General features: G+C 39.5%; 3 protein-coding genes across 12 annotated transcripts in view; 1 reads left to right on the top strand and 2 right to left on the bottom strand.

Moving 5' to 3' along the window:
• zbtb1 (zinc finger and BTB domain containing 1) overlaps positions 1–12,295 on the bottom strand; it is a 19,550-nt gene extending 7,255 nt beyond the window's left edge. Inside the window, exons 1-2 of one of the 2 annotated variants that reach the window (XM_037537768.1) lie at positions 12,176–12,295; positions 9,768–10,817 (exon numbers count right to left, since the gene is read on the bottom strand). Coding sequence is in view for 1 of the 2 variants with exons in the window: in XM_017692593.2 (XP_017548082.1) it covers positions 1,293–1,608 (316 nt within the window). In the remaining variant the exon portion in view is untranslated. Of the gene's footprint in view, positions 1–1,292; positions 1,645–9,767; positions 10,818–12,175 lie in introns of those variants that run through there. The other variant, XM_017692593.2, reaches the window with a different exon arrangement.
• On the top strand, positions 1,591–7,504 carry zbtb25 (zinc finger and BTB domain containing 25). 3 transcript variants are annotated; one of them, XM_017692595.2, is made up of 3 exons: positions 1,591–2,050; positions 2,855–3,053; positions 4,117–7,504. In XM_017692595.2, exons 2-3 carry the CDS (start codon positions 2,881–2,883, stop codon positions 5,261–5,263), a joined length of 1,320 nt encoding a protein of 439 aa, XP_017548084.1. In that variant the 5' UTR covers positions 1,591–2,050; positions 2,855–2,880; the 3' UTR covers positions 5,264–7,504. The 3 variants fall into 3 exon arrangements, with proteins under 3 accessions (XP_017548084.1, XP_017548083.1, XP_037393666.1); XM_017692594.2 differs by having other exon boundaries at positions 1,591–2,745; XM_037537769.1 differs by lacking the exon at positions 1,591–2,050 and having other exon boundaries at positions 2,916–3,053; positions 4,191–7,504.
• A 4,881-nt stretch (positions 12,296–17,176) lies between the features above and the next one.
• Positions 17,177–41,936, bottom strand: mthfd1a (methylenetetrahydrofolate dehydrogenase (NADP+ dependent) 1a, methenyltetrahydrofolate cyclohydrolase, formyltetrahydrofolate synthetase). Of its 7 annotated transcripts, none has more exons than XM_017692596.2 (28): positions 41,573–41,931; positions 40,785–40,894; positions 37,314–37,398; positions 36,852–36,911; positions 36,718–36,771; positions 36,471–36,607; positions 35,270–35,370; positions 34,717–34,853; positions 34,387–34,498; positions 34,170–34,297; positions 33,717–33,814; positions 32,197–32,370; positions 31,648–31,784; positions 31,153–31,199; positions 30,947–31,054; positions 30,798–30,872; positions 28,173–28,265; positions 27,832–27,966; positions 27,643–27,711; positions 25,336–25,447; positions 24,960–25,099; positions 24,616–24,657; positions 23,670–23,770; positions 21,555–21,732; positions 20,898–21,005; positions 20,475–20,627; positions 18,821–18,909; positions 17,177–17,336 (listed from the first exon to the last, which is right to left on the bottom strand). In XM_017692596.2, the coding sequence occupies exons 1-27, from the start codon at positions 41,639–41,641 to the stop codon at positions 18,835–18,837; spliced, it is 2,838 nt and encodes a 945-aa protein (XP_017548085.1). In that variant the 5' UTR covers positions 41,642–41,931; the 3' UTR covers positions 17,177–17,336; positions 18,821–18,834. The 7 variants fall into 7 exon arrangements, with proteins under 7 accessions (XP_017548085.1, XP_037393858.1, XP_017548087.1 ...); XM_037537961.1 differs by having other exon boundaries at positions 41,607–41,930; XM_017692598.2 differs by having other exon boundaries at positions 41,425–41,929.
• Between the last annotated feature and the right edge of the window lie 30,153 nt (positions 41,937–72,089).

The raw sequence follows: 72,089 nt of genomic DNA, 5'->3' as shown, positions 1-72,089 counted from the left end.
CTTGTGGAAGGATATCCAAAACACTTGACCCAAGTCATACAGTTTAAGGGCAATGGTACCAAATACTAATGAAATGTATTCAAACTTTTGACTTAGAAGAAAGTAATAAAAATGGCCTTAAATTCCCTCTCTTATTATTCTGGCATTTAGCAAATAGAAATAATTTTGGTAATCCTAACTGACCTAAAACAGGAAAGGTTTATTCTGATTTCATGTCAGACAGTGAGAAAGAGATGCATACGTGTCTTATTATATAGTGTATGTAAACTTCTGGTTTCAACTGTGTGTGTGTGTGTGTGTATTATATTTATTTATTTATATATATATATATATATATATATATATATATATATATATATATATATATATATATATATATATATACATACAGATTTTGTATGTATACACAGATTTTATATATACACACACAGACATAGATTCTGTGTGTGTGTGTGTGTATATACAAACACAGATTTTATCTACATACAGACACACACATTTGTGTATATGTATATGTATATATATATATATATATATATATATATGTGTGTGTGTGCGTGTGTTTGTATATACATATATACACACACATAATATCTTATAAAATTATATAAATAAGATGAGATTTTACAAAAAGTGGAAATACATTTTAAAATCATTTATATATCTTGTAAAATCTATATAAACCTTACAGAAGGTTTATTGGTCTAATGTATAGTAGTAACTTTTATGAGATAGAGTTAAATACATGTATATATTTATATGTAGCCTTTATTTCTCTGTTAGGTATATAAAGTCCATGTAATGACAACATAAACTTCAGTAGCCTTCTTTTTTTCCGTTACCTCAAGCTCGCAAACTGTCAACGGCGAAAAACGCATTTACCAGTATGTACTAGATCTGTACTTTCCCTTTGTTGTGCTGAAACTGAGGTGTAAGTCCCGCCCCTGCGCTCTCATTGGTCCGTTCCTGGATCAGACTCATGTGGGTGTCATGACTGTCAATCATTAGGCACTGAAAGAAAAAAAAAACTAAAAACCAAACTCTCCGCGTCCGAAAGTGGGCCGAAAGATCGGACCGGACCTCTCGGCTTCGGAAGCGAGAACGGGCGCAAATCGAGGGCAGAAAAGCCGCGGAGCCGGAGCTCTATCTGCCCTCCTTTCTCCCTCTGTGTCTCTCTCCCGCAAGCCCGCCGCCCCCACGCTGCTTCCCCGCACGTACTGGGAGGAGGAAGAGCTCATTCTCTCCTCAGCTAAAGCTAATGTTTACACTCGGAGAAGGCCAAAAATACTCACCCAGGTTAACGTGCGCCGACCGATGGCGAGCGAAAAAGTGGAGTTGGGACGCGGAGCCGCGGGCTTTCGCCGCTTCCTTGGCCTGAAACGCGCGAGGAAAGTTGGGACGACGGGGAGAGCTAATCGCCCCCTCGTTTTTTTGCAGCAGCAGAAGGAGCAGGAGGGATGAAAGAACTTCCGCACAGCCGCTTCGCGAGTTTGCGCACGCAAACGCACACGCAAATGCAAGAGGGGAAAAAAAAAGAAAAGAAAAAACGCAGCCCGCCCTAACGCGGCCATGCGGCCAGGGGCAGCCAGTGAAAATGCAACCATACATGAAATATATGCACGAGTGAGGAGGGAACGGCAGAGCTGGCCGCTTTCTTTCAACCAAATGGAGAATAACGAACAGCGAGCGTTAGACGAGAGAGTCTTATCAGCAGACGAGGCATTAAACGCTTTAAGGTTGTCCACTAGACTGCGTGAAAATAAACTTTGTTGCTTATGACTTTAAGATTGTTTTCAGTTCATCCGCCAAACTTGTGTTGATTAGACGTTGCATTTTTGGCGAAGTCAAAGAGCGACACTAACCCACAACGACGCGAAGTGGCGTTATTTATTTATTTTTTACATTTGAGCTTGTGCTGCAGCTGCTAATGTACATCGTGGTCACGTGACGGAGCCTGAGCAGAGCCCCGTGTCAGACGCATAGGAAGCAGCACGAGCGCTTTCCTGCAGCAGCACGTACGAAATAAAAAGCGCTTTCACGCACATAGGCGGTAAGATTGCGTTTTCTTCAGCGTCTTTCGTCTTTCCGTCAACGCATGCATGCTTTATATGTGGAGATGCATGGGAGGCGAGCCCCGTTTCTTCGAGAACTGCCATCATCGACTGCGTAGAGCAGACGTGTGAAAAATGAATGTGATGCTGTCTTGAGCGAGAGGCTGGTGGTGGGAGGCAAAGCGGGCACGTTCCAGAAGCACGAGTGCCTGTCTGGCTGATATTTGACGTTATCAGCTGTCGCAACTCATTGGGGGATAAATAAGTGCTTTTATGTAACGCCGGTCAGGCTTTGTCTCCGCTCGGCTGTGTTTATAAGAAACTCAGGCTGGCCGAGCCGCTCCACTTCACCACAAACAATGCATGCGTCCATGGTTTAGAGGAAGAGGCCTCCACCTCGCAAGTGTGACTCACAGAAACAGTCCACGAAGCATGTCACTTAGATAACACTTGGTGCAAGTTGCCAGTGCGCCTGAAATCGCGCTAATTCCAGTGCTGCGCCTTTGCGTGTAAACAGACGCATGTAACATGTGAGGCCAGGCGCAGACGTGTAGCCCCAGTAGACGTCAGAGTGGCCGGGACAATCCCATCCAGATGTAAACATCTGGCCTAGGTTTCCCCAAAAATGTGCAAAAAGCTGTTTCCATTTCCTCCAATAGAGGTCGCCCATTGTCCCATCTTCTTGAATACACAGGTATATGATGAAAGCCCACCGTTTCTATGCAAGAGCAGTGCTGTCTTCCCTTAATTTCCTACCTCACGACACGACTGTCTTTTTCTGTGTTTTGTGCTTGCTTATGCAGGGTGTTAGGGTAACAGAGGGGGCATCATGGATGTGTCCAGCCACAGTCTATTCCTCCTGCAGCAACTGAATGTCCAAAGGGAGTTTGGGTTCCTGTGCGACTGCACTGTGGCCATTGGCAACGTGTACTTCAAGGCCCATCGAGCAGTGCTGGCTGCCTTCTCCAACTACTTCAAGATGATCTTTATCCATCAGTCCAGGTTAGTCACCCTGCTTGATGTGCCTTTTGAGGTAAGCTTTAAGAGCAAGCACAATGGCAAGGAGAGTAGTAGGTCAGTGGACTGTAGATAATACATTTTCTGAATTAGCAAGAGCATTGTAAGATAGTTCAACTGTATTTTAGCAACATGACATACAAGACTGTGCAAAAACAGCCATTATGTATTATTTTTTTTACAAGTCAGAAAAAGAATTAATAGAAAATAAAAAAGAATTATAAAGAACTAATAGAATAGAATAGGGCTCCAGCTCCCCCCCAAACATGCCTTAGTTGCCTTGTAAAATTTTCTCTCATGTGCATCGAAAATATATATATATATATATATATAAGATATATTTTTGATGGAATGAATAAGATAATCCAATTGCATAAGAAAGCAAAAAAGAAATTGAATTCAAAGCTATAGGGAAAATTGGACTCCTAACAAGTGTGCAAGACCTAGTAGACCACCAGAATTGTTCTTAACAGATGTAGGAGATAGGTGAAAAGCAAACTTCACACTTGCTTTAGATAAAAATCTGTAAGGGTTTCTAACCATCCTTCCACTGCACGAAGACAACCAACAATAAGCTGTAGCTGACATAAGGAAATAGCCAAAAAAATTTAATTGTAATAAAACACATCTGCGATGTGGAGTTAAGTTTTTTTTTGTGGATTGCTGAGTATAAATTTATAAGTGGAATTACTTGTATTGTGAGAAACAGAAAAAGCAACCAACTTCTAAGGGAGATGATGAAAAATATCCCTGTAGATTTCTTTGAAATAACTGAAAGCAAGTCTCTTGAAAACAATGGAAAAACATTGATGTTTAGTTGTTGAAGCATCTCTGTTTTTTTTTTTTGCCTTTTTCTAGATGCTAAAATGTTAACAATTAATACTTAATGGCTGTTTTCACTGCAATTAAATAAGACTTGGCAGTACTGTACATATACTTTATGGTAGTTGCCTTAAAGATAAACAGTATAGGTATATAGTAAAAATATGCAGTATAAAAACATGTACATTATTAGCTAAGCATATTCCAATTGTTTCCCAATGTTTAGTGAGTGTATTAAGATCCAGCCTACAGACATCCAGCCAGACGTCTTCAGCTACCTGTTGCATATAATGTACACAGGCATGGGCCCTAAGCAGCCTGTGGATCAGAGCAGGTTGCAGGACGGCATCAAGTTCCTTCACGCATACCAGCTGTGCCGCAAGACAGGTGAGGGTGGATCTGACGCCTCCTCTGACCCCATCCGGTTGTCCAACCTTTATGGCATCCAGATCTCCTCCCAACTGACCGCCAAAGAGTCTTCGGGCCTGAAGGCGGCCAGTGGCTCGCGGGACACTGAAGATGGGCGCTCCAGTGCCCGGGCTGACCGCTCTCATGGCGGTCGGCCAACTCTGGCTCTGGGCCTGGAGGGTCTTCCATTGGAACGCTCATCCCGAGGCCTTCGCACTGTCTCCTCTGTGGCCTCGGGGGACGATTCAAACTCCCTTTCAACCAGGATCAAGCAAGAGAGAGTGGAAGAGGAGGAGCAGGAGGAAGGGGAGGAGAACCATCGGGCACCTGGCTCTCTTCCCTCAACCCAGGGTAGCCCTTGCCAGGCAGCTCTCTTCAAGGATGGTCCTTTGGCACTGCTGTGTCCACGTTGTGGTGAACGCTGCTTGTCGCCTGAGGGCTTGCAGGAGCATCTTTTTACTCATGCAGCCTGCACACTGGAGCCCTCCATCAGCAGTCTGATGGAGGGAGGACCCTCTGAGGATGGAGGTGGAGATGCCAGGGGATCGGAAGAGAGACGGGCTCAGAAGGAGCGAGTGGATGGAGGCACTTTAGAGGAGGCTTTGCGACAAAGTCAGGCACTGGCCGACGAGTTGGCAGCCGAGTTGAGGCGGGGGGGCAGCAGCCCGACAGCAGGATTCACCCGCAAGAGGAAAATGGCTTGTGCAGTCTGCAACTTGCGCTTCTCCCACAAGAGCCAGTTGCAGGAGCACATGTTTGCCCATGTGGGTAAGCCTCTACGTTACCATCGCTATGGTCGCTTTTGTGGCCAGCTCCTCCATGGCTGCGAGGGACCGCCGGACATCACAGCAACGGCCACAGCAGTCGAGGAGACTGTCCGGGACACTCAGGACAACGGCAGCTCCTGCTACTCACTGGACTCGGAGGTGTCTCAGGAGAGCGTAGATGCTGTGACTGTGGAGTGACACATGGACTCTTCATTGACATGCAGTCTCCACTCAGCTTTGACCTCAGACACTGTCTTGTCTCATGTAACTCCTGTTAGTACATTTCAGTTCTAGAACTGCTGTTGACACTCTGTTGACGAGTTCAATGTGTATATTCTGTTGTGGCTGAGCAACGCTGGACCGAGGAGCTAGATGTTGTGTTTCGTTCAGTAATACTGTATTTTCTAAAACTGTAATGACTGATACATGCACATCAAACTAAACCAGCGCAGACAGTGAATTTGAAATAGGTTTCTGATGAAAGTCAGATTGCTGTTGTAATGACTACATGAGTACAGAATTGTTTTCTTAATGTTGTGTAGCCGGTAGATTGACTTCACATTCATGAACAATCCACCCTAAAAGATATGAGATTAATCCTCTGTGAAATCGGGTTCAGTGCCTTAAAATTATTTGCCAAGCAACACTAAAAGCACTAAAAGCACTTAAAGTGTTGCCCAACCAAATCCGGCCTGTGGTGAATCACAAAAATAGCATCCTTCATTCATTGTATGGTATGTTGGCATTACCACATAAATACAGTGCCTGATTTTGTGAAATGCTCCAAGAACTGGCCTAATGTAATGAAAGAATGGGTCCAACCAGTGCTTTCTGCTTAAATGATTCTCTGAAAACCTGCCAAAGGTTATACTGTATGGTAAACGTATAAACACTATACTTGGTACCTCAGCACATAAACAAACAGGCTTGCATAATTGGGATTATGTGTTTGTGCCACTAGAAGTGAAAATGTGTCTCTATAATGTCGAGGTTCAAAGGCCACTGCAGTAACATCACTGACTTTGTCACCTAAAACCACGCCGTCTTAAAGGTCACCTGTCATCAGCGCTGGTGAAAAATGTGTGTGTTACATTCTGAGAGCTGACCTTTATGTCTCTAATGGAATAGTAAATAGCAAATGATGATGATGATTCGCTTTCTACTTGTGTCTGGAAAGCCCACAGGCCAGATTTTGAGTAGTATTTTTTGAACACTCGAGAAGAGGTCAGTGTACTGTGATGAGAAGTTTAAACCAGTGAAAAGCTAACGTCTGTGACACTTGTGTGACTCGTAGAGTGCATTTTGAAGTCTCATTATGACTTTTATTTTATCAGCACTGATTAATGTTGTGTAATACTGTGTTCTGATTATTTTTTTAAATAAATGGCATTTTCAGTGAACTGCATTTAAATTCACTGCATTAGAAAAACAGTGTAAACCACAAACGCCTTTCTATTTTTATTTTTCTGTATATATTTTACTCACTGAGATGTAAAGACATTTAGTGGTTTAATAGTGCTTAACCACTGTGAAATAGTGCACTACAGGGAAAGGGTGTTTCTTCACAGTGATGGTGATAGGAACCAGGCGTTGCAATGTCTACAGTGCAAATATAGCCATTTTTTTTATTCAAAACGACCTACACATGAACTTACGAGTGTCTTGGCTTTTCACATCTAGTGATGATGTTAGAAGAGTGTTTAATATTTTTCCAGAATAGAGCATTTCACATAAAACCATGCTAAATAACTTTGTTTACATCTTAATGACTTAACCATGAAGAAATTGTGAAAATCTGTGGAGTTCCCTTTTAATCGTCCCCTTTTTAATCGTACCTCCAAAAGTCTCTCCGCTTTGAAGTTATGGCTTTTCACCTTTTTCCACTAGAGGGCAGCATTTGCTTGAGAGGTTTCAAAATGTTAAGGGTAGATTCCTGAACAGGAGTTATTTACAAATCTCAAACACAGTTTGCTCCCGTAGTAATCCAGAGAAACCAAGCAGTCAGTCTAAAATGACCTTAAACCAGACGTGTCGAGGAGTTAGGCCTACCCTTAAGAGGAGCATTAGAGCATGAAACATTTTACTATATGGTCTGCATTTAAATATGAACATGGTCCACAGGAGGATATGTGATTCTTTGCCTGTCTGCTCTCACCACATATTTACATTTATTTAAACAAAGCCTTTGAATGATTCTTGCGGGTTTACCATCCACACAAATGACAGACTAAGAACATATGAGACGTCTTATTTTGTGCTTGCACAACAGAAGGTTCCGGGGAGGTAAACGAGTGGTTGTGTAGCTGCTAACTAATACGTGGGTTATCCATTGCTATAGAAACTAGACTTATGTTGCAGTAATATGAAAAATGTCGTCACATTCTGGCTGAAAATATGAACTGTGGGAGAAATAATGAAATAAAGCACTTGTGAATTGCACGTTTTAGGCAGATTGTGCCTAATTCCAGCACATGTGAACGCCCACAATGTTGAGTAAGCTACATAGAATGTAATGGACAGGACAAAATTTGAACCACAACAATATATTCACATTGCAATAATATCATATTTATTATATCCACATCACAATCTGGAAAATCATATAACACAGGCCAATATGCATGATAGTTCACATTAGTGGTAATTTAACAGTTGTTGTTGTTCTCTTATAAACAGCGTAACCATGAATGATTAAAATGCAATCAATACAATGCTAACTCATCTAACACTGATGACTGAATAAAGGACATTGATTTTTTTATCCAACCATGAGGCCAGATTCACGCTCCAATGATAAGATCATACAAAATGTGTCCTTTTGCTGCGTGCTAGGAGTGTAGGTTTTGTACAGAACTGCACAAAACTCAGAGGCCACTCTTCATGTCTTTAATGTCCGGTCAAAACAGCCATTAAATACAAGTTATTCATTTTCAGAAGTTATTTCTGAAGAGATCTTAAGAGATACAGGATTAATAACTTGCATAATACGTGAAAATAAGTAAAAAAGGAGTTATTAAAAGATACAGAGAAACCGGGACAACCATGCAAGACCTGGTCGACCACCATAAGTATCACCATCAGAAAAACAGAACTTAAAGCTTTCATCTTTAAGAGAGAGGAGAAAATCAAGCTCCACTCTTGCTTCAAGTTCGAAACATCCACAGATGTTTCTGTCCACCCTACAACTTTGAGAGAACAACTCATCACCATAACTCTGGAAGGATGTGTAGCTATCAAGAAGCTGTTACTGAGAAAAAATAGAGAAACTGTTGGAAGGGCGATTGACCACCCCAGAGCCCAGTCCCCAATACACTGAATGTGTTGGGATTACTTGCATTGTGAGAAGCAGATAATGCAACCAACTAAGACTGAACTTTAAATGTGTGTAAAAACATCCCTGCAGATTTCCTTGAAAAAAGTGTCCTGAAAAGAATGGAAGCTGTAGTAAAGACAAAGTGGGCACATTAAATACTGAAAAGAACTGTATGTTTAGTTGTTGACCCATCTATGTTTTTTTTTCCTTTTTCTAGATGCTGAAAAGTTAACAGTTTATACTTAATGGCTGTTTCAACTGCAATTAAATGAAAGGGTGGACAGTACTGTACATATGCTTTATGACCAGTTGCCTTAAAGATAAACATAGTATATAGTCATAAAAAGGCAAATAGTGGGCATGCTATGTGCCAAAAAATGTCATGTTCTATGTAGTTGTTCATGCTGCTGCCTAATTTCCTCTTAAACATCAGTTTTCTGCTCGTTTTTTCCCCCTAACGCTGAAAAGTGGGGCAGACATGGGCTGGAGGTTAGGGAACCAGCCCTGTGACCGGAAGGTCACTGGTTTGATCCCCAGAGCCGACAGTATATGACTCAGGTGTCCTTGAACAAGGCATCTAACCCCCAACTGCTCCCCAGGCACTGCGGATAGGGCTGCCCACCGCTCTGTCACTACTCCCTAATGTCTGTATGCGGTGTTTCACTTCACGGATGGGTTAATTGCAGAGGTGAAATTTCACCATTGTGGGACTAATAAGGGTCACTTAATCTTAAAAATGAGTAACATACTTAATGGCTGTGTTGACTACAACCTAAACAGATCAGAGATGGTTTCTGATTTGCACAGTACTGTAAATCACGCATGGTCCTGATCTATCTGATTACTCTGCAGCTCAGCTGAAAGCTGTTCCATAGCACCAGTAATGGCTGCATGAACCAAGGAGAATGCAGTCTGCACCAGTAAGATCTCTGAAAATTGACTATTGTTGCCACTGTGGTCCAAAGTCTGTAACGTGTTTTTCACCGTTCTGTTAACTTTAAATCTGTGACAGGACCCATTTACTGAGAGAAGTGGTGACAGTGTATTATGCTGTAGAGTGTCGTTCTCCATAGGTTCTTGGACTTCTTCATCTGATGAGTGAACATCTTCGATTTTAATGACTGGCTGGCATTTTGCAATCTTATCTAAGTCGTTTAGGACTACCATATTACTAGTACTAATATCTGGGGAGTCCTCAGGGACTTTCTTTCTAATTTCTGAATTACACTCATCTGAGAGACCTGAGTCTGAGAGACCACCAGGTTCTGTCTCAGTAATCTGTGTATTCATGTTCTCTTCACCCTTTACGTTTGAGAGGTGGTATTTGTGTACACCCTGTTCAGAACAGCATACTTCATCAACCTGCTCATGACTAAGGTTAGCACTCACCTCTGCACTCAGGGTAACTTTATCTGTACCCTCTTCCTTGTGATCTAGATCTTTCCCTGGACAGCTTTCCTCATGGATCCTTGCCATGTCCTCGTGAATCTCACTTGATCCTTTCAGCTGCTCAGCCACAGCTTTATCCCCAGATGGCTCGGGAGCACAGTAATCAGGCTGATCGTCTGCAGAGTTGGATCTTTCGGAGGTTATTTCAATAAAAGTGTCATGATCTTGACCTGCGCTGCCCTTTTTTTGCTTCTGATTGCTGCTGGATGTTGCTGAAAGTCTCCTGAAAATGGGCCACATTCTAACACGGAACTTTCTTTTTCCTTTTCTTGTGCTTTCCTTCTTAAGCAGGCCTGCTTTGCACCCTTCAGTCACATTAAAGGAGTCACCTGAAAGGGTCAGGAGTTCATGTGTAGTATCCTTAGTGCCTTCAAGGCTGATGTGTGCTCTGTTTGTCGCACTGTCTTCTGCATCTTCCACAGATTTAGTATCTAATTGCTTTCTCCTTCGAACACACATCAAGGCCGGGGAGAACATCCTTCTAATTGTTGCTTTAGCTCTGCTTCTCCTCAGCCCACTCTTGCCATGTTGTCCTTTGACCCTCCTCTCTTCTGACTTTGACACTGCTTCCAGAGACTCTTCTGGGGGATCTGTGCAAGTTTCTCGTTCTTCTACAGCGAAGGCAGTTTGAGGGCTTTGACACATAACCTGGTGCGATTCACATTCTGCATCACTGTTGCCTTGGTGCTCTTCTGCTGTGCCGTTATTTTTGTCTCGCCGTTGCTTTCTCAAAGCTTGAGCATCTGACTTCTCATCCTGAACTGGCGATCTGGTTTTGCCCAGTAGAAGTCTGGGTGGGCCTGTTAGTTTTCTTTTCAGGCCTGCCTTCTCTTGGAATTCTGCACAGCTGATCTCCTCCGTTTCCATCTTGGTGTGTTAAAGGGAAACAAGGCTCGTCAAGTCTAATTGAGGGCAGTTTGCAGAAAGGATGGAGGAGTTATTTAGGGGTGGTGTCTTCCATTGATATGGAAGGTCAGATCTTCAAAAGTGCTGTAAAGGAAAGATATCAAGACAGTCATGTTGAATGGAGGGTTGTTCATACTGGCTCTTGGTCTCTATAGGATATAACAAAATAATAACAGATTTGACACAGGTTGAATAATATTTTAAGAATAATTTTTTGTAAGAGCGGAATGTTTAAGTGATGCTGGGCTACTGCACAAAAAAGTTTGCTGCGTTTGTAACCCTACAGAAATGAATGACACTGTTCATGAATCAGCATCTGCACTGGCTTCAGCAGATATGAAAAATACTGGATATAGTAATAATATTAACATCAGTCAACAATTCCTACATTGGTGCATTCCAAACTATGATGTTACTGCAGTGATGCTAACATAAGTCATACTTTCCAGATTTACAAAATCTTACCACTCAGAATAAGCAAATACTATTTCACATCAATGAAAAAACCTCCATAATATGTCTATCACTAGAGTGCCATCACATTCAAAGTCTGCACTCAGCAGAGGTAAATTTTTTAAGTATTAAAAGTAGGATAATGCAAAAGTTAATAAACTTAATTTAACTGATTTCTGTTCATTAGACTTTTCTTAAAGATGAGGCAGGGTAGATTTGGTTCTTTTGTCAAAAGGATAGAACAAAATGTTCCATTTATGATGCACATTTGTTAAATGACCACTGATGTGAATCAAATTAAAAATAGTTTTTATGAAAAAAAAAAAATAGAAATCAAGATATTGTTCATATGTAAGTAAATATGATGATCATCAAAGATTTGATTACGGCAAATTACAGTTTGCACAAATGTTGTTTCTATTGCAAATAACTGAGCTGTTTTTAAAAGGTATGATTAAAATCTGAGAATGTGGCTCTATATGACCCCTAAAAATGATTCCATTGCAAAAAGTGAACAAAACACAAGTGTTTTGCATGCAACTATGTATGGAATACACAGTTTAATAAAACATTTTAATAACAGGTAAATACAGAGGATACAATTTACCATCTAACACCATGTCTATGGAATTTAATTCCCAAACCCCATACATTTATTTGCCTGTCCTTTTCTAATATGAAAATAGGCATAAGACACATTTGCGTTACACAATTACAGATTTCTTCTGTTAAAGGTGTTTGCTTGTACACTTTTCAGTCAGTGACTGCAGGAGCTTTTTTCCAATCCCAGTCTGCTGCCTCCTATTTTAAGAAGGAAGCGTCTGGCTAGATATCAAACTGCAAGCTAAGTTCCTACCTGCATTTACTAGACAAGAGAAAGTATTTTGCATGCATCAGAGCACTTCTCCCACTGTTTTACTTAATGAAACAGGCTGCATATTAAAAGGATAAAGACAAGCACAAGTATTGGAAGCTGTAATAAGGCATACCTGTCTGCAGCAGCGCGTCTGCCAGTGTTTTCCTCCAGCTGGGTAAGAAAGCGAGGTGCGCGGTGGATGAGGAAGGTCTGTTTGCGAGAACACTCGCAGCTCTGCCACCAGCTGAATGGTCTCACACGCTCTAGCTTAGAGGGATGCTGTTTCCTAGAGGGCCAGGCTCTCATCAGTTTCCATAGCAACCAAGTGATTGACAGTTTATGATCTGTGGCATCCAGCTACGCTATGATGCAAGAGCTATACTAGCTCGGAGATGGCTCTGTGACTGACGTGACCACGAGAGATGGTCAATAGCAGCCTGCAAGTTTTGTTTTTTAGTATTCTAACATGAATCCAGGGAAAAAAGAAGAATGCATTGCCTGCACTCACAATCTGTTATCATGCTTACTTGCTTATTTTAAAGTAAATGTTGATCAGTCGTTATCATCTACAGTAATACATGCATGAAGCACAGCAAAATGTTTACCTAAACATAGAAGCTAGTGATTTTCCTTTGTATATAATCATTACAGATGCACAATCACATCAGAACCATGTCTTAGATAATTGCTTAAAAGATTATCGATCATGTTTACACCTGACCAATGTTTCAAACCAATGAGGTATTGACTACACTCTGGAAGAGCAGAGTGTTTACATGACACTGGGCTACCATGCATTTGATTCATTTTAGTTTACTTGTAACCCTCTAGAAACAAATGCAATGCTAATCCAGAGAGATGTAGTTTAATTTGAACACTTTGTGAATGTTTATACACCAGTATAGCAGAAGTGTAGTTGAAAAATTTGGATATCAGCATCAGCCCACAATTCCCATACTGATGCATTGCTACTAACTATGTACACTATACATCCAGAAGTATCCAGACACCCCTTCTAATTAGTCAGTTCAGCTACTTTAAGGTGCACCCTTTGCTGACACAGATGTTCACCTCGCACACTGCTCATAATCTTTACAGGAAAGCACTGCCAAAAGAATTTGATGCTCTGGAGCAGCCACACGTGAGCCTAAGAGCTGCATGCCCAATGCCATTCATCAACTAGAGGGTTATAAAGCCCCGAGCGCTGGACTGTGGAGCTGTGGAACTGGGTTCTCTGGAGTGATGGAGCTTTTAGGAAGACTTGGAGTGGCATTTGTGATCCATAACTATTCCTCCAACCTCACTAGTGGCTGAATACATTTAAATGCTCATAGCAAAGTGCCAACCTCTACCGTAAAGCCTTCCCAGAACAGTAGAGTCACTGGAGCAAACGTGTGACACTCCCCATTAATGCCCTTGATTTCAGAAGACACATTGAATAAGCAGGTGTCTACAAACTTTTGGACATAGAGCAAATGCGTCATAGGCAGACCCACAGTACACAGACCCTAAAACATTGTGGACATCAATGTTATCTGATTTTTATTTAGTATGTAATCAATGGACAAATTTAGCTGGACATGACAAGAGGCTTGAGGCTTGAGACTTGATTGACACTGATCCTAAAGGCTTATAAAGATAAAAATCTCTATTTGACTTGGCTGTCAAATAAGCCCCACATCATTAGAATACAGCATGATTTAAAGGAAGTCTAACTAGGAACACTGATGTTTGCAATTGCATGCAAATAGAATTGCACTTTAGACATTCACTGGACCTGCTACACAGTATGTGCCCTCTAGGCTTTTAATAGCAGGCTGAGCTTTTTAGCATTCATGTCGTGTTGTTCTCACACTGTGGTTGGAACAGTAACTGCACCCCTTCTAACCTTTCTTTCTTTTCTCTCTTTTTTGTTTCCATGTGCCCACATTATGTGGATGGAAGTACTAAATAAAGTAATTTGATAATTGCAGGACTGTTGGTCTATATGAGGTATGGCTGCCTTCAAAATAATCCTGAAAGCCAGTTTTGCAAGGATGTGTTATCGGCTACATTAAGAGAGATGTTAAGAACAGTCAGCTCTATAATTATTGGCAAAAAACATAAAAAAGGGTATGGGTATTTGGGGTTAATAAGCTCGCAAATCTAACCTCTAAAGTATTTGAAGGAAACAAAAAATAAAAAAAATATATTTATTTGAACAAAAACACTTCACAATTATTGGCACAAATAAGTTCTTATGAACATTCATATGAAGTGTAGTTGAAGCAGGTTTCCATTTACACTTCACTTTTCTAAGTCTACCTATTCAGGAACTCCTCATCCATGACTACTTGTTTCACTGGAGTATAAATGAGGTGACACAGAGGCCCTTAGTTGTTCATCCATGTGGGGAAGATTAGAGAATACACTAATTAAATGAAACAAAAGTGTGCTATTCTTCCTTTTCACTTCCATGCCAACAAATGATTTGGAAGGTATACCAGAAGAAAAACTTAAGCACCTGGAAATTCTTTGGTCAGACGAGACAAAATTTGAGCTTTTTGGCAACAAACACTCAAGGTATGTTTGATGCAGACAGATGGCTATATAGAAAATAAATTAAGAAATAAATTAATCCTCATTGGATTTGTAATGATTTTGGCTTCAAAACCCTGGATACCTTGTTAGGTTGGTAACTTAGACTCCATGAAGTAGCATGAGACTTTTAATGAAGATTTGGTTGCCTCTGCCAAAAAGGTAAAGCTTGGTCAGAGCTTGATCTTCCAACTGCTTTTTAGTATTGTCCTTTTTCAGAAAATGGTTGTGAAGGACCTGCGTTGACTTCTAGAAGCAATTCATGCCTGGAAGCAAAGCGTTTTTATTCACAAGCCATGAATCACAACGGTGGTCCTTGTCCATCTGGTCTTTGGCCCTAGTGCAATCACTCCTTTTTGCCAATCATTAACATCTGCTTTGCGACACATTGTCTACACATCGACCAAGACATTTACTGCACTGTAGCACCTTTTCTCTATGAATCCTGCTAAACACTTCACAGATACAGAATTTTATTTTTATATATCTATATAGCCTAAAAATTCACTCATCTGCTTTCACACATATGAACTTGAGTGTAATTCCATTCTTAATCCATAAGGTTTAATATGATGTCGGCTCACCCTTTGCAGCTGTAACAGCTTCAACTCTTCTAGGAAGGCTTTCCACAAGGTTTAGGAGTGTGTTTATGGGAATTTTTGACCATTTCTTCAGAAGCGCATTTGAGAGGTCAGACACTGACAATAAGGCCTGGCTCACAGTCTCCGCTCGAATTCATCCCAAAAGTGTTCTGTTGGATTGATATCAGGACTCTGTGCAGGCCAATCAAATTCTTCCACAACAAACTCGCTAATCCATGCTTTATGGACCTCATGTTGGAACAGGAAGGGGCCATCATGTCCACTGCTCTAGAGTCCAGTGGCAACACTTTACACTACTGTATTTGATGCTTTGCATTGCACTTGGTGATGGAAGGCTTGGATGCAGCTGCTTCGCCATTGAAACCCATTCCATGAAGCTCTCCATGCTATTCTTAAGCTACTCTGAAGGCCACAGGAAGTTTGGCGGTCTGTAGTGATTGACTCTGCAGAAAGTTGGCAACTTCTGAGCATTATGCACCTCAGCATCCGCTGACCCCGCTGTTATTTTACATGGCCTACCACTTCGTGGCTGAGATTCTGTTGTTCTCAATCGCTTCCACTTTGTTATAATACCACTGACAGTTGACTGTGGAATATTTAGTAGCGAGGATATTTCACAATATTGCCAATATTGCACAGGTGACATCCTATCATATATATATATATATATATATATATATATATATATATATATATATATATATATATATATAATGTTTTTTTGATAATGGGTTTGTTCAGAGTAATTCAGTTCAAGATTTGATTGCTCTCATTTTTCAGTGTGAGATTGAGTCAATTATCAAGGACATTTTACAGCCCTTTTTCACTTTTACAGAGGGTGGTAACAACTATGCAGCTAACTCTATGTCGTAATTTTGGTGTTTAAATCTCAGCATCCCCTACATGCAGTGCTATTTCAGGCTTCAAGACTGACTGCATTTTCAATGTTCAGTGACACAAGATCCCTGAGGCATGCAAAAAAAAAAAAAACTCAAATGTGCCCCGAACTGCCCTCCAGAAATAAGGCACATAAACCTCCCTGGGCTGATTGGGGAACTGTTCCTAGACTACTCAGACCTACTACTGCAAACATGACCTTTCCACCTGTCCCCAGAAAATTTAGCATTATTTCCTGAATAAAGGAAATGAAATCACTAGTGTAAACAACTGAAATGCAGAACACTGTACTGTATTTATCATACAGCATAAACCACTGGCTTTAGAGAAACACTATGTGATGATAGGATGGGACTGTTTCAGCTCCCACTTTTCATAAAGAGTCAGTCAGAAACTGCCTCTACCTGGGCAGTTTCTAAAGCTTTACTTCCAGTCTTCAAACAGAGATCCTCTTAGCTTCTATTTGGTATTTAGCTCATTAAATTGTAAACACTGTTTGATCAGAGGAGGATGGGTCTCCCCTTGTGAGTCTTTGTTCCTCCCAAGGTTTCTTCCTCCAGACCGAGGGAGTTTTTCCTTGCCACCGTCGCCTCTGGCTTGCTCACTGGGTGATATATGTTGTAACTGTATGTTTTCAAACTTCTGTAAGGCTGCTTTGTGACAATAGTGTTGTAAAAGCGCTATACAAATAAACTTGAATTGAATGAATTAACATAAAATCAGTACAACAATTAGTGGATTAGAGCTATTAGATGCATGAAGGTTTTAATCATTTACAGTTGAGGTGCAACCCATCTCAGAAAATGAGGAAAATCGCTCAGGCCAGTAAATATTACATGATGGCCAAAGCCAAAAGTGCCTAGTCTCCCCTGAAGGAAAATTACATTTCAGAATAAACGTCAGAGTGAAAGATGGAACTAGGAAGCGTATTCTCTCTCCGCAACACTCGTATGCCTGCCTGGGTAAACAGCTCACTTTATTAAATAAGCACAAAACTAGGTATCCAGAGAGAACATTAATCAAAAGTTATTAGAAACGTGCAGGAGCACACACAGATGACATTTTCTTGGAAAAAGGTCAACTTTAATTTTACAAGAACCGGTACAGGCACAGACACATCAAATACAATTGTGCTGACTGCAACTACGGTCTTCATACAGGGTCACCAAAAGACTTCATATTTAAACTGGATACTGTCGCACTGACGTCAGGTGCAACCTTAAAGGAAAACAGCAGACACAATGCATAAACATTTCACTGGAAACATCAATTATAAGTTTAAAACAAATTGACAACCTTAAAACAATCACAACATATGTCTGTTGAGTTTTATTAGTATTCTCAAAATCAGGCTTAATGCTCAAATACCTATAGTTGCAAAGACTACATTAAAGCTGTAATGTACTGGAGTATTCAAAAGCCAGAGACCACCATTCATGCATTTTATTTCTAGTCAAAAAAAGCCAGAAGTACAACTTATGCATTTTTCAAAGGATATTTCTGAGATCAGATATACAATAATCCACTAGCATAAGGAGAAAGAAAAATAAGTTAATAAAAGAGGAGTTTTCAAAAATGTAGTGCAAAAAATGAATATAATATTAAGAAAAAATAAGGCTCCTAACCACTGCGCAAGACTTGGTTGACCACCAAAACTGTCCCCATCACATAATCAGTACTTAAAGCTGCCATCTTTGAGAGAAAATCATGTCAATGTCAAGAAGCAGTACTGAGAAAAGAAAACGGATAGAAAATAAAAAATCTGCAAATCAAACAACAAATTGGCTGTTGTTCTCAGAACAATGGACTAATCAGCCCAGAGTTCAGACCTCAACATCACTGAATGTGTTTGGGAATACTTAAATCACAAGAAGCAGAAAATGCAAAATATCCCTGCATAGGTCTTTAAAACTCCCAAAGCAAGTCTCCTGAAAAGAACAGAAGCTGTAATAAAGGTAAAATGTGAACATAATAATTAAAAATGTGTATAATATGCTAAATACATGTTAGATGTTTTCTAAATGTTTTCTGCTTTTGCTTGATGCTGAACAAATGAATAACGTGCACCTAATGACTGTTCTGATTGGAAATAAATAAATGATGAGTGGTCTCTGACTTTTGCACAGTACTTTATAAACCTGAGATTATCTTCAGTCTAAATGAAGCAGAAGCAATGAGCTGCAGGTGCGGCAAGAAAACATACGACTGTCGCTCATCTAGGTCAGTAAGGATCAGAGAAGTAAAATATATCCAGGATAATAAGTAAAATGATATCATTTGTAGTACTGAGATTTTCATGAAAACCAGTGAATGTAGACAGTGTTTCAGGCATATTGTGCAATAATATACCAACATTTGGGGTCCTAACTCCTGCAGAATTCAACATTACGCTCTTCACCTAATGATCATACTTTAGACCCCCATATTCAAAGCTGCAGTGTTTTGTGATAGACAGGTTGGATAACACAGAGAAGCACTTAATTATGCCATTTTTCAGAGGAAGCACAAAAACTATTCTTAGACTGGTCTTTTTTAAGGAAGAGAATAAACACAGATTCACTGACATGAATCATTGACCAATTGTTTTTTTAGCAGATATAACACTTTTATTTACCTATACTTAAAAAAACATTATGCTGTATGTATAAGCAAGTGAGATTATTATCCTTTTTCCTATCTGCCTTATTAACTGGCCAACTTACCCAATACAGTGCAGTTACTGGCTGTTACTATACAGGTCATTGTTGCCATGAAAACAGGGCCATGTGGGTTCTTCGGAGCAGTCATTTGTCTGTTACACAGTTTACAGAAAGCAGTTCTAATTTAGTAATCATGGAAGACACAGGCAAATGGCATCTATGAAACTAGAGCTTGCTTTTGTAAAAGATTAATGAAATCTTCCTGTAGTCAACAGAAGAAAAATGGTCAACACCATCTGCTATGTTCAACATATTAGCTCACATCAACCAGTGATGCATGCATCTCTTAAAGACAGGCCAGTGCTTAGAGAAATCACAAATACAAAGGTGTGATCAATAATACACACAAATGTGCTAAGGTCACTTGGACCAATAGTAGCTGAGCTGTCGAGGTGCTCATGCTCTGCGCAGACTTGCAACCTAGCAACGCGTCTGGATAAAAATATCCACTACATACGTGACCAATCCGAGCCACATTCTCTCAGTCTCATCAACACTGTTGACTCATCCCACTGACAGACTGGATAAAGGAGCTGATTGGAATCGACCCTCACTCCTATTATTGGCTACAGTATCTATTATAAATTAAGGAAGATTCATTTGTTTTTTGTTGATGTGGTGTGTCAGTGATTTGTCATAAATAACAAATACATAACACCTAACTATGACAATAGCAGCAGCACATAACAGAACCTGTGCTTATTATACTAGTCTAATAACTAATAACAAGTACTCCAATTCCATGACTATACAATACAATATACTACAAATATAAAAGTAAATATACAGTATCAACTATATATCACTAAACATCACATTTACAGCACTGTGTAAAAGTCAGAGACCACTCTTCAAACATTTCATTTCCAGTTAAGTTTAGTTAAGATTAGTTCTTAATTTCCATTCAAAGTATATTTTTGAGATGATTAGATAAAATAATCCACTTGTATGAAGAAGAGGAAACCCAAAGAAAATTAGGTGAAACATCAGAAGATACAAATCAGATAAACTATCAGATAAACAGCACTTAAAAGCTTTTATCTGTGAGAGGGAAAATCAAGCTCCACTCTTGCTTTAAAAAATCCACAGATGGTTCTGTCCATCCTTCCACTGTGAGATAACAACTAAACGCTGTGAGTCTTAAAGGATATGTAGCTGTCAAGAAGCCCTCACTAAAAAAAAGAAATAGACAAAAAAAAAGAAGAGAAGAAAGGTTCGGCTGCAGAAAGAAACCTAAACTTCTGGTGGGCACACTAAATACAAAAAATACTGACAACTTACTTTTTGTAATTTTCTGCAATATGTATGATTTCTGTTCTTTTTTCCTGGTGCTAAATAAATGAATAACTTTTACTGAATTAAATACATTTCAAGGCTAAGAGCATGGTAGTTGGAGTCCCATCTTCTCTACATCTTTTAATAATTTATCAACTTCAGTTCTGAAAAGTCCAGTTTATTCACTTATTTATCTTTGTCCTTGCCCTTCTTTATGCAAATAGATTAGAGTTTATACAGTCTCCTCAGAAACGTCTGCTGAAAACTTTAGAACTAACTGGAACTTAAATGAATGATGGGTGGTTTCTGAAAGGCATCACACTAATGGTAATGGCAGATGGCCTTTAGGTATTTAGGTATACTGAAGTAAATGGAAACTTACTGTGACTGTCAGAAGGGAGAGAATGCCTGCTCCCACAAAGACCTGGACGTCTATAATCGGCAAGGTAAAGTCTGTGGGCACAATTTTCTTCTCTGGATCATTACCCAAGGATGATTGGGTCTTCATTATGCACACTGGAAAATTCCCAAAGCCCTTTAGGAAAAGAATAATAAAAATGAATTATCAAATTATAAGATTATAAAAGATGGATTTTTTTAAAAATCATACCGTATGTGCCAGTGTCATTATTCTCCTACCTTATTCCCCTTTTGTTGTCATGGAAGAACACCATAGATTCACTTAAGTTTATTTAAATCCTCCTCTGATTACATATGTTGACAAATCTTTACAGTGAAAATTGCTAAATTACACGCTATTAATTGATCACAGTGTCTATGATAGTGACTTTGGATGAAGACGCACCTGTTTCATGTAAAATGCCAGTTTCTCTTTAGCTTTTGGTGAGAGCTCCACATCCTTAACGCCATAAATATTCTGTGCCACCTTCTGAATCTTCTTTATGACTGGCAGCTACAAGATCACATTAATCTCAGTCAAATTCTGCAAGCAATCCATCTGTTATGGTGCTGTAGATCATTGCTGCTGAAATTTAAGTGAGTTATGTGCAGTGAACTGTTTCCCTGGGGGTTATATTTAGGCCTTGTCTATGAGGATTGTGTGCATGATATAAATATAAGCTGATAATGAAACAGCTCTATGTAAGAGGTGCTAATTGAGATTCTCCAAGGGACACATGATAAGGCAGTGCTGTTCAGTTAAGGAAGTATACAAATCAGACTGAAGAGATTAAGAATCACTTAAAAGGCTCCCTGCCATGAGTGATCATCAGTAAATGCTTTGCATCCTATTAAAGACCTTTAAAAGTTAAATTCTCAGTCCATAAGAGTGCACAACTATGTTCCTGAATTACACCTTAAAACTCCAACTCAAGCTCATTATGCTGTTCTCAACAATGACACAATTAGATAAGCCAATCATGCTGATGCTTTGCAGTGTTGCAGCAGACTTCATCACATTTTCTTTGTCAAGCATACGTTCCACCACAAGCACTTGTTTTACCTCAAGTTCATATAGGTAATGAAATTGGCTTGGTAGCTCTGCTGCTTTCTGAACAGCTTGTGCCAGGGCAAGTGCTCCAGCTCCCCCATCAGACCAGTTAGTGCACAGCACTGCATCAAACACCCCAGCCTGCCTCGCCTGGCTACACACCAGCTCCAGCTCAGCCTTTGTGTCAGAGCTGCAGGCAAAGCGATCAGAAATTAGTTACAATCACTTTTGAATATTCTATCAACTACAGTTACTATTTAACCATATAACTAGGACAGACATTTAAACAACATTTCCACATTTCCACACTTTTCATTTAGCATGGCTTAAAAAGTAAAGAACAAGGTAAAAGTACTGGAGTGGCCATCACAAAGCCCTGACCTCAATCTCACAGAACATGTGTGGACAGAACTAAAAAGGCATGTCAGAGCAAGAACCACCATCCTGACTGACCTATACCAGTTCTGTCAGAAGAATTGAGCCATTAAAATGGCAAAATATTGTGAGAAGCTTGTGGAAGGCTTTCCTCAGCGTTTGATTCATCAGGCAATTAAACAGCAATGCCACCAAACACTAACTACAAAACCAATTCCAATGAAGTTGGGATGTTGTGTGAAACATAAATAAAAACAGAATACGATGATTTGCAAATCCTTTTCAACCTATATTCAATTGAATACACTACAAAGACAAGATATTTAATGTTCAAATGGATAAACTTTATTGTTTTTTGCAAATATTCACTCATTTTGAATTTGATGCCTGCAACACGTTCCAAAGAAGTTGGGACAGGGACATGTTTACCACTGTGTTACATCACCTTTCCTTTTAACAACACTCAATAAGCATTTGGGAACTGAGGACACTAATTGTTGAAGCTTTGTAGGTGGAATTCTTTCCCATTCTTGCTTGATATACAACTTCAGTTGCTCAACAGTCCGGGGTCTCCGTTGTCGTATTTTGCGCTTCATAACGCACCACACATTTTCAATGGCAGACAATTTTGGCCTGCAGGCAGGCCAGTCTAGTACCCGCACTGTTTTACTACGAAGCCACACTGTTGTAACACGTGCAGAATGTGGCTTGGCATTGTCTTGCTGAAATAAGCAGGAACGTCCCTGAAAAAGATGTTGCTTGGATGGCAGCATATGTTGCTCCAAAACCTGTATGTACCTTTCAGCATTAATGGTGCCTTCACAGATGCAAGTTACCCATGCCATGGGCACTAACACACCCCCACTGACAGTGGTTTTCACTGACAGTGGTTTTCTGAAGTGTTCCTGAGCCCATGTGGTAATATCCGTTACAGAATGATATCGGTTTTTAATGCAGTGCCGCCTGAGGGGTCAAAGGTCATGGGCATTCAATGTTGGTTTTCTGCCTTGCCGCTTACTTACAGAGATTTCTCCAGATTCTCTGAATCTTTTGATGATATTATGGACTGTAGATGATGAAATCCCTAAATTCCTTGCAATTACATGTTGAGAAACATTGTTCTTAAACTGTTGGACTGTCCATCCTTGCTTGTAAACGACATTTCAGAGATGCTCCCTTTATACCCAATCATGACACTCACCTGTTTCCAATTAACCTGTTCACCTGTGGAATGTTCCAAACAGGTGTTTTTTGAGCATTTCTCAACTTTCCCAGTCTTTTGTTGCCCCTCTCCCAACTTCTTTGGAATGTGTTGCAGGCATCAAAGTCAAAATGAGTGAATATTTTCAAAAAACAATAAAGTTTATCTGTTTGAACATTAAATATCTTGTCTATGTAGTGTATTCAATTCAATGTAGGTTGAAAAGGATTTGCAAATCATCATATTCTGTTTTTATTTGTTTTACACAACATCCCAACTTCATTGGAATTGGGGATGTAGTATGTACATTTTAAGTGTATAACACTCTTATATTTGCTATTACTTTGTAATGATCTTGTATGGAAATAAAGAGTTTGAAATTTAGAGTTTAGAAGTCAGAGCGTATGTAGAGTTTTGGCCCCAACTGTATGAACAGCCTAAAAACACACAATCCAGGAAACAGCACATCCAGGGAACTATAAAGCCCATGAAAAAAGAAAGTACTGTTAGTATGTAAAGAGAAAAATCAGGTGAAACATTTGATGTGTAACCTGAAAGTGTTGACAGCCACCACTACTGGCAAACCATATGTTCTGGCTTTCTCCACTTGTCCCTTCAGATGAGCACAACCTTTTTCCAGCAACTTCAGGTTCTACAGGACAGAATAAAGCCATCATTTCATACCACCCACCCCTATGCTCCATCACTTTACTCACACCTACTCATTCCAGAAGAACAGGGCATGTTTACTTCATTCTCAATACTGAACCAACATTAATCTTAAAGGTCTCTTGAGATTGCAACATTTTTTATTAAAAAATAATTTAAAAAGAGGTAAACACACACATGCAATGATGCACTTTTTTTCTTTTACATCCACTCTTTCTGTATATATAACTCTGGCTAAATAATACTTTACGTAGGAGATGCGGAGGCTGGATGCAAGGTTTTAGTCCAGGTTTACAGCAACCAGAGTAAACAGCCAAATAGAGAGAACAGGAGTATCCAAAACAACAACAACAACAACAAAAACATTTAGGCAGAACCTAGAAAAGCCATAATTGGGAAGCACAGCAACAAATGCAAATACAATGGATCAACAGACAGACTAACAGAAATAACCAGGAATGCTACATAAATAGCAAAGGGGGGACGGGGCATAGGCTACATTTTCACAAACAGGTAGTCTTAGCTTCAGACACTGCACACATATGTAAACAGAGTGTCTGATATATTTTACATGATAAGATAGTATGGAAAGAAATGACAGGAGTGGGGACTGGAAGGGGCTGGTGACATTGACAAATTCTACTCATAATACACCTATATATGTACTTTTTCAAATTATATTACTGTTTTGTGGATTTTTTTTTTTCCATCATGAGGAGCCACCCTATAACATATATCCCTATAACATCTACAGTGCTAAACACAGACCTAGCTTGGCTCTGCAACAAAACCAAACCAACAATGAACTCTTGGATCACTTGAGCTTACCTCCTCTGAATACTGTTTAGGCAATGGAAAGCCTGCTGTGATCTACAAGAAAGCAAAAATAATTACAATCACAAGTCTTTTCCTCTGAAACATATTACCTGAGCCATGAAGACCAGGAGAGTTATCCACTTCTTCATGGATGGAAAAGTACTGTACCTTATTAACACATGGGACTTTGTGGAGAAGGAGTGTGTGGGAGGACTAGGCAGCTTAATTTCGCTGTCATGCCTTTAATGATGTAAGGACTCTTCTCACATGCATGGAATTGTTGTGATCTCACACCTCTGCTAAAGGTGATTAAAGTCATTTTTATTTTGGACAGGCTGTAAATGGCTTAGACTCACCCCAGGGCCACCCCCATGCATCTTGAGGGCACGGACAGTAGCTACCAACACCACCACATCTGGCTGCAGGCCTGACGAGCGGCACTTGATGTTGAAGAATTTCTCCATGTCAGCGTCAGCACTGTGCAGAGTCTCCGTGACTGAAGCAATATGACAGAGAAGAGTGTTAATGTTGCATGTGCTTACAATTCAAGCTACTTTTGGACATTTGCTTACAAACACTATTTACTATTCACTGTTCTTTTATATTTTAACACTAATTCGTATGTAAAAGTGACAACATTTAACATAAAATGATTACTAAATAAACAGTTTAGAGTTTAATCAGTTCTAGTGCTCTTAACTGACAGGAATTGAGTGACAGAATATGCCTCACCCACAAAGCCCTGTGGGCCCACCAATTTTAGAGCTATTTTGTCTGCCACGACGGATGCATTGCCATAGGCGATATCAGCAGATGGGCTAGTGTGAACAAATACTGGGGTCCCCTGAGAGAAGAAGTGTGATACATACAGTGAGAGTAAAGTATGTCACAACTAGCCATCATTTTCAGTTTAAATTGATGATTTTGAAGGAGTTATGCAAGAACCAAACTTGGGACTAAAGAACATACCTAAAAAAAAAAAACAGCTCCATCTAACATCCAGCCACATAAGATAAACACACCTGGCTTTTTTTTCTTGTTTTGACAATTCATGCTAATAACTAACTAACTACACCCCTCTTCCTTCTTTAATTTATAATTCCAAATATGTGCAATGTCCTTTCCACCATTGTTTTATCTCAAATTTCCTTGGATAACATTGTACATCCAAAATCTGTTTTAAAATAGTCGTTATGCGTTAATAGTGACAATGTCTGTCCAAAATCTATTTTACAAAGTCAGCTCATTGGTGACCCATTAATAAATGTTAATGGATGTCCTTAAATCCATTTTAAAAATGAATGTCGTTAGTCTCCCAAGCCAGATTTCTGCCTCTCATCACAATATAGTGTGCTTTGTCTCTTAGCAACCATATACTTTTATACGAAAGGGGTAGTTTGACTGACATGCAAAATAACTAAATGCAGACCATAGGTCCAAATGCAGAACATGCTGATGAAATGTGGAATTTCTTAATTTCCTAAACTAATAGTGGAAATTACCAATATTTTCAACATAACTCCAAAATAATCCAAAATAACTATGTAACTCTATTGGTTGACTTTAGAAATCAATGGTATTAATGGGAAATGTGTTCCCCCTTTGCTTCAGTAACAGCCTCTACTCATCTGGGAATGTTTTATACTGAATGCTGGAACATTGCAGTGAAAATATGACAAGCAATGAAAATATGAAAATATGACAAGTGATTTGAGAGGAAAGCCACTAACATATCCTTTTACCCCACATATCCCAGCCACTCCTTGTTCCATCCTCTGTCATCTGGAAAGAGGTACTGGAACATCCGAGCCAGAACCAACAGGTTCAAGAACAGTTTCTCTACCCGAGCTGTCAAATTGGTCACACTGGCAGCATCAACCTGTGCTTAACAACAACAGTACAGTCTGTTAATGATCAGCCTGATCACCCAGCACTCTACACACTGAGCTCCACCAGCTCAGAGGACTGTATGCTGTGCACTTCATCTCTGGCTAGCCTTATTTCTAGTATATTTATATATTTATACTGTTACTGTTTATTTAAGATGCTACCTGAACATTATGCTGCTACTCTGTACCTGTATTGTACACTTTATATACAGATTACTGTTTACATCTCTTTATAAATAGTACTTCTGCATTTACTGTACTGTACTGCAGTTCACCAGCAGATTTCTGTCTATATACCTGATACACTTGAATATCTGACTATGCACTAACTGTCTATACATCCAATACACCTATAACATTTGCCTAAGCACATCTTGTCTACGTTTGACACCTGTACCTACTGACTATGCACATTTTGTCTGTCTTTTACTGTCTTTGTTTACTCTGTTTACTATGCATCTTTTATTACTGCTCTGGAAAGTTAGCCCGATAGTGTTTCGTTATACTGTTCTACCCTGTATTGTATAATGACAATAAAGTTGAATTGAATTAAATTGAAAATTTGATTGCATTCCCCCATAAGAGCATTAATGAGACCAGGTACTGATGTTGGATGATTTGCTTTGGAAGATAAATGCCACTCCAACTCATCCCAAAGGTATTGGATGGTACTGTATTACTCCATCACTACACAACCCAATACTGCAGGGCTTTATACCCTCTACTTGATGCTTGGCAGTGGGCATGGGGCAGGGTGCTGGAGCCTATTAAGTGAGTGATACTTTTTTTAATCCCACAAACAGGGAAATTCCACCTCCACATTTAACCCATCCGTGAAGTGAAACACCACATAAACACTAGTGAATACACACACACTTGCCCGGAGTGGTGGGCATCCCTATCCGTAGCACCCGGGGAGCAGTTGGGGGTTAGGTGTCTTGCTCAAGGAGCAAGTAGTGTAAAGCCGTCTTAGTAAAGTAGAGGCTGTTACTGCAGCAAAGGGAGGAAAACCGTTAATACCCTTCACTTCAGAAGAAATATTGGATGATTGGGTGTCTCCTAACTATTAGACATATGATGTAAATATGTGTAAGGAAAGTTAAGATATCGAATCGTAACATCAAGGATGAAAGTGAACCTTTTTTCATACCTCCAAAGTCTGCATCAAACAAGGCTTCAGGGCATTGTTCAACAGCAGGGCTAGGGCACCACTAACACCCTGTGAAAACAAAAATGATGGGACATAGCTCATATACTCACACTAGTGAATTAATTAATCGGCATACAAACACACATTCGGCTTTAAGCAGACAAACATTTTCACATCACAGACACTGACCAGGTCCTCTGTGGTAATGAGCTCTTCATATCTGCTGATAGCTACCACCACCTTGGCCAGTCTGTTCTGCAGGTCCTCTGCACTGCTGCTCAGAGACAGTATAGCCATGATCTCATTCTTCAGCGAGGCAAAATCCTGCCACACATGTTCATTCACATATTCATCTTCACATAACAATTACTTTTTTTTCAAATAATGTCCTTCACAATCAGTACCTCTGAAACTCAATCAACTCAATGTACTATAAACAGTGAAAGAACATATTGGTGGCATTTGGACAGAAACAGGCAAAAAGCAATAAATGGCATTACAACGATAATTACTTTAGTGCTGATACATACCGTTCTGGCATCTGGGTTAATGTCCAATCGGATGAAGCGTCTTATCTCTTGTTCAGTAAGGGTCAAGGGATCAGATTTCTCAATGCCTAGTTTCTGCAGACAGGTTATAAAGCCCCCCATCACTTTTCTGACATGGCATTTTAAGTAGACATATATTTTTAAAGGTATTTTTAAATAATGCTGCATTTTAAGAAACGTTTTTGTAATCTTAAATTCAGCAAGCTGACACAAATAATTCAAATAATTCGAACACCTGAGGCGTTCATTGCATTGGTATTCAAGTCTATGTTTAGTATTGGGAACAATACATTTCATCAGCAAAGGCCTACACACACACACACACACACTATATATATATATATATATATATATATATATATATATATATTTATTTATTTGTTCAAAGTGTTCAGTGTTCGTATCACAAGGAGTCGCGTTTATTTGGGGCAGTCGTGGGCTGGAGATTGTGACCGGAAGGTCGCCGGTTCGATCCCCAGAGCCGACAGCACATGACTGAGGTGTCCTTGAGCAAGACACCTAACCCCCAACTGCTCCCCGGGTGCTGCGGATTGGGCTGCCCACCGCTCCGGGCAAGTGTGCTCACTGCCCCCTAGTGTGTGTGTGCTCACTAGTGTGGTGTTTCACTTCAATGATGGGTTAAATGCGGAGGTGAAATTTCCCCGTTGTGGGACTAATAAGGGTCACTTAATCTTTATATATATATATATATATATATACATACATATCATGTTTAGAAACTCTTCACAGTGGCAATACTGCTTTCACTTCTTTCAGGGTCATTCCTGTGTAGTTCCAAAAGCTCAACTCAGCCTCCATGTCACCTTTACTCTTGCTTTCCATGACAAAAAAACTGAACTAGCCAAATAAAATAACTCAGTAGATTCAATAAAAGCAACTAACTAAAACTAAAATCATGAAGGTGAAAAATTCTAATAATAACAATAATTCTAATTTGTAAGATTTACAGTGTCTGCATGATTCAGAGGGTGACAATCGTGGCATCTATAGCAACACACAGTGTGCAAGCAGCTGAGCTTCAGTCTGACTATTAATACAACGTTGCCACCGCTTGATATACAGCGGGTGAAATAAGTATTGAATACGTCACCAATTTTCTAAGTTTATATTATTTCTAAAGGTCGGCTACCAGATGTCGTTAACAACCCATCCAATCCACACATGCAAAGAAATCAAACCATAGATTTCCATAAATTAAGTTATATTTAATAATGAGAAATGACACAGGGGAAAAAAGTATTTAACACATGAAGACAGGTGCAAAAAGCCATGGAAAGTCATGACACCAGCTGAAATCTATGAGTAATTAGAAAGCAATCCTGCCACTTAGTGCAAATTAATATTGGCTGGTTCAACTGATGGCCTATAAAAAGGTGTCTAACTACTATTGTTGCAAAACATACTGATGGCATTGGTTACAGAAGAATTTCTAAACTACTGAAGGTTCCAGTGAGCACTGTTGGGACCATAATCCGGAAATGGAAAGAACATTATTTCACCATAAACCGGGCACGATCTGGTGCTCCCTGCAATATTTCAGACAGAGGAGTGAAAAGAATTATCAGAAGAGTTATTCAAGAGCAAAGGACCACTTGTGGACAGTTACAGAAAGACTTGGAATCAACAGGTACAATTGTTTCAGAGAAAACAATAAGTAATGCACTCAACTGCAATGGCCTGTATGCATGCTCACCACGCAAGACTCCATCGCTGAAGAAAAAGCATGTTGAAGCACGTTTAAGTTTTGCTCAACAACATCTAGACAAGCCTGTGAAATATTGTGAATATAGACTGGTCAGATGAGACCAAAATTGAACAAGACATTCTTGATAAAAATATGCTGCCATCTACCAGGATGATGAAGATGAAACGTGGGTGGACATTTCAGCAAGACAATGATCCCAAACACAGAGCCAAGCAAACTCTCATCTGGTTTCAGAGAAAGAAAATAAAGCTGCTAGAAGGCCCAGACCTGAATCCTATTGACAATCTATGGAAGGAACTAAAGCACAAAGAATGGAGCGGAAGAATGGGCCAAAATCACACCAGAGCAATGCATGCGACTAGTTTCTCCATACAGGAGGCATCTTGAAGCTGTCATCACCAACAAAGGCTTTTCTACGAAGTATTAAATAAATTTCAGTAAGTGTGTTCAATACTTTTTCCCTGTGTGATTTCTCATTATTACACATAACTTAATTTGTGGACATCTATGGTTTGATTTCTTTGCATGTGTGGATTGGATGGGTTGTTACCAACATCTGGTGAGGATTTCACGTCAATAGCACCTTTAGAAATATATCTACTTAGAAAATTGGTGAAATATTTATTTCACCCACTGTATTGTGAACAGCAGTAACATTTATACATTAAATTATGGTTAATTATTAAAATAAATATTGTTTTCAGAGGTGATTTTAAGAATTATTTGTATACTCGTTTGGAAACACCAGCAAGCCTGTGAAATGCTGTTGGAGCCATCCCCAGTCAAAAAAGGTCACTCACACTGCCAGCAGTCTTCCTTGAAGAAGCACTGCCAACAATATAATTCTGTTGATCAGAGTTGAAAACATTTTACCTTTTTACCTGTAACCTATTGAGCTGGGAAGGTGAAAAATATTGATGACCATCTCTGAACGGCACCAGGAGGTCAAATAAAACCTGCAAAAAAAGACCTTTTCAGAATAAGCATGAACAACCACACTCACATTAATCCACACTAGAGCTCGTCTTACCTTGTCAGAGTACTTGGTCTGGTAGTGACAGTATGCTATGATAGTGTCCACCAGCAGGCTGCTGGCAGCAGAAACAGCCTCACTGTCACCTGAGGGCTGAAGACTGACCTGGGAAACATGTAGAAAGGAAACAAATACTAATAACACAAGCAAAATGTAGTAGGGAAATCGCATTTTGTGATCCATCATATAAGAGATGAGTATACCTCCTCCATCGGTATTATTTGTGAATATCCACCTCCAACAGCACAACCTGTGTATAAACAATACAGTTCACAGTATGTCATGCAAAGCTTGTACTGAACTTTCACATATGTCTAAAGGTTTGTAGACACCTGCCTATCCAACTTTTCTTCAGATATGAAAGGTATTAATCAGGAGTTTGCTCCACTTTGCTGCAGTAACAGCCTCGACTCACCTGGGGAAGTCTTTGAAATATATGCTGGAACATTGATGTGAGGATCTGATTGCATTAGGCCACAACAGCATTAGTGATACTGATGTTGAATGATTAGTTCTGGATCACAAACGCCACTCCAACTCATCCTAAAGGAACTGGATGGAGCTCTATCACTTCCAGTGCTGAGGGGCTTTATACCTTTCATTGTCATTTGTGCATAAATTCTCATTTAAATACATTTTGAAGACCAATATCAGGGAGACTAAGGCTTTCTTAGACATTGGGAATTTAACTCTCTTACCCTTGATACCAAAACTGGATAGTGGGGACGGTTGTTGTATGGAGGCAAAAGCATTGATGTTCAGGTGGGCTCCTAAAGCTTGTGCCAACCCAAGTGTGATGGTGCTCTGGCCTTCACCAAGAGGAGTAGGTGTAATTCTGACCACATAAACAAAGATGGTATTTAGTTAAAGAAATTCAGCTTGTGATATAGCTTGTACAAATATGCTGTCAAAGACACTAATTTCAATGTATTTACATTGTTTTTAATTAAAAACTTCAGAAGCAGAAATTAGTAGGCCTCACACAGAAAGTAAAAAAATCTAAAAAAATCACAGACTAGAGGCTATTTAGAATGAAACATCTAAATGTTCCACCTTTTAGAAAAAAGGCTTCAGGACATACACCTAATGTAAATAAATACAGCATTTATGACTGTAATGAGGATTTCTGGGTGCTGGTTAAGACTAGTCACATTAGTCCCATAGTACGATCCTGACTGCTAATGATATTTAATATACAATATATCAAGATTGTTATGTGACGAAGTCTGAAAATTAACTCCAATTACCCCGTGACCAGTACATATTTCCCATTAGGTTGTTTATCCAAGCGTTTTAGGACTTCCACTCGCACTTTTAGCCTGGTCCTGCCATATGGCTCTACCTCCTTTGAAAGGAGGCCCACTTCTTTGGCAAGCTGACCAATCGGATTTCTTGGGTATGAGCAAGAGATTTGGACATCACTGTAAAAGGCCACAAGGCAGAGATAAGTTTACAAACAGAATGACTTGCAGTTACAAAATAAAACTTACTGAGCTGCTCTAACAAATCAAAATGTTTAATAATATTTCAGTGTTATTCACAAGCTGTTTTTATAAATCATAGTAAAAAAAAAAAGTCTATCTAAACTGTCCATTTTATCAATCCACTTACTATATAGGTACACTTTGTAGTACCACAATTACAGACTGTAGTCCACCTGTTTCTCTCCATACTTTGCTATCCCCCTTTTACTCTGTTCTTCAGTGCTCAGGATCCCCATGGACCCTCACAGAGCAGGTACTATTTGGGTGGTGGATCATTCTCAGCACTGCAGTAATACTGACGTGGTGGCGTGTTAGTGTGTGTTGTGTTGGTACGAGCGGATCAGACACAACAGTGCTGCTGGAGTTTTTAAACACTGTGTCCACTCACTGTCCACTCTACTAGACACTCCTACCTTGTCAGTCCACCTTGTAGATGTAGTCAGAGACGACAGCTCATCTGCTGCTGCACAGTTTGTGTTGGTCATCTTCTAGTCCTTCATCAGTGGTCACAGGATGCTGCCTACAGGACACTATTGGCTGGATATTTTTGGTTGGTGGACTATTCTCAGTCCAGCAGTGACACAGAGGCATTTAAGAACTCTAGCAGCGCTGCTGTGTCTGATCCACTCGAACCAGCACAACACACACTAACACATCACCACCACATCAGTGTTACTGCAGTGCTGAGAATGATCCACCACCCTTTACTTTTTTTTCGCAGCTTGGTGTTTGAATAATTCCGTTCCACCTTAAATGGTGCAGCCACAAAGTGAGTTGCTGGCACAAACATTAGCAAGCAAGACAAAGCAAGACATCACCCAAACAGTACCTGCTCTGTGAGTGTCCATGGGGGAAGAACTGAGTAAAAGGGGGCTAACAAATTTAACTTAAGCAATGTTAAGACACAAACTGTCCTATGCTTGAAACACATTTTAAATGTATACTCTCAGATGTACAGTTACCCTCATATTTGATTGCAAGTTAGCTTGTTGAACTGAAACTAAAATGCACATATTTGGAAAGGCATTACAATACACTTAATTTGATGACAATTAAGTATGCTTTCTTTTAGTTTTTTTATGCCTCGGTATGTTAAAAAATCTTTCTATATGTTTATTTATCTACTTTAAAAAAATACAGGAAAGTATATTTTAGATGTGTTCCCATAAAATACATGCTTTTAGTGTTCTACATATACTTCAAACATATCAAGGGCTATAAACCTGAAGAAAAGTTTTATATTTTCCTCCCTAAATGCTCAAACATTGTGCACACAACTGTACCTTGGCTGGGGTTTAAGCGGCTTTAGTTTTCTGTATGAAATGTTCCACTTTCCAGGCTTGTACATCTGCAGAAATCGCTTAGCACTCTTGACTGTATTCTGTGGAAGGCAAGAGCTATTGATTCAACTAATACAGATATCAACAATAATGTATCATCTTCTACAATTACATCAATTTTGATTATTCTAAATTAAACTAGTATGAGTAAAAGCAAGTTTTTTAAAGCAACGTTTTTTTTTCCTTTTATGGCTTTTACCAAGAAGCAGTAGGAAAAAAGGCTCCTCATGTGGCCTTTTGTAAAGCACACATTAAGACACAATGACCCAGCTGACTTCGCTGTTCGAGTAGTTGGCAAAATCGGTCAGGTGTCACACAAAAATATAACACCACACTTTTTTGTGAACAAAGAACTTCTTAATGTAAAACCAGGTCATCTTTTTCTTGGTTTTCTACCTCCATAAGCATGACAACAGTCATCGGCCCCACTCCTCCAGGAACAGGGGTGATGTACCCCGCCCGCTCTTTAGCTGACAGATAGTGTACGTCCCCAACTACCCTTTTCCCCGCCGGCTTGCTGCTGTCTGTAGAGAGGAAAACATGAGTTGAAGTTCCTGACAGACTCCATTAGGCGCCTAATGTTCAAAAAGGGGCCTGGAAGAAAAAGAAATACCTGGGATATGATTGATGCCACAGTCAATGACCACTGCACCCTTTTTAACCCATTCTCCTTTCACTAGTTCTGCTTTGCCAGCACCCACAACCAAGATGTCTGCCCTTCCCACCTGAAGAGACAACGTGAATATAGTGAGCTCTTAATTTTCTTCATGCAGAAGAAATGTGCTCAGTTACATTTTGTAATTTTGCAAATTACTGTTGCTTTATGATTTTAAATCACTAGTTTGAATGCCAGCTTTGCTTTTGTAATATCAGGCTATATAGCTAAGAAATATATATCATCTTGCTTATGTAGGTGTGAAAAAAAGGCAGTAGGAGGCATTACTTGTGCAGCAAGGTCTAGAGTCTTGGAGTGACAGCTGGTCACAGTGGCATGGTTCCACAGGAGCAGATCGTGCATGGGAGCTCCAACAATCTTACTGCGTCCAATCACCACCACATTCTTGCCAGACACTGACACACCTGCACACAGTATTAAACAGGCAATTTTGAGCTCTTACTCATCAACTGCTCTTCAAGTAACCCAAGGCAAAAGCCCCAAAAACATATGTCAGATTTGGCAGAGCAACTTGCATATTAGATATAGGCAAATTTAGTGTTAGGAGTCTTGCTTAACAATTTCATTTGTGTAGTATTGTGTGAGTGCCTGAGCAGGGAACCGAACCCCAGTTTGCTGCAAGTGAGGCCGAAGTATTAATTACTAGGCTTCACCGCTTGCTGTCCACTGTTTTAGGAACCATTGCCTTGTAATCTGTACCCGTTTTATGAGGTAAAATAGTATATTCAAACGTGTTTAAATGTGCTGATACGCCAAATTATTGATTGTAATGTACAGATGTGATAAGTAAATGTGCCTGATTTGTCTGACTGTCTCTCACCGGTCTGCTTGATGAGTTCCATGCAGCCATTGGGAGTGCAGGGGATGAAACAGCTCCTTAGGTCTCCGCGAGCCAGTTTCCCTGCATTTATACTGCTTAGACTAGAAGAGCGATACAGATAAAACCATGAGTGGTCTTGCAGTTATCAAGAGGAGCTGTAAAGTAGTCCAACCACACAGCTGGCACATTTGTCTAAAAGATTAGGACATACACATTATGGAAAATTTCAAACTGAGAGCTCCACAGCAGCTGCACAAGCAAAAAGGTAGCATTTATAGCTACCGCAGCCTGGCCAAAAGCAATATTTACACTGCACCTCATGCTCTTTCTCGCTGGCGCTCACAGATATCTGTGTGCTCTAACAGCAGTGCTTGCAAAAGCATGTTTTTCCTATTTGAAAGAAATTGAAAACCTCAAGTACTGCTGGCTGGGCACATTCAATTTAATTCCAAGAGGCAACAGATGACAGGCTCATGTTCATGCTGGATAGGATGCTACCTGTTTTTCTGCATGTCTGAGGTAGATGTGGTCCACTGGATTGATCCAAAAATACTTGCTTCTGCCCAAACCTTTATTTTCTGTGTTGTTAGACTAAGGGTAAAACCAGAATGCTATTACCAACATATGTCTTGTTGGTCTACGAAAAGCAAGAATTAGGCCAAGTGGTTCTCAGGCAGTGAGTGGATTAGAGAGCCAAATGAAGTGGACTAGAAACAGGTGAGAAATGGTATGTGTGGCAGGTGGCTTGAATGTTACATTGGAACACATTTTATGTAGAGAAGAAAACGTTTGAGACCCCACTACTGTTTTTGAACAGCTGTAATAGCTTGAAAGAACAACACTTATTAAAAAGAGTCAACAATGATTGCATAAAAGAGGAGGCTGACCTCTGTAAGAGACCATGATAATAGCTTTGTGTGATGGCTACAAATCATCTTTACAGTGCCTGATCTCAAATTACTCTATGCTATAAAATGTATGCAAGCTGTACAATCCATGAAACCATACAGAGAAGCTTTCTGTACACAGACGATAAGTAAAGGTCTTGCCTAGGATGGATCAAACGTGGTCAATACAAAGCACTGGGCAGTACTCACAACTTAAAGGCTTCTGAATTGACACTATGAATTGATTTTCCTTTACAGTGCTGAGATTTTTGTGTCAAATCATTGTTTTCACAGAACTGCAGTACATATCTCACCCATCCACGTCCTTGTCTGGAGACACTGCATTGGTCACTTTCTCTGTGTCTATTTGATTGATGGAGTCCAGAGGTAACTGGACAATGAGACCATGGACCGCAGGGTTATCATTTACTGCTTCTATGTTCCACAGCACCTGAACAAACCAAAATTATAGTCTTTTCCCCACTTGGTGTGCTTTCATTAGAAAAGATGAAATGATCACTTTTTTGTTGCCAGTTGTGGCCCAGAGTTTGTTCTGCTTACCTCATCTTCTGTGGCAGTCTTTGGAAGCCTAATGTGGTTGGCATCAATTCCGATCTATAAAAGGCAGAGCAAACATGAGTGGAAGAGTCAACACAACATCTAAGATCAACAAGGCTACATTCATCCCCACGTACATCAGCTGCCGCCTTCAGCTTCATACTAATGTAGAGGTTTGAGTCTTCTCTGTCTCCAACCTAGAGGGCACAGAGATGAATGACTTCATTGATAATATCAATTGCAAACAAATAAACAACTCAATACAGCTATTTTGACATTGAAAACTGTTTAAAAAAACAGACTGCCAAGGGTAGCCAAAGGATAATGAAGCCTTATTCTGAGTCAACACTACATACAAACATTCTAGGTCCTGTTTGTCAGCATATTAAAGCAATTCATAAAGAAGCGTCTTTTTTCCATTTAAGACAAAAGAATGAATAAAGAAAAGTGAGTGGCACATTACCAAGTGGCCATCTGGAGCAAAGTAACAGGGAAAAGGATAGAGGAGGGAGGTGGTTCATATTTTCAGAGGAGAAGAGATTATTGGCTTCATTATCTTGAAAGAATGGATCAGAGAAAAAGAACAAGTGCCAACTGACTTGCAGCACCACTAAGCCTGGTCTAAAACCAGGCAGATGACTCTTCATCTCTGCCACATCCTTCTTCAGATGCTCCCTCACCTGTCTTTACAAAATATAACACAGTAAATACACCATGTAGAATTAAAACACAGAATAATAAAAAAATTCAAATAAACTCACACACACCCCATACATAGAGTACTGTGCAAACATTTAGGCACTTAAGAAAATTTTATTTAAAAAAAATAAATAAAAAACTATTAATCTGCTCTGTAAAACTTGAGTTAGGTCAACTTAAGTTTGAGGAAACTCATATAAGCAAACTTAACATGTTTATGGTTATATACACCTAAGTAAATTAAGCAAACTGTACTAACACCAGTTATTGTGTTAATCTTAAAATGAGTATTTTAGACTTGTGTATATGGATATTTAATAGTTGTACTAACTCAATACAATTACTTGTAAATTAAATGTACTGCTAGGCTAAACTAGGCTATTTTTGTAACAAATTCACTTTGTATTGCAGAAACATGATGATAACAGACATTGATGACAATGTCTTCCCCCACTTAATATTACTCTGGACCATTTTGCCAACAACTGACAGTTCAGCCCAGAGTCCAGATGTAGTTACTGCATTCCGTCACCACAGAACTGCAGTCAGCAGGTGGGAACTTGACACCTCAGTTTCCTCAACACTGATTTTCAATCAGTACTGAGTGAGAAATGACAAAAAAAATAAAAAAACAACAAAGACACCCCAGAAAAATTAGGCCGGGGAGAACAATAACACACAGATGGTAGGGGAAATGATTTTGGTTTGGAAATCATTAATTTTTTTGAACAGGCTGAATTTAGGACTAATATATGGAGTAAACAGTCATTCGCTCTAAGTGTGCATATGTATATGTAGGTAAAAGAGGAGAAAACAACCCATTATTGGCCTATTTGTATTGTATTTGTAAAAAAAATACTGAAAATAATATATTTAAATAAAGTTACCTTAACTCAAAATATGCTGAAAAATAATCTTACTCAAAATAAGTGAAGCTCAACAATTCAATTTTGAGTTAGTTTGAATTTTTCAGACTAAGGTTAAGTTGTGTTAACTAAATACTTTTATTAACATGTGCAGAAGGTTTTATAGTGTGAGCAGTAAATGTTTACGTGATCAGAAAAATACTAATTTTACAATAAATACAATTAATATCAATATGATTAGTAGTGATTTTATGTATATCAACATCCAGTCCAATTTAAATGTCAAATGTTTGCTGCTGATGGATTTCATTAATATACACTGCTCAAAAAAATAAAGGGAACACTGAAGCAACACTGATTGACAATCAATTTCACAGCTGTTGTGCAAATGGAAAAGACAACAGGTGGAAATTATTGGCAATTTGCAAGACAATAAATACACACTCAATAAAGGAGTGGTTCTGGAGGTGGGACCACAGACCAGTTCTCAGTACCGATGCTTTCTGGCTGATGTTTTGGTCACTTTTGAATGTTGGTGGTGCTTTCACACTCGTGGTAGCATGAGACGGACTCTACAACCCACACAAGTGGCTCAGGTAGTGCAGCTCATCCAGGATGGCACATCAATGCGAGCTGTGGCAAGAAGGTTTGCTGTGTCTGTCAGCGTAGTGTCCAGAGGCTGGAGGCGCTACCAGGAGACAGGCCAGTTCACCAGGAGACGTGGAGGAGGCCGTAGGAGGGAAACAACCCAGCAGCAGGACCGCTACCTCCACCTTTGTGCAAGGAGGAACAGGAGGAGCACTGCCAGAGCCCTGCAAAATGACCTCCAGCAGGCCACAAATGTGCATGTGTCTGCACAAACGGTTAGAAACCGACTCCATGAGGATGGTATGAGGGCCCGATGTCCACAGATGGGGGTTGTGCTCACAGCCCAACACCGTGCAGGACGCTTGGCATTTGCCAGAGAACACCAGGATTGGCAAATTCACCACTGGCGCCCTGTGCTCTTCACAGATGAAAGCAGGTTCACACTGAGCACATGTGACAGACGTGACAGAGTCTGGAGACGCCGTGGAGAGCGATCTGCTGCCTGCAACATCCTTCAGCATGACTGGTTTGGCAGTGGGTCAGTAATGGTGTGGGGTGGCATTTCTTTGGAGGGCCGCATAGCCCTCCATGTGCTCACCAGAGGTAGCCTGACTGCCATTAGGTACCAAGATGAGATCCTCAGACCCCTTGTGAGAACATATGCTGGTGCGGTTGGCCCTGGGTTCCTCCTAATGCAGGACAATACTAAACCTCATGTGGCTGGAGTGTGTCAGCAGTTCCTGCAAGATGAAGGCATTGAAGCTATGGACAGGCCCGCCCGTTCCCCAGACCTGAATCTGATTAAGCACATCTGGGACATCATGTCTCGCTCCATCCACCAACGCCACGTTGCACCACAGACTGTCCAGGAGTTGGCGGATGCTTTAGTCCAGGTCTGGGAGGAGATCCCTCAGGAGACCATCCACTACCTCATCAGGAGCATGCCCAGGCGTTGTAGGGAGGTCATAAAGGCACATGGAGGCCACACACAATACTGAGCCTCATTTTGACTTGTTTTAAGGACATCACATCAAAGTTGGATCAGCTTGTAGTGTGTTTTTCCACTTTTTCCAATTTTGTGTGTGACTCCAAATCCAGGCCTCCATTGGTTAATTAATTAGATTTCCATTGATGATTTTTGTGTGATTTTGTTGTCAGCACATTCAACTTTGTACAGAACAAAGTATTCAATGAGGATATTTCATTAATTCAGATCTAGGATGTGTTATTTGAGTGTTCCCTTTATTTTTTTGAGCAGTATATATATATATATATATATATATATATATATATATATATATATATATATATATATATATATATGTGTGTGTGTGTGTGTGTGTGTGTGTGTGTGTGTGTGTGTGTATACAAATACCATCATCACACAGATATATAAATAAATATGCTATATATATATATATTCTACTAATTTGTCAAATGCCTTATATGACCCTTCAAATCATCCATCAGTCAAGCCTGAAGCCCAAGCCTGCTTATATGCTGTTTGTTCTGTCACTGTAGTCCTAGCACTGATGTGCCAATATCACTAACATTAGCAATACAGTACACTTTAGTAGAATACACCGTTCATGAAAAATAAAATCATTCCTGTTCATCAAATTTGAAAAAATAAAACACATTAGGTTACTATGAAATAATTCATATACATTGTGCAAGGTAAAAGACTGACCAAAGCAACATGTTTTAGCCTTGATTTAAAATTGTTCCACACTATGAAGCACACGCATATGTTATTATACTATAAGGGCAACTGAACACCTCTGTGACCAGCAAGAGCACTTTAAAGAAACAAAATCCACTAATTAGATTATGTTTCTGGAAACCTGCACCTTGTGCAATAACTATTTCATTTAAACAGTAGCAGGCTTAACCATGTTCCAGGATGCTCCAACTCACTGTGAGGTCTTGCTGCCTGAAATGACAGTTGCTATGGCGCGTTGGCTTTCCCAGCATCTCGGGGCTCCGTGTCGGAGCCTCATGGCAGTGACAGAAAACATGTCCAGATCCTGTGGAAAATACAAGGAGAAGGTGTCAGTTAGGTTATGGCACAAACATGGGAGAAAATTATTCATTAAACCTCAGAAACCTAGTATTATTATTAAAATTCTGCCCTCCAGTGGACAGTTACACATTAATTCATTAGTTAGTTGCATAACAAATTACATTTACATTTTGTATCTACACATCTGACTTTCTTCTGTTTGAGCTCATGTCAAAGTGACCAACATGTGAAAGGCTTTTTCACCAAATTTAAATTATAATAAAACCTCTCCAGTTACATACACAAATTTGGTATTAATTTAATGCTGGATCCACATATCCACAATGATTTCTGTTATTTCAATTATCTATTAAATAATAAATAGAAATAATTAATGTGAAATTACAACATGTATTTTTTTGCCAACTCCTATGGGGTTATTTCTAAAAAGAGGCAGAGGCAGGCCTTTTAGGAAAAGAAAGAGAATAAAAGCTTAGAGCACAAATCTTGAAATGCATTGTTGCAGAAGAGGATTCTCTCATTCCCTCTAAGCACCTTCACACACAGAGCTCCTCCAGTGTTCTGCAGTGGAATAGTTGAAATACAGCTGACTGCTGACTGAGGAAAGCCAGCAAAGTCACTCGTTCTTCCCTACACAACTGTCTCCTCCTCCTGTGTCAGAGAAGACTGTCAGCCCACTGACCAGTGTCTTATCTCTGGCTTTTTCCACAGCATACCAGCTTGCTCCGGACAGCCTGGGAAAGCAGTGCATAAAAGACTTCTGTTCAGGCCCAGGCAGCTCACACGCCCTCGTGGTTGGGGCAGAAAAAGGGGAAAAAACACTTTGCAGAAAGACTGCCACCGCTGGAGTAGGGGAAGTGGGCCGTTCCAGAGCCTGGCTCACTCTTAGCCAATCACAGAACTCTTCAGCTGTGCAGGGGTAAATTCCTTGATCTTTAGAGTGCTCTTTATTCCTTTATCTCCCTATTCCTTTCCGTGAGCTGTTCCTCTCTTCAAGAAGTGTCTACGTGCAAGGGGTGGGGCAGAAGAGCTGGGAGGGACTTGGCTTAACCGTGTTCCAGTGGAACGAGCAGGCTCACACTGCATGTTCGCCCATGTGAACCCTGGTGAAAAGTCCCATCAGCCAACAAATGAAAGCTAACCTCCCGCAAATCCTTGGCTGCCGTCCAAACACTGGGGGAGTTTCTCTTTTCCTATTCTATTGCTGAAATTACTGCTGAAGATGATGAGCTAACAAACTACATTTCACATAAAAGTCAGAGAATGATCCAGATACCATTTACTGTCACTCTGAAAAGTATTAACAACTTTGTTAATCTGCTTTGTACACAGATCTACCTGCACTAAATCTAATTGTTTCATGAATGTTTAGTGTCTGAAGTTTGCTTGTTTAGGTTTGTACTTGAGGGTATGAAGCTAATGGTGTTCAAATGTAATGCAAGTCTTTGTCAGCTAAAATCTTTGGGGGATACAAACTTCTATTAATCGAGCCTAGTATCACCACTGCAAAACTAAAGAAGCAAATGTCCAGCACTAAACAGGTCTTAGCCAATTCACTACACTTGGAGTGTAAGAAATTGTGCAAATTCGATTTCTTGCTTTAAAACAGCTGATCATCTCTTTATTTTGAGGGAGGACTGGACAGCTGCATGTAACTGCTTTTCTTCCAACTGTTATTTGAACACACGTCAGAATATGTGAAGTATATTGTACCAAAATCCCAAAGCTGTTTAATTCTTTTGAATACACTATCTGCTTTTAAAATCATATATGTTCAGTGAGTTTGAAATAAGACATGATGTTTGACAAAGCTTTGCAGAAAGCAAACAGTCAGAGCTGCTTAATCCACACCACACGAGCTGGGACGTTTTTGGCCTCCTGCGGCTTCTAGTGGCGTAAATCTGCATTATTCTGAAATGCTTACTTCTGTACTACTTTTATTTAAAAATCAGCAAGAGTAAGAAAAGTATAAAAAATACACGTATGTAAATGTTTGGGCTGTGTCAAAACCTTACCAATTAAAATTTTAAATATGTACCCAAAATATACCTCATTTTGAAAGGTCAATGAGTAAAAAATAATTAAAAATAATTAAAAGATTGGTAACACTTCTCTTCAACTTTGCTGCATAACACAGACATAACTGCCTGTTATGTCATAAATCATGGCAATTGTCACATGCTGTGATGAGTTGTCATGACCGAGTATGTTCAGTGCAATAACAGAGTCAAGTTACCATTAATGATAATTGTCATGACTGATACTGTAACGTTTAACGTGATGACGGCTTACCTTACATGCTAATTCTGGTCATGCTTTATTTGGATGGTCCCCTATAGATGCTCTACAGTCACCTTAATCATTAACAAACTTTCTGGTGATCCTCAGTTGATTATTAACCATAGGTTAGGAGTAGATGAAGGTTTTGCCGCGAGGTTAAGGTGAAAGTTAGCTTTTGGGTTCGGGATATATTTAATAAACTCTTTCACACTGAACTTCAAGTACAGATGAATTTAATGGATATTTTAGTTGAATGTGCTTGAAAGGCAGACTGAACATTTGCAAAGCATCTATAGTGAAACATGTAAGTAACATTCAACTTCAAGTTCAGTGACATTTAATGACTATTCAGTCGATTGTTACTTAAATATATACTGAACATTTACAAAGAATCTACAGTTGACCATCCAAATAAAGTGTTGCTGTGAGGCAGTGCTCATAAGACATGGCACCTTCATATTGATGTTGTCGGAACAAACCCTCGTATCTCCAAAATGATAACTTTAAATAAAACTTTAAATAAAAAAAACATACTTTACTTTTATTGTAAGTCAAAGGAACCAGACATGTCATTTTAGGACATTTCTTATGGACCATTCATCATGAAATGTACAAGCAATGTAAAGAGTAATCAGGCATTTTGACATTGTCAAAAACTGAAAAACGGCAAAAATGTCATAAAAGATGCTTTTGTAAACTTTGTCAAGTTTACATATAACGCCTATGCTAGGTGACAACAATAACACCTGACTTTCAGCTTAGTGTACATCACAGTCATATAATTATGTTTACATAGCTAAATCATGTAACTTGCTTTACCTAAGGGCAATTAATAATTAACAGTAATGGTAACATAATACCCTGTGATGGACTGGTGACCTGTCCAGGGTGTATCCTGCCTTCCTCCCAATGACTGCTGGGATAGCCCCCAACTCTCCATACGACACATAAGCATAAGCGGCTTAGAAGTGTGTGTGTGTGTGTGTGGTAACATAACACTGTTATATTACTGGACATAACAACTCATGATGTCAATATTATGCAGCAAAGTTCACCCAAAGGTTTGTTTTGGTAGTGTGCAGTGCAGTGTTGACTGTGCGGTGGCTAATCAGCGGTACCAGTCCTTGCACAAAGGCAAACTAGCATTATTGTGAGCATTATTACACATTTTACACTGATATGAATTTACTTGAATGTTTTAATAAAAACAATACATTCATATGCATGGAAGCTCATCTGACTGGCAAGACATAAATATAAAAATCTCCTGACTGTTTAAAATGCAAAATACACATCTTCCTAATATTTTTCACCTCTGAAAATTATCAATATACTAACACTAATGCAAATATATATGCAAAACATGACAGTAAATTACTGAACTCGTACACCCAAACTAGATACTTATAATACGACTTATCATGGCAGTTCTGCTCTAATACAGACTGCAAAAAAGGTTTGATTACATTTGAAAGGGTTACTTGAAATTTGATCACTTTATGAATACATACACCTCTCATTTAAGGCTATTCAAGCATGTGTATTTTACATTTGCAGTTAATAGGCCATGCTATATAATACATGTATAATGTTGCTCTAGTCATATGCAATCAGATATGTTTTTGGGGCATATTTAATACTGAAGACATGTTTCAATGAATCCACTAGGTGGTGATATAAATCTACAAATTTCCTCTGTGCAAGCCTTCAGATTGACTCGAAGTTTGGGCGAGTGGTGTTAGAGTCCACATCCTATTTATTTTTTCTTGTATTTAATTATTCCCACCAAAGTTCATTTAAAATGTCCATGTGGGTTTGTGTACCATCAGCAGTCATAATTAATTGTTCATGACCTTTTTTCTCTTCTTATTCCTTAGAATGAAATAGACTGTTTTTGTTACTGTGCCTTAAAGACTGGTATTTGTAAACAAGCTGTGTTCTGATTTGTTGCTCTGCATTGCGCCTCAGTTAAATACCATTCCAGACTGAAACAGTCTTTATAAGTCCAACATGACTGGGCAAAGCAACGCTACTTAAGTGGATCTTTGCAAGTGCTGCTTTTTGTGACATCACAAGCACAATTCATTAAAAATGTGCTGTTTTTGCAGCTTAGTTTCCATGTACAGAATGCATAGACTGAGGAGTATGTCCTGAAACAATGTTTACATATTACATTAAACTCTTTTATTTTAGAAAGTGCCATTTATTTATTTATTTATTTATTTTTTGTGATACTGGTGATACTTTTAAGATTTGTCAGTTGTGTGTCATGGCATAACTCATAAATGTAATATGTATATTATATGTATATGTATAATATTATGTAATGTCATAACTCTAATAAATGTCAAAGACTAAAGTTAAACACACAAAACTCCCAAGAGCAGTCCTGTAAAAATTATCTGCTAAAGCTGCTAAATACTCTAAACGTAGATTAATGCTTGCTACATTTCACATTAACAGTGTCCAAACAGCACATTCACATAACGAAAACAGATGTAGCTCAGATTTATAATAGAGATCCGATAGAGGTCACTTACGAGTCATTTTGTCACAGGATGATAGCTCCAATAAGAAGAGCGGTGTACCTGGCTAGGTGCCATCCCTCAGCATTACCACTCTCTGCCCAGGCCATGAGGACTCTGCAGAACACCATTAGAGCCCTGTAAGCATTAAAAGCATTAGGATTATTTCCTGCTCAATGGACATTAGCGCGTAATTGCTCTGGTCTGACTGATCTTGTTAGCCAAATGATATAAGCCTGACTTCCTCCTGGTGCAGAGGAGAAAACATTTGTAGAGGTGGACGAATGGAGTTCAATGATGCATCATTTGCACACATTGGAGGAACCAGCGCTCTTACATCATACCCAGAGAAAGACAAGGGAGAGGACTGGGACCCAATAACAGTTGTGTGATCATAGTCAGAATGCACTCAGGACATCAGCACAGTGTCAAATTAAAATCTTGGATTTTACACACAAAAAACACAATGTTAAAGCCAAAAAACCTCATACCCTGTAAGAAGGCATTCATTAAAAACTGAAAATGTACTGGCAGAAAGTTACCAGTAAATTGTCCATAAAGTCAATTATTTCAACTATTTTAATAGAACATTTTGTTAAATATCAATATATATTCATTGCATACAGAGGACAACTCCCTCACTCTATAAATGTAGATTTATGTGTAGAAATTATATGTATTTTCATAAATGCAACACAGAACATTCTGTTTATGTGAATATACACCGACTAACCACTTCATTAAAACCACCTGCTTGTTTCTACACTCTGTCAGCTCCATTCCATACAGGTATACTATGTAGTTCTATGATTACAGACTGAAGTACAGCTACTCTGCATAATTGGTTAGACCCCTTTCACTCTGTTCTTCATAGGTCAGGGTGACTATAGAGCAGGTATTATTTAGGTGGTGGATCATTCTCAGCACTGGGGTTTACTTTGTGTACTTCTGGTGCCCGTCCCAAGCCCGGATAAATGGTGAGGGTTGCGTCAGGAAGGCGTAAAACTTGTGCCAAAACTATCATGCGGATCACAAATATGATTGCCATACCGGATCGGTCAATGACCCGGGTTAACAACGACCGCCTCCGGTGCTGTTGACCAGCAGGGTGCCGGTGGAAATTGGACTACTGTAGGTCCAAGACCATCAAAGAGGAGAGGAGAAAGGCGGGTTAGAAGGCAGCGAGAGAGAAGGAAAGGCAGGAGTGTGGAGGTTAGAGTAGGGACTCTGAACATAGGGACAATGACTGGTAAAGGCAGAGAGCTTGCATACATGATGGAGAGAAGGAAGGTAGATATGCTGTGTGTCCAGGAGACCAGATGGAAAGGAAGAAGGCCAGGAACATTGGAGGTGGATTCAAACTGTTCTATCATGGTGTAGAGAGGAAGAGAAATGGAGTAGGGATAATCCTAAAGGAACAGCTTGGGAAAAGTGTTCTGGATGTAAAGAAAGTGTCAGACAGGATCATGAGCCTGAAGTTGGAGGTTGATGGTGTCATTTTGAATGTGGTCAGTTCATATGCACCACAGGTTGGTTGTCAGTTAGAGGAGAAAGAGGAATTTGGAGTAAGATGGATGAAGTGGTAGATGGTGTCCCTAGAGAGATTAGTGATTGGTGCAGACTTCAATGGACATGTTGGTGAAGGGAACAGAGGGGATGAAGAGGTGCTGGGTATGTATGGTGTGAAAGACAGAAATGCGGATGGTCAGATGGTTGTAGATTTTGCAAAGAGAATGGAAATGGCTGTGGTGAACACGTATTTTCAGATGAGTGAAGAACACAGGGTGACATACAAGAGTGGAGGGAGGTGCACACAGGTGGATTATATACTTAGCAGGAGATGCCACCTAAAAGAGATTGGAGATTGTAAAGTGGTACCAGGGGAAAGTGTAGCAAGGCAGGGTGGTTGTCTGTAGAATGAGATTAGAAACAAAGAAGAGGAAGAGAGTGAAGACAGAGCCAAAGTTTAGATGGTGGAAGCTGAAGGAGGAAGATGTTTGCAGGCAGTTCAGGGAAACATTGCAACAGGCCCTTGGGGGCAGTGAGGAGTTACCTGAGGACTGGGAAACTACAGCTACAGTGGTGAGAGAAACTGGCAAGAATGTGTTGGGTGTTTCGTCTGGTCAGAGGAAAGAAGACAAAGAAAGTTGGTGGTGGAATGAGGAAGTCCAGGAGAGTATTCAAAAGAAGAAGGCAGCTAAGAAAAAGTGGGATAACCAGAGAGATGAAGGAAGTAGGCAGGAGTACTGTGAGGCTAGTCGCATAGCGAAAAGAATGGTGGCAAAGGCAAAGGCTCAGGCCTATGATGAGCTGTATGAGAGGCTGGACAGTAAAGAAGGAGTAAAGGACTTGTATCGTTTGGCTAAACAGAGTAGATGGAAGGAGTACTTTGAAGAACTAATGAATGAGGAAAACAAGAGAGAGGAGGACAACAGGGGGAGAGATAGTGGATCAGGAAGTGCAGAGAATTAGTAAGGTGGAAGTGAGGGCAGCTTTAAAAAGAATGAAGAATGGAAAGGCAGTTGGTCCAGATGACATACCTGTGGAGGTATGGAGATGTTTAGGAGAGAAGGCAGTGGACTTTTTAACCAGGTTGCTTAACAAAATCCTGGAGAGTGAGAGGATGCCTGATGAGTGGAGAAGTAGTGTACTGGTCCCCATTTTTAAGAACAAGGGTGATGTGCAGAGCTTCAGTAACTACAGAGGTATAAAGCTGATGAGCCACACCATGAAGGTATGGGAAAGTGGTGAGGTGTGCAGTTGGAGTGACAAATGGTTTCAAGGTGAAGGTAGGGTTACATCAGGGATCAGCTTTGAGCCCCTTCTTGTTTGCAATGGTGATGGAAAGGTTGACAGATGAGGTCAGGCAGGAGGCTCCATGGACCATGATGTTTGCAGATGACATTGTAATTTGTGGTGAGAGTAGAGAGCAGGTGGAAGAGAATCTGGAGAGGTGGAGGTTTGCACTGGAGAGGAGAGGAATGAAGGTCAGTAGAGACAAGATGGAATACATGTGTGTGAATGAGAGGGAGGCAGGTGGAAAGGTGAAGATGCAAGGAGTAGAGGTCGTAAAGGTGGATGACTTCAAATATCTTGGGTCAACCATCCAGAGCAATGGACAGTGTAGAAAAGAGGTGAAGAAGATGGTGAAGGCATGATGGAGTAGGTGGAGATGGGTGTCAGGGCTGATGTGTGACAGAAGGATAGCAGCAAGAGTGAAAGGGAAGGTTTACAAGACAGTAGTGCGTCCTGCTATGATGTATGGTTTGGAGACTGTGGCTCTGTCTAAAAGACAGGAGGCTGAGCTGGAGGTGGCGGAGATGAAGATGCTGAGATTTTTGTTGGGAGTGACAAGGATGGACAAGATTAGAAATGAGCAAATCAGAGGAACAGTGAAGGTGGAGCAGTTTGGAGATAAAGCCAGAGAGGCCAGGTTGAGATGGTTTGGACATGTGTTGAGGAGGAATAGTGGATATATTGGTCAAAGAATGTTGGAGATGGAGCTGCCGGGTAGAAGGAGAAGAGGTAGACCTCAGAGAAGGTTTATGGATGTAGTGAAGGTGGACATGGACATGGTTGGTGTAAAAGTAGAGGAGGCAGTGGATAGGGCAAGATGGAGGCAGATGATCCGCTGTGGTGACCCCTAAAGGGAGCAGCCAAAAGAAGAAGATCATTCTCAGCACTGCAATAACACTGATGTGGCAGTGTGTGTTGCAGCTGGTCTGAGTGGATCAACCACAGCAGTGCGGCTGTGGTTTTTAAACACTTACCGTCCACTCTATTAGACTCGTCTACAGTGTTGGTCCTCCTTGTAGATGTAAAGTCAGCTCAGCTGGAGCTACAGTTTTTATTAGTCATCCTCTAGTCCTTCATCAGTGGTCACAGGACGCTGTTGGCTGGATATTTTTGGGTGGTGGACTATTCTCAGTCCAGCAGTCACACTGAGGTGTTTAAAAACTCCAGCACTTCTGTGTGTGATCCACTCAAACCAGCTGGTGTCAAATCCAGGTTCAGAAAGTAAAAATCCTTCCCAGGATTTTGTTCCAACAGGCTGGACAGCTCTGCTGGTGGTGTGATCTAACTAGAGAAGCCAGCCTGTTGGAACAGAATCCTGGGAAGGACTTTTACTTTCTGGACATGAATTTGACACCTCTGCAGCACACTAACACACCCACCACCACCACAACATCAGTGTTACTGAAGTGCTAAGAGTGATCCACCACCCTTTTCTTTTTTTTTTTCGCAGCTTCGTGTTTGAATAATCCTGTTCCACCTTAAATGGTGCAGCGGCGGTGAGTTGCTGGCACAAACATTAGCAAGCAAGACAAAAGAGTGACCTGTTCGTTCGATGAAGCAGCAAAAAACAAGTTAATGCTTTTCAACCCCCCAGGAAGCTGAAGTCAGCTTATTTCTCGCCGGCTTCGAATTTTCCTGTTCGTGAGAGGTCGAACAAAAAGCGGGCGAATATTATCAATGTCTTCAGGAAAATGTTACCAGCATTAAAATAATAATCAGGATATTATGAGGCTAAAGCAGTTTATCAGCGGTGAGCAGTGAGCTGAGTCAGCCCGAGTGAAGGTGGTTACGTTTGTAGATCATTTCAAATCAAGCTAAAAGGAAAGATCCATCGTGTTTCAGCGAGCATCAGACGAAGAACAGAACTGCAGGGAAACCTGGTGACTGACTTCTTTTCATCTGCCCTCAGTCTGAACATGGACATGTTTACTACCTGTAAAACCCGCTTAAGGAGGCTGCCAGTCTACTGACGTGATTTCAGTGTGCAGTAGCTTTAGCTCACATATAGCAATATTCATATTTCAGCTCTTTAAAGTTATCGTAATTCGGATGATACCCGTGGTATTCGAGAGAAGAATGTCCATGACGGACGAAACGTATCGGGTTCTGAACATCTGTATTTAAAAAAGGGTGTGATAGAGGCAACTTTTCGAAAACCCTATTAATTCTGGCCATAGAGGAATGAAGCTAAGACCCGGCGTTCCTAATATGGGCATAAGAACATGGCGCTGAGTACAAAATGACGACACAGCTCCTGCGTAAGTCATCGTCTCTTCATTGTCACCGGTAAACGCCACCGCTGCTGTAGTGTTCTCCCTACTATGTTCCTAAACTGAACGTGCAAGGCTGTTCACAAAAAGTCAAAGTAATGCAAATAGAGTCAGAGAACTCTGGGTTTTTAAAGCGCTAGGCGTCCAAAATGGGTCAATGGCGCATTTGAGTAAACGTATTATTTATAAACAGTTAAACACGTTTTATTTACATAATATATTCATTTTCTGAACACAGAACAGCATAAAACGTTCTTACGCTGCTGGTACATTTTAAAAACTTTTGAAATTCAGTTATAAAAGTTTAAAAAGGCGTCGGTGAACAACCAATCAGCAGTAGCAGTGATGCTAGCGCTTTGTTGCCCAAAACCTTTTTGCTGTAGAAAAAGTGAAACCTACAGGTAAGATTTCTTTTATTTGTTTACTTTTAGCGAAATACATCCTTCTGCACACTAAAATTAAAGGAAAAGTTCTGGTCCTTTCATGTTTAGCCATTTAACTCCATTCGCCCCATTCATCGAGGACTCACTCACGGGTCATGTAGTCATGCTCCTCAGAAACCATCTCCGACTAAAGGTAGGTAGCTAGCCAGCTAAGATGCACCTCAATCACTGTCATGTCAGGTTTACTATTATTTACCACACTGACACACAATAATTCAGTTATAAAATTAACACAAGGACAGCGTTATGAAAGTGAAAACGTAGTGAAAGAAGAAAGAAAAGCCAGAGTAGAAAACTAGCCTACGTGATGCTAGTTTGTTAGCTAATTTTATGTTATAACGTTGTTTGTACTAGAGACCCCTCTGCTGCGGTTAAACTACACAGCGTAAAATTACAGTGGAAATTTTAAAATACATTTAAAATTATGGAAGAATAACATATAGTTTATTTATTTATTTGTGTTTACTTATGATATTATCCTGTGGCCCTGAAGGATAAGCGGTTTAGGAAGTGTGTGTGTGTGTGTTTGTGTGTATTATTATGTGCAGTAGTGACATTGAGTACCTTGGTTTATAGTTGACCTTGAGATCATGTGATGCACACGTCAACACAAATTCTGTCATGCCCTGCTCTTCAAGACCCCCTCACAGCTCACTGTTGAAAATATTTAAATTCCTAACATAATTTAAAAAGTTCAATGTTCATATTATAAACATTCTTTTTAATTGTTTTTAAAGTGTGATTTTTTAACGATTAACATTTTGTCATTTTTAGAGCTGAGAAATGTGACTGTCTGCTTTTGAAATAACAGAGAAAAAGAAATCTTACTTCAATGCTTTTTGAACAACAGCTGGTTAAAAACATCCTGGCAGTTTTAGTATGTGACTTTTTGCACTATTGAAAAGTTCATTTAAAAAATCTTATTGTCTTGCTGTTAAATAAATTGAGTACAGAAATGAATGGAGAGTTTTGTTGTATCAGTTGGCTTTTTAGGACCCCTGCTATAGATGAAGCAGATTTTAGTAATAGGATGGGAAAAAAATTGAAGAACCTTTGGTGCCATGTTGAATTTTTGTTAAATTTTCAGTTTTGTTTCAGTAATAATTCAGATTAGATTAGGACCCCAATTCAGCAAAGTTAATGTTGATGCTTTAAAGTTGATTTAACATGGATTCAATGACCATTTGCTATCTGGACTATTAAAATGATCAAAAGTACAAGCAAAACTCGGGTTGCTAATGAAGTTTGTAGATAAACACGATCTGGTCATTTTAGTGGCTAACAGCCATAGCAGAGGCATTCAGCTCCAGAGCAGAAGTCCTGTTTCCAGTTCTGGAAGCTTGCAAAGCAACTTTAAAGCATCATTAGCTTTGTTAATCTGATGTTGATTCTTAGTCACTTTTGTACCCTGAATTACAAAAATTTAACATAACACCAAAGGTTGTTCCATGTTTTTTAAGTCTTAGAAAATCTTATTGCTAAAATCTGCTTTATCCATAGAAAGGATCATTTCCAAAAAGCCAAGTGATACAAGACCTCCATTAGTTTCTTTATTCAGATTTATTGAATAACAAGATAACAAAAAAAAAAATTCCAGTCCTGGAGGCTTCTTACACGTTAGTGTGTTACGTTTCACTACAGCTGCACTTAGCCTCATGGCCCGAGAGCAAAAGTAAAGAAGCTAACCTCAGACACCAGACATGTCTGTGCTGATCGACTCCATTTGAGACGAGATTTAGATTTTTTTTTACCAAACTCTCACTAAAGTGAACTAAAATGACTTGATTTGTATTTTTAATGGTAAAAATACTTGCTATTCCAGAAATATTACATTAGATTAAAACCATATATAATCTCATACTGTAGTTGAGTGTGTGCTGTTTGCTGTTTAGTTGATCAATATTAATGACCCTGACTATGTAAGTCTGCATAGCAGTTTCCCTGTCCTCCTTAGAAAAGCTTCACTTTCTGATGCAAGCTCACTGAAATATGTTCTCTAGGCTGATACCTTTACCAGTGCTCAACGCGTGACTTCAGAAAAGCTTCCTGAGCTACAGTAGTGATGACTATTGTCATGGTTTCTAGTGCGCTCTCATTAGGTGACACTTTTCCTGCCCATACAGTTCCCCTGACCCTTCAGGCACTCTTGTGGGGGAGAACACTTGTCTTTGTATCAGAGAGTGATCACAAAGGAGTGGCACATGACTGCAGTGCTAATCAATGTGTTTGTGTAGGTGGTGTATGCATCAGATTACTTGTATAGCAAATTAGCTTCTGGGAGGACATTGATTAGATCCAGGAGATGTCATGCACTAAATGAACGAGGTGGGTTTGCTGAAGCATGGAGAATAATGAGAATCACTCATACGCATGGTATTTTCATATAGTTTTCCCTGACAGTGTCACATTTCTTGTCTCTTAACTTGCTTCTAGGTGTAAATGATGTAGATAGTAATTTAAACAGTAAGGCCAGTATTGTATTTTTCTACATACGTACATTATGATTTGAGTATATCTCATATATATATCATTTAGAGTGGGGTGAGCTGTGGGCCTGGGAGGCCAGTGTCCAGCACAGTTTGATGATTTCCCTGCTCTTAGCTCAACTACCAAACCTGGCAATTAGCTGCTGAGTTGAATCAGAAGTGTTTAAGTAATAAAAGAACCAACCTGTGTTGAACTCTGGCTCTCCAGGACTGGGGTTCACCATCCCTGGTTTAGAGAGTAATAAAAGTATTTGAAATATTTTGAAATAGGACATGTATGAGGATAGTGATCAGCCGAAAGAAGAAGAAGAAGAAATGTTTTGAAATGTCGTAACATTCCGTATTAAAAGAAACATTGGAAACGTATAGGAATGTACAAGTGTATCATTGGTATGCGTCGGTATACATGTAAAATTTTATCATCTGAATTGTCAATATGCCCCTGCTCTCTTTGGAGGGTTCTCTTTTGTCAACTCTTGTTGAAATCACAGTCAATAGATTGCTGAGGTTGTGCCATACTTTTCTAGTCGTCATGCCCATATTAGCTCCTGGTCTAAGTGGTTTTTCTGTATATGTAAAATTAATTTTATTTCTGACAGTTATTAGTAAACTAAAATATTCCAAACTGAATATTTTTGGGCTGTTTACATTTTCTCCCAAATGTCACTGGATCCGCCAAGTAACAAGATTTAAGGAGTTAAGGAGTCCAAATACAAATGTTGGTATGTACAAGCCAACACTGTCATCCTCTAACATCATAACCTCAACAGAATACCCCATATGAAGGAGCTGCCTTCATCATATGCATTACTTAAGATGCTTTAGCTGTATTAGCTGTATTTTGTTATATAATAGCCTTGAAGTACAGTAGTAGCCTTAATTTCATGCAGCATCTGTTTAATTATGTGTGATGTCATGACTTATGTCCTATTCTAATTTTTGTTGTGAACTCTATTTAGCTGTTATGACATGAAACATTATATATAGATAATATATATCTCGTCTCGTCTGACATGACATGTTTATGGCATAGTTATGTCAGTTAACTGGACCAGCAGTAAAGTGTTACCACAATATCCATATCTAGACTCTTAATGTAGTTATGTTATAACTGAAGTTTGAGAAGAGAAACATAATTGAAACCCCTTCTTCTTCCTATCTAACACCCTATAAATTCACATCCTCACATTTAGTTGCAACTTTAGTTAGGGCTGGCACTCTACTGCCACCGCATCTCCTCCCTGTTCCTCAGTCCTACTTCATTTATGAGGTTGGGGATCTGGCCCTCTAACTACAGGCAGAAGCTGCCCAGAACTCCAGCCAAAGAGTTCTGCCTCCCTTTCTCAGTCATCCATCCATCCATCCATCCATCAATCCATTTTCCAAGCCGCTTCTCCGTCAGGGTCCCTTTCTCAATCAGTCTTCGCTTATACTACCACCACATGTTGAAGACCTGGTCTGAACTCACAAATTGGACCTCGTAATTCAGAGTACCCAGTGACATTCAGAGGAAGATGTGTGAGATTTTGGGGGCCTATTTCACTCACAGGTTAGTGTGACAGGAGAAGTTGGAATTCATAGACATGGGAAAAATTATTTAAGAACTTTTATTTATCTGAACAAAACCAAACCTTGTAATACAGAGTTCTGCCAAATCAAGACGTAGAACTACTAAATGAGCATTGTTGGGCTTCTATTTTGGCAAACAGAAGGCAAGGTGACTGCTAATTATAATAATGTGATGATTTTTACAAATGTGATGTAAAATACTCTCAACTCTTTTGTCTCTTACATTTTGTCTCTCACAAACATAGACCTCTACATAAAGTGTGTGATGGGCAGAGTTCCACTTATTCTGCTTTCAGATATTCTCCTTTGCCTTTACTCTAGAGCTAAGCTCTAACAATCCCAGTGTGCTCTGTTTCCACATTTCCCCTGCATTATAATACACCAAGGATGTTGTGCTGGACAATCAAAATCCTTCATCCTCAAACCCAGCCGTGTGAAAGCAAATCATCCCTGCAATTGCTGCTGCCGCAATGAAGGGGACATCCGTCCCAGAGCAAATTTCACCAGTCCCTCTGTCCCACTTATGTCAAGAGTCAGCACTTGCTAATAGGGTTCTAAGAAAAGCAGGCTAGGAGGACACAGTCTAATAAATCACTATCAGAGGATTGTAAAGAGAAAGGCTGAGGCATGGTGATTTACGCTTGTGGCTCTATAGTCCTCACTGGACACTAGCCAGGGCACGCTGGTGCCAAAGCAGCTGCAAAGGTAGGGTGGCACATCTCTATGTAGGTCGCTGAGTTTTGAAAAGGGAACTAGGTCCTAACTGCCAGAGGTGTTTACCGACTGGACATACAAATAAACCTACACAAACTTGAAAAGCTGGCAGATGTGGCACATAGCCAGGTAGATATGGAGAAGAGGGCCAAGCAGATGCAATGTATATAGAAAGACTAAATGAACTGTGGTCAGTTATCCTAAATGTTTTTTTTTTAGAATCTTGCCATCATTTGCAGGAAGTGTGACATTTTTTATTGTACACTAGGGGGTGCTAAAGTACATAGATAAACTTGGTGATGCCAGTGGTATGACCCTGACCCATACCACTAATCAAAAGTGATCAGTAGTCACAGTGGCCACCACAGACATTCCTAATATACACATTTTATATTTGGCCTATAATTTTTATTTATTTATGTATTTATTTATTTATTCAGTAATGAATTCTGAAATAAGCACTATATGATGACTGTTAAATGAAACCTGGATTCTGGTTCACATGCAGACATTCTTATGTAAATGAGTTATCCTTTGTCTTATCTCCTCAAAATATCTCTTATTTAATGGCCTTTGACCCTCTGAAGTGTACATACACTCATAACCTTAGATTTTGATATTAGCTGCCCAAAATCTTTTAGTGGACTGTCTTATCTATGTAAATTTAGCTGTTTACACCACTGGTTTGTATAAACCTTGTATTCATGGCAATCTGCTTTTAAAAAGGCATGAAATCTAGAAAGCCTTCAAGGCTAATAGTGCTTCTCAGTATGCGGTTATGCACTTCAGGCATGGTCCCAATTTCCAGTGCACACAATACAGAATGTTATTTTTCACCCTTACTTTAAGAGCTTGGCCTGACAGATAAGCCTGATCAAATGTGGCTCTCAAGCGCCAGCCTGAGCCTGTGTGAATCAAGTGCACTTTTAAACCAATCACGGCCCCCTTGCTGTTTTTAATGAGAGCCTCAATTCATGTGGAGCAGCCTAAAACCCCAGAATGCATTCAGAGTTTTTTTGTCTTACACACTTGTCTGTCTTTCTCTTCTTATGCCATGATACAAGTCCTCTTTCTTAATGGCACCCTCTGCTGAGTTATCCCTTGATGCCACAGCCTGTTTGAAACATGGGTGGGATGGGGGGTGGTCAAATGCCATTAGCAGGCACAATTAATCAAACTGTGGATTGGACAGAAATGGTTCTCTGCTCAGATTATACTGAACTGAAGCTAGAAAGATAAGAGCTGATCATTATCAGGATCTATTTCTTAGATGCTGTAATGCTTATGAGAACAGCACCTGAAGTAAAAGAATGACTCGGCTTTCGAGGAAGATCAAGTGAGAAGGGGGCCTATCAGAGGTCTTTAGTAAATACTTTGGCTATATAGAACCTCAAAGAAACATTTATCTAAATGGTTCTTTGAAGTTCAGAAATGGCCATTTTTGTATATGCCATTCTAATAATGTTACAGGTTACTTATATTAATAATAATAGTAATAATATTTTGTATAATCTACATATTTGAGAACCTGTTGAATACACAGTGCTGTGCAAAAGTCAGAGACTATTTGTCATTTAATTAATTTCTAGTCAAAACAGCCATTAAGTACAAGTTCGGTTTTCAGAATCTGATCATCTGAGCATACTTTTGTCCAGAGGCTCACTTCTGGTTTTTAAGATTTTTCCACACAACCAAATTTTGGTTGGTCTATTGATCTGAGAACATCAGCAGCTTCTTAGTTTGATTTGCAGATTTTCTTCTTTTTAATCTATTTCCTTTTCTCAGGGCTTCCTGACAGCAACATTCTTTCAGACCCATAGTTTTGAGTTGCCTTTTCACAGTGGAAGGATGAACAGAAATACCTGTGGATTTTTTCAGATCTGAAGCACAAGTGGATTTTTCTGTCTCTCTCAGACATGAAAACTTTAGGTGCTGTTTATCTGATGGTGCTGGTTTTGTGGTTTGCTCGGTTGTTAGTAGTTCCATTTTCTTTTAACGATTGCTTCAGTTCTAGTCATAGAAACCTGTTTTTTCACATTTTCCTTTGACTTTCTTTCAGACTTGCCTAAGAAAACATTGCTTCGTCTCTAATATTATAAGAAATATATGAAAAATGAACAACTTGTACTTAATTGCTGTGTTAACTGGAAATTAGACACTTTTGCATAGTATTATAATTCTTTAAAAAATCTTTTTGAAAATGGTTCTATGTAGTACCAAAAAGGGCTCTGGTATTATAACAAACCATGGAAGAATGTAAAAGAGTGTCGAAAAAGTGGATTAACACCTTTGGTTTCAAAAAGACTCCAAATCACCACAAAAGTTTATTGTTGTGATATTTTAAATGTATTCTATAATTGTTTAACTGACTTATCCCATGATTCATAACAGTGTAGTTTTTTAAAAGTAACCTTTTTTCACCTTTTTGTTCTCCTTTTTTGATCTTTTCATTTGTCACTGTGTGCCATATGATACTCAAGATGATATTGATATATTCATATTTCATTTTAAAACTTCACATTCCACCTTAACCTGGCTTTAAAAACACAGACCTTGTGCATTTCTACATTTACACATAAAAAAATGTCCATTTATCATAGTAAAGGTGCATGACAGAAAAATATGAATACCTGAGTGAATGTATTAGGTGCATGCTTCAATAGTCTCTGATAAGAAAGAGCGTCTGAAATGTTCTACCAAGCCCTGCTTCTATTGAGATAAAGGCGATACCCCTATGGAGCACTGCACTGCCATAGCACCAGAACAATAGTTCATTAATTTTCATGCAAATTCAGCATCATCATATGCATGGGGCACTTTGCACTGAATACTGGTAGAAGCTTTTGGAAGCCATAACAGATTTTTTTTCTTCTGTGGGTTTATTCTGCCAGACGCTGAGCTACTTGAACAGCAGTCTAATAGGCCTGTTGAATCCTTCAGGCTTGCAGGGGTGAAAAAGCCCAGAATATGCTGTTAGACCTCAGCACTCAAGAATGATGTTGGCTTTGTAGAATTGCGAGTAGTTTACACTCATTTGCGAATGGAACTGCTTAAAATTACAGTTTACAAGGAGCACATAATTCTGATGTGTAATTTTCTTCTCCTTCTCCAGATGATTAGAGTCTATTCTGCGCTGATTCCAGTAATTCAGTACTGTTTACTAGATCTGACTCATGAATGAGATGCAGATGAACTGGCTGACTGTTTTCAGTTTGATTTTATTGGGATGATATGATAATCAGTATGCAAAGACAACATAAATCAGTGAAATAATAAGCGCAACCTCATGATTTTCTCAAAGTCCTGACCTGTCATAGTCAAAATATTAGCCTATCAGGCAGAGTCAGAAAACATCTTTAAATTATTGAGCACACCTACTATTTCTGCCCTGTCACCTTGCAATTACTTTTCCAGGAAGAAACATCAAAGAGCAACATGGTGTTCGCTGCCAGCTACAGGCGAGAATGTCTTAATTATAATACAAAAATGACACCTGCAACCCAAATCCTACCCCGAGTAAACCTGAAGATGGCATAGATGTAGTCATGATCAAGAACTCAAATGGCCAGACCAAAAGAGTGAAAGACAGCAGAGAGCTGAAATAAGACATTATATTCATCTTTTCTTGCCTCCTTTTAGATGTCTACCTCCTTTCTACTTGTTTTGTTGTAGCAAATTATTAGACTTGTTTGCATAATTCATGAATGTCTGCTGTGTATGTTTTCCAAAGAAAAACACAGGATATTTTAACACATCTAAAGTTCAGTCTTAGAAGTTGGTTGCATTTTCCACTTCTTACAATCCAAGTAATCCCAAACACATTCAGTGACCGGTGGTCAGTTCACTGTTCTACGAACAGCAGCTTCTTTGTATGATGTGCACACTTTCTCTTTTTTGTCTGTTTCTTTTCACTTCACATTCTTCGAAGGGTGAGCAGAAACCTCTGTGGATGTTTTCAGATCTGAAGCAAGATTGGAGCTTGATTTTCTCCTCTTATAGATAAAAACTACTGCAGAGGGATTTGGTGGTCTATCAGGTTTTGCACAGTTATTACAAGTCCCATTTTTAAAGTCCAGTCTTGTTTGTTTTTTCCACTAAATTTCTTTTCCTTGTGAAACTAGTATAACTTTTAATATCCTGAGAACCGATCCTGGAAAATGAAACTTGTATTTAATAACTGTTTTAACTGGAAGTTAAATAAATAAAAGGGTCTCTGACTTGGTGCAGTGGGTAGCGCTGTTGCCTCACAGCAAGAAGGGTTTGATTCCCAGCTGCTCGACCAGGCTCCTTCCTGTATGGAGTTTGCGTGTTTTCCCCATGTCTGTCTGGGTTTCCTCTGGGTGCTCCGTCTTCCTCCCACAGTCCAAAGACATGCAGTCAGGCCGATTGGACACTCTAAATTGCTCCTAGGTGTGAGTGTGTATATGTCTGTCTCTGCCCTCTGATGGACTGGCGACCTGTCCAGGATGTTTCCTGCGTTCCGTCTAGTGACTGGTGAGAGAGGCTCCAGCTCCCCCCGCAACCCAGAAGGATAAGCAACTTAGAGAGAGTGTGTGTGTGTGTGTGTCTGACTTCTGAGCAGATCAGTTTAAGCTTCTTGTCAATACTGGTACAAAATTTGAGAAAATGAAACAAAGAAAGGAAGGAAAATATATATTTTTAGGTTGACCCAACATTCTCAGAGGACCTGAGCAGAGTTTATCTATTCAACAATCCAGCAGAGCTGCTAGTTGCTCTTGCCAAGATGATCAAATTAGTCTATCCTATCAGATATGCTGTGTCTGCATCAGATAACATGTCTCTCAGAGGGAAGCATTTCAAAGCCACCCATGGAGACAGTAGCAGCGAGAGGGAAAACTGCAATAACGTAGTTTTTTTTTTCTCCTGTAGAAACCACATAGCCTGTAATGAAAAATAAGCCTCCGCGAAACACATTCCAGGACTGAGATGTATGCAGCGTCTTATGCATATGAAAATCAGTGGAGGAAAAAATAGACTTTATTTGCGCAATTGCCACTTCTGATGATTCGTGTGCTAATGGACAGCAGTGCATAGGCACTCAACTTCACCAGGGTTTCCTCGTCTGTAGCCGTGATTGCGAAGGCGATGGACAGGAGATGGATGCATTTGGTAATGAGTCAGCCATCAAGGCTGTTGCATTATGCAAGGATCAACATGAAGGAAGAGGGACTGCGATTTTACTTTTCCAAATTCCATGAATATATACATATAAAAAAGGTGGACAAATTTGTTCCCAAAACAATTCATTTCAAAGCAGCAATTTCAGCTTTGACAATGAATAACTAGAGATGCATCTCTTGCTGTTTCTATTTCTGGCTTGACACCTGTAAAAAAAAAAGTGTGTGTCATCATAGAGAGAGTCTGAGAGAGAGTTTCTATATGGGCTCAATCTAAATATAAGCCATAGAAGCCTCAAGACACCACCAAGCTGGTGCTACTCTGGACCTCTGCACATGGAATTTTTAGCCTGAGCATATATGCTGCAAAATTTAAGAGGCTAAATCCATGGAAATTTGGATTATTCATCACCTCGAGCTGGAGAGAAGGATAATGACATTAGTGCAGGCTCTTCCGAAGCATTGACAAGTCTTCTCTTATTTAATTGGTTATGAATAGTTAAGAAGGTTACGTTCAAGTAGGTGTGCTTGGGATCAAAATGGCGCGAGAACCTCCTCAATATTGCATGCAGGGTCCCTAGAGGTTAAAAGAATGAGAAAGGCAGAGCAAACAGATTATAGAGCAGGCAGGGTAGCGCAGTGAACAGTTTGGTGTGAGGGAGCAGATGATCGCTCAGAATAAGAGCTGAATCTGAAATTGAACTATAGATATTCTCTACAGATAAAGAAAATGTCAAAAACTATTTAAATGGAGGGCACATTGAAGTACATGATGAATTCTGCATAACAAAAGTACAGTGTAATGCTTAATATGCTTATATGCAAAATGTTCAGGTAAAAATGAAGAATTACCACAAAAATCAAGAGTGCTTGCTGGTTCTTGAGTTCGATACGCAGTTCCAGGAAGTTGTCAATTGCAAATAGTGTGAGGATTTAAATATTGGTGGATTTATACTTTGTATTTGAGTATTTTGTACAGTAAATAAAGTAAAAAATCTACTTTTTAGTTTTACTGCTTTTAGCTGAATTTTAACCATTGATATTTAGTTACTTATTCCCTTTTTGTGTTTAATTTCATTATGTTTTGTTGGCAACAAAACTGTACTGCTTTGTGATTGGTCACATTTCAAACTTTTTATTTTTAGGTCCAAAGAATCCCAAAAATAGAAGAACAGAGCTAAACAAATTTCCTATGCTGAGAGGTGCTACTATTTTACTAAGAGGTTTCACCACAGTTCTGTAAGTTACTCAGTACGTTTTCACCTTATACTTCTGCTCAAGTTATTTTTTGAGAAGATATTTTTATGAGTCATTGAGTTATTTTAAATATCAGTACTTTTACTTGAGTCTGGGCTTAGGCTGCTCACACACGCACACATATATATATAATATAAAGCTACATAATCTTATGTTAGATATATATTGTCTTCCAGTCTAGTTAATATATATCTAACATAAGATTATGTAACTTCTTTAACATGTTTTACTTGTTTTAAGTGATTTTAGTAAGTCAAATGATCTCACTATTTTGGCAGATAATTTGGTTTGTTGTAAGAAATATGCTTGAAACAAAAGTCTCTGCCAATGTGGTGAGATAAAGAAATTAATTTACACTCTCATGAATTTAGATTTACATTTTTGCTACGTCATGATGTCCAGCAGCTCTGAAACATCACTATAAAGGGGATTTCTGGCCGATCTTGCTGTTGATTCATGGATAGTGGACGAGATGTAAGTGGTCCAGTGGTTGCAACAGGCAAGTAAACTATCAAAGTGCTGTTGACTCGTCCTGGAGGGAAGCCAGTAACTCAGTCTGATGTGTGCACTAATGTAAAGTATGCTTGAGACTGCAGGTAAAGATTATCCGTTCAGCACCTTATGAAGAATTCATGAAAGGTCTCAGCAGGACTGGACACACAAAGTGTTGGCTTGGACGGCCAGCAGACCTCATTATCCTCCTACAAGTATTCAGCTCATTATCCCAGCTGGTATTTCAATGGTTTGCTGGGCAGCTTAAGTTTCACATTTCATTAGAATTTTACCTCAGCACTAGACCTGGAAACTTTTATGGTTAAAGATATCTTAAAATATATGCTTGTGTTGTGCTGACCTCTTACCTTTTCTCTCTTTGATGATGTGCATGTGCTTTTTTTTTTACATGGTTGCTCAAGCAACATATTCTTATTCATATTTTTATATTATTGTTCAAGAGTGAATCTTTCAGTAAATGCTTCAATTCAGAGCCTACCACTCAATATTAATGGAAAAGCAGTTCAGCCTATTTAGCCTGCGATATTTTAGGCCAGTAGTTAAGTTGTCAGCCCCTCAGTTTAAACAAAATCACATTCTTATTTCATCTGTCAGTACACTTGGTTTTCCATGTGAGTCCAGTCTATTTATAGCATAGTGGTTATTAGTGACACAGTGCATTGATACAGAATTTTCGGAGGCGGTCATAGGTGTGCCAGGGTCGTAATCATGGGTTGATCTTAGACCTACCTGATTAAATCTGGAAGAATTTTTTTTAAGATGATGCAGTTTCATTTGTTTTCTGCATGTGCTGCCATTGTAATATAGTTAATCAAATTATTATGCTTTCTGCCCAGCTTTACTTTTTTTCTCTCAGGCCTCCAATCAGTTCACAGCAACTGTTGCTATCTGCCACTGCTTCAAGCCTTCAGTTTGTTACCTATCAGCACACCAGTGCTCCAGTTCCAGCTGCAGTTCAAAGATGTAACTTCTAATGTTTAAAAGTGAGACTCCATCCTGTAAAATTGTTCATTTTCTGTCCATCCAAAGCCAAAAAAATCACTTTTCCATCATCATTAGTTTTACTGCAGAAGTTGAAATCTAATTTTACTTCAGTGAATCAAAGATAAGAAACAAATGAACCATAAACATTTTTCATGCCTGCTGTGGCAATATATTTTAGAATTAAGTGGTTAGATTGTATAGCTGTTGCTGTAACGCTATGCTTTAGGCTATGATTCGGTCTGTGTTTTTCTCTGCCTGCATACATCATAGATAGCTGATTTTAAATTTACATAAGTCATTTCCAGTTCACTGGGCAAACATGCCTGTGGTGAGTGGATGCATGCTTTATAGTCTTTATACTGAAGTGTGCTGCAGTGTGTGTTGTGCTTATGTGATCCAGTATTCTGGTTAATTGCCAGAAATTGGTGATATGACCAGGGTGGAAGTGATAGATTCTGTGGGGTGACTGACAGACAGACAGACAGACAGACAGACAGACTCACTTACCTCACTCTTTATTGATCCCGGAGGGAACTTAGCAATCTTGCATGGCTGTCAGGAATAGGCTATAACCTGATGTAATAACATTCTGGGACATTAGCAGGTTTGGAAGTTGTATCTACCAAATTGGCCTAACCACTTTTTCACGGGCCTATTCAAGAATGTATTTCTTCCTGTGCCACTGAAATGTCTGTATACTGATCATTTTATCACACCTTCAGATGCAGCTGAGCTAATTAGATCTTAGGACAGGAACTATCCTGGAACTATTTTATGAAAAAGTTTTATCTATGATTCTTTTTCTCTACAGCTGAGTTTCTTCCTCTTAGTTCAAACCGCTGATGTAATGTGACACTGATAAGTGCTCTCATCTTCTTTCCTTTGGTCATGCACCAGTGATGAGCATAATTTAAAAAAGGAAAGCGATTGACCATTTGTGCACATTCCCACAGATGCGCATTTGTTATATGCATTTAAGCTTGTATGTAATCAACATTGCCTGATACTGATGAACTGAAGTGTAACGGACAGTGCATTACAGTGTGCATTATGTTCACATTAACCCTCAGCTGACCTTAGCCCTTACATGACCAAGTGACATCAGCATCAAATTGACAATACATCCACTTGTAATTGCAGATAGAAGCAGCTACTAAACAGTGCTGAAGTGAAGTATTATACACACAAGATACAATCAAAGTTTATATGATATTGATGAAAGAATCAATGGATGGTTGCGTCTGCATGTCCATAAGGCCATCAGTTCACAAGGTAATTTAGTAAATACATTGGTATCTGAAAATGCCACTCACTGAAAATCAGTGTAACCTTCAAAATAATCTTCACTAAATGCCTATGCAATGACATTTTGATTGAAATATTCCTCATGAAATGCATCTTACTGTCAGTGCAATTCAAAACACCAAAAGCCTTGTCCATATCCTTGAGCAAAATATTTTTGGTATAGATGAGTCCTGTCTTTTGTTAGAGGCTCAAGAACGAAGACAGCAAATAGTTCCATCAAATCCTCAGATCATTCTCATGGATAGATCTAAAGAAAGATGTCTGATTGGACTGTCCCAAAAGAATTTGACAACAAAGTAATCTATTATCATTAATAGAACATTTTATTCACAGTGGCCTACTTCTAGGTTTCCTTTTCTTTCCTTGTTTTTGACAAAAAGTAAACATCCAGTGAGATTCTGTATTGTCGCAGTCCCACACTCTATTTACATAAAATGATTCAGTGAGGAGTGGCTCAGCTTCCCAAAGAAAAAATATGTGTAGTCCCTGTGTGGTGTAAATGAATTTGCTGGTCCACGAATCTTATTCCATAGTGAATGAAGCTTGGTCCCTAGTGAAGTAGGCTACTTTTGCTCCCCTACTTAATATCTTCACAGAAAATTATGTGTTTACATACTTCTTTTATTCAACTATTAGTCAATGCAGGCACACCTTTAGCAAGCTGTTCGTGGTAAATTAGTATTTCTTGCCACTTCCTGCTACCAGGCCCAACAGAAGCAACTTCAGGCTCAGTAGCCTTGTCTCCCTTCACCGTACCCCTACCAATGCACTGGCCCTGTCTCCACATCCCCATACCCCTAACAATAAACCAACTCTAATTGCACCCTAGACAGTCATGACGTGACTTGGACTTGAAACTTAAAGACCTGAGACCCAACTCAGACTCGCACTCGAGACTCAAGGCTCAATTCTGACTTGACCCCAAAAAACTTGAGCCATTTGTGTTCAGTGTTGCTTTTCTATACCGCATAATCATGCTAACAAACTGATCATATGTGATCAGAAACAAATGAGTGATGCTCACATAAATAGGAAACTTGTGGAACTGCTTGTGAGTAATGACCTGGCATCAGTCTCATCACTGAAAAAACAAAAAACAAGGCAGAGTTCCTAAAGAGCTCCAAGGCAGCTTTGCACACCTTGCCTGGCACACAAATAACTCCGTCTCACACCCTATAACTCTATCTGCCACTGTCAATAGTGATAAACACCCCCACCCTCTCTCGTTTATCCTGTGCTGGATGCGTCATCTCCAGGGACCATTGCATCTCGTGTCAGCTATATTTAGCCCTACATATATGCCATATGACATCAACCTGAAGAACTGTACCAGTGAAAATCTCATGTTTTAATGGAGATGTGACTCTAGGTTGATGCTGTACTATTTTGTAAGCATGACATTACATGAATATTCTTACATTGTTTACAGGTGAGTGTGCAAGGTTTATTTGTGCTATGAAACAGCATTGATTTTTCAAACCCTGGGACCATGATCTAACTAAGAATGAAAGAAACTCAAATGAGCTTTCTGCACTGACTGTAAATCACAAACTGCTCATAGTCCGAACCTCAGCTCAAAGACAAACGCACATGCACGCTCCTAAATGGTTCTTGGACTGATCATACAGCTCAACGAAAAACCTTTAATTAGTATGGAATCTTGTTCATTAAATTTCATCAGGGCTCCTCACATTTGCACATTTCATCTATAAATAGCTCTTAATCGACTGATTCAGTGAAAGGTTTTTAAGGAACTAAAGTTTGTTCATTTATAGTATCTTTCAAACCCTTTAGGCAATATATGGGACAATCAACTCAATATATTTATAAAGACACTATACGTCCAAAACTATCCAGACAGCCCTTCTTAGTAGTGAGTTCAGCTTACTTTAAGATGCACCCATTGAGTTCAATTATGCACACAGAGCTTATATAGTCTCTGGAGCAGCTGCATATGAGCCTATAATCACCATACCTATGCCAGACATCATCTAAAGTGGTATAGCATTGGGTTGTGGAACAGTAGAACCATTTTCTCTGGAGTGATGGCGCATCTTCAGAATGAGTTGGAGTGATCCAGAACTAATCATCCAGCATCAGTTCCTGACCTCACTAATGCTTTTGTGGCTAAATGCAATCAAATCCTCACAGCAGTGTTCCAACATCTATTGCAAAGCCTTCTCAGGAAAGTAGAGGCTGTTATTGCAGCAAACAGTTCCCAATTAATATTTATGTTTTCAGTAGAAACATAGAATAAGCAGTGGTCTACAAACTTTTGGGAACATGAGCTAAATTCAATAAGGATTGATTGCCAAGAATGGAACAACCATAGGCTCACAAGAAAAAGATGAATGAAATCCTGGAGAGGACTTCAGACAGATTTGTCTTTGTCTGTATAAATGCTGCTGTCCTAGTGATAAACTACCAACTGGTATTAAGGTGAAGGTGAGTTCAGTGCTCAAGTAATCACATCCCATCATGTAGAACTATAAGCTTACGTAAAGCCAGTTTTCTCGAACACTAAGTAGGTGAAATCAGTCTGATTATGTTGCTTATCGAAAGCATGACAGAAAATCCTGATAGTTTTTGTCCTTTTCTTCATGCTCAGAACATTCTTAATGAAGTTCTGGTTGGCGCAGTGCAGTCTTCAGGCAAACCGTGAGAGCAGCAGGACAAAAATGACTGGGAATTGTCAAGTCAAGTCAGCTTTATTGTCAATACTGCAATATGTACAGGACAAGTATTGATATTATGTTGCACTCAGACCCTTTGTTGCAGCGATAACATTAAATACAGTAAACGGGAGAAGTGTGAATTTAAATAGACGCTAAAAAACACTAAACATTCGTAAAAATAAACACATTGTAGAAAAATAGAACAATACAAAAATAATATAAATATTAGAAGGTAATGACATTAACACTAAAGTGACATAAGGCACATATTGAGTAAGGTCTGTGGGTATAAACAGTTATAAACAGAGGTGCAGTTACAGTGTGTCTGTGAAGCCATTAATCACTGAAACATTGTGCTGTAAATTGATCATTAATTGCTCATTAAATGACAGTTAAAGATGCATGCACATTATTATCTTCTGTAACTTGATGAAGAACATATTAATGAGTACGTTGAGTTCCTGGCTTCCTGGTTCATTTACAGCATATTATAAACATGGCATTATGGGGCAAAAAGCTCATGGCACAAACGCACACACACACACACACAAACACACATCTTCTAAGCCGCTTCTCCCTCAGGGTCGAGGGGGGTGCTGGAGCCTATCCCAGCTGTCATTGGGCGGAAGGCAGGATACATCCTGGACAGGTCGCCAGTCATAGCACAAATACGTGCAACAGAAATAGATGGAGACGAATCAACAATAGTAATGACCACATGTCAGTAGCATTTGGATCATGTAATTATGTTAATTGTTACTATTATAGTTCACAGGGTCTTGTAAAGTCAAATTTCTCTTTGGTGAAATCAAACTTACTATTTTTTACTTTATTATAATAATAAATAATGTTAACACCTTAATTAAATCCTGCTACATAACATGGGCATGTCATGAACACATCATGACAGAGGTTGTATGCTGTCATGACTTGTTTATACATATTATGTCCAGTAATGTGTCATGCTAGCATTAACATGAATTGTCATGATATATGATGTCATGATGGCTTTCTACAGAACATTCATCAACAATTAGCATATGGTGTGATTGGTATAATGTAGTGGGTAACACCTCTGTAGACTAGGGATCAATCCCCCACCTGGGTAAGCACCCTACACTATACCAATAAGAGTCCTTGGGCAAGATTCCTAATACTACCTTCACCTACTTGTGTAAAAATGATCAAATTGTAAGTCGCTCTGGATAAGAGCGTCAGCTAAATGCCGTAAATGTAAATATGTTAATTACTTTCAAATCGATTTTCAATGTAACACAGCCTAGATTGTTTAGATTTGATATAAGCTTCCTTTGCAGACAGTTACCTGATGCAGAATCCCATATATCTATCTATGTTTTGCCTGGAGGGCGACAACAACAGAACAAAAAAACAGCTAAAGAAACAGAAATAAATAAAACAAATGAATGTTTGGGGAAACAGACTGAGACAGCGGTTTCTAACTGGCCTTTGCTGAGAAAGCCAGTCAATAAAATCTCTGCATAGTGTTATTCTTATCCATATTTAATGCCAAGGCATTGAAAGGTCTCTCATGCTGGCCTAACCCAAGGCATTTTGATGTTTTTCCCTTTCTGAAATGTGACACGGGCAGCAAATAAGCAGTCTCTGAGGATTTGAGATAGAGGTTTGGGTGTGTATGTGTGTACAAGACCGTGAGATTCAGTGTGTGTTAGTGCTTTGTCTTTGTCCACTGAATGAGTCTGAATGTCTTTGTCTGAAACCCAGAAAATCTGCCAGGGTCAAGGTAATTCTTTCACAATGTATACACAAATTTGAGTAAAATTACATTTAAAGTGTTTGATATACCACTTTCAGTGTAAAGTCATTGTTACACCACTTGAGGGGTAATCCCATCAGTTTTCTCTGCAGTTCAATTGTGGAGATGTAAATAAAGTACTTTAGAGTAGTTTGATGTAAAATGCTGCATTGTTAAGAAACTCAGACTTCTCTACAGTGGTAGTGATGGCAACCAGGCGTGACAATGTTTACGGCACAAAGATTTTATTTACTGTCCGTAACAACCAGTGAACCTACATGTCTTAAGTTTTTATATGTAATGTTGATCGTAGTAAAATAGTGGTGAATCTGGTGGGGGCATTACGATTTTGCCTTACAATGCCCTGCATGTAACTCTCCACCATGAATGGTGCAATAAATTTAAGTTTGAGGCAAAAAAAAGAAAACTGTCTCAGGCATCAGGCAGCATATTCCTACTTCTTGTATTGAAGTTCTGAGATTTAAGTTTTTATGAAATGCTTCAGGCAGCTGGTTCCCCTGACCATCACTGTGAACAATTCTGACTAATGACAATTCTGTCCATTTCTTGTTTATAGTTTATTTATGCAGAAATATTTGAGAAGCTGTATAATTTCCCAATAAACTGCGGTATGTTACACTTAAAAAGTGTATGGTGGTTGCTGCACTGGTGTTGTTCACTTAATTGGTGTTAACTGGTAACTGAACTGGGTTTTTGGCACTGGAGCCAATTACACTGCTTTTCATCACTCAATACTGTAATGATCAGTCACTTCATAAATGGATAATGACTCCCCGGAGCTGTAACATCCCCTTAAGCCTGTTCTTTTTAGAAAGACTGGCAGTAAAGAAATGCCCACATTATTACTGCAACCAGTAGCTTGTTTCCATCAAACTGGCTTTTTATGCAATAAAATGCTTAATGTAAACATGTAATTCACTTAAAAAAGAGAAAGTTTTGCAAATGTAAAAATTGTATTTGACATTTCCATCTCTGATTTGATGCTCTTGCAACTTGTGCACCTTCCGTCACTTCCCCATGATCTATTGATTAAGACCTTTTACTTTGTTTATTTTTATTTATAAAATAAAGAATTAAGGAAATCTGTCACATGACAATTATGAACAAATGTGTTCTACTTCCAGGGAGAAAAAAAAAACATTTCTAATGTAGGTTTTCATTTCAGGTATCAAGGTATAAATCGTTTCCTGCTAAAGTTGAATGTAAAAGAGGTTTTCTCTACATTTGTAAATATTACAAATAGACAGTTTCCATACATACACACGCTTCCTTACATTACATTACATTACATTTACATTTAGCAGACGCTTTTATCCAAAGCGACTTACAAATAATGTGATACATAGGACAAACATAGTCAGGGCCTTCCTGGCTTCCTGAAGTGTTAAAACATTTTTACTACTGTTGGAGGTGTGGAGGCAGGATGCAAGTGTGAGTTTTTATTGAAATCTAGCTGAAGGGGATGGGGGGCCAGTGAGGTGTTGATTATTCAAACAGAATGCACTCGCCCTCGACAGGGTAGCCTCAGTGAGCTTATCGGCTTTAAAGAAGTTTTCTGAGCAAGTTCTCCGGCTCCCTTTGGTGTTCACTAGAATGCTCACCCCTCCGGTGGCTCATCTAACACCCTTCGCTTGATCTGATCAGCCCTTAAGATGGTGCTGGGAATTCACTTGATTGAAATGACAAGGCCAAGTGGACGAAAGCCAGTTAAAACCGAATTTGAAATGGTAGGCCAGTGCATCAGTTAGCAGAGATAAGCCTGAGATGTGCATGTGAAATGGGAACAAATCAGGAGAACAATCGAAAACCCATCCTCTATCCATCCATCCATCCTCTAAGCCGCTTCTCTGTCAGGGTCGCAGGGGGTGCTGGAGCCTATCCCAGCAGTCTTTGGGCGGAAGGCAGGATACACCCTGGATGGGTCGCCAGTCCATTGCAGGGCAGACAGACAGACACAGACAGTCACTCACACCTGGGGCAATTTAGCACGTCCAATAGGCCTGACTGCATGTCTTTGGACTGTGGGAGGAAACCGGAGAACCCGGAGGAAACCCACGCAGACACGGGGAGAACATGCAAACTCCACACAGTGAGGACCCCGGTCGCCCGGCCAGGGAATTGAACCCAGGCCCTCCTTGCTGTTAGGCGACAGCGCTACCCACCACGCCACCATGCCGCCCACAATCGAAAATGAAAATGAATTTTAAAAAAAAATTTTAAAAACAAGCTGGAAGCCTAGAAACTGCAGAACTAAAACACAAAACACAGGAACTCCCTAGAGAAAATCAAGTGACACCAGTGAGGTCATCCAGAATCCATGAATAACATACAAGCAGCCAAAATACTATACAAAGGACAAGGCTGAACAAGGGTGACTACTGACTAATAGGAGGATTAACTAACAGAAACCTAGTGAGGAGAGTGACAAGAGGGCAGAGCTAGGATGGAG

This window comes from Pygocentrus nattereri, chromosome 4 (assembly GCF_015220715.1).
Source record: "Pygocentrus nattereri isolate fPygNat1 chromosome 4, fPygNat1.pri, whole genome shotgun sequence".
Taxonomy (NCBI): Eukaryota; Metazoa; Chordata; class Actinopteri; order Characiformes; family Serrasalmidae; genus Pygocentrus; species Pygocentrus nattereri.
The sequence above is the reverse complement of the archived record's forward strand: the minus strand, read 5'-3'. Positions and strand labels throughout refer to the sequence as shown.

Bases quoted from the DNA above. Each gene is read 5' to 3' on its own strand.
- zbtb25 (XM_017692595.2), top strand. From the start codon at position 2,881: ATGGATGTGTCCAGCCACAGTCTATTCCTCCTGCAGCAACTGAATGTC. The intron at 3,054-4,116 runs GTTAGTCACCCT...CCCAATGTTTAG, and splicing joins ATCTTTATCCATCAGTCCAG to TGAGTGTATTAAGATCCAGC.
- mthfd1a (XM_017692596.2), bottom strand. From the start codon at position 41,641: ATGCACTGCTTTCCCAGGCTGTCCGGAGCAAGCTGGTATGCTGTGGAA. The intron at 31,785-32,196 runs GTAATTGGAGTT...TTATGTGGTCAG, and splicing joins AAATATGTACTGGTCACGGG to AATTACACCTACTCCTCTTG. The intron at 27,967-28,172 runs GTATGTATCAGC...CATGTGTGGCAG, and splicing joins TTAACCCAGATGCCAGAACG to GATTTTGCCTCGCTGAAGAA.